The sequence below is a fragment of the Lithobates pipiens genome, unplaced genomic scaffold (genome assembly GCF_037356315.1).
Source record: "Lithobates pipiens isolate NorthernLeopardFrog02 unplaced genomic scaffold, aLitPip1_a1.2 Scaffold_18, whole genome shotgun sequence".
In the NCBI taxonomy this organism is placed as follows: Eukaryota; Metazoa; Chordata; class Amphibia; order Anura; family Ranidae; genus Lithobates; species Lithobates pipiens.
The window spans coordinates 108,670,146-108,742,234 of NW_027507758.1; the positions used below are offsets into that span (position 1 = coordinate 108,670,146).

Here is a 72,089-nt window from a genome sequence, read left to right on the forward strand (position 1 = left end):
TAGCACAGACCCCCGCCCCCACCTCTCCCCACCAGGAGAGCAGCCGATCAGCTCTCCTCTACTCACGTCTGTCAGATATTAGTGAAGAAAAGCCCCTCTTCTTGTTTACATCGCGATCAGCCGTCATTGGACACGGCTGATCACGTGGTAAAGAGCCTCCATCAGAGGCTCTTTACTGAGATCAATGTAGCGGTATGTCAGACTGACCCACCACACCACCAATTGATGCGCGCCACCTGGGGGCACACGAGAGCAGTCGTTCTGGGAGACTGTCATATGATGTCCACGCAGAATGAGAGCCGCGCTGTCCAGCCGTCATTTGTTGGTCAGCAGGCGGAAAGCATCTGTAGGGAGCATTTAATTGTAAAGGAAATTTAATTCTAACAGTCTCAGGAAAGCCATCCTCAGTCTATGTCCATGTCCTCAAGCACATCTGCAGTCTTTAACCACTTCAGCCCCGGAAGGATTTACCCCCTTCCTGACCAGAGCACTTTTTCCCCCAAAAATGAATAAAAAAATGTTTTTTCCCTTTCAGTTTAGGGCGATATGTATTCTTAACCACTTCCCGACCGGCACACACAGGCGTACTGGCACATCCAGTTTTAAATGCCACCGCCGGCGGCTCGCTCACGTGCCGGTCAGGGCCCCTACGAGTCCGGTTGCGGGTCCGTGGACTCGATCGCCGTGGACATACCTGCGATCGTCTAATGGGGAGAATGAACGAGGAGATGCCGTTGTAAATAGCATCTCCCCGTTCTGCCTAGCAACAAGTGACGCTGATCTCTGCTCCATGTGATTGGAGCAGAGATCAATGTTCACTAAAACAAAGCCCAGCCCCGCACAGTTAGTAACACATCCCTAGGAACACTTAACTCCTTCACTGCCAGTGTCATTTACACAGGAATCCCTGCATTTGTATAGCAGCGATTTCTGTATAAATGACAATGGTCCCAAAAATGTCCGATGTGTCCGCCGTAATGTCAGTGTCACAAAAAAAAAAAAAAAAAAAAAAAAAAAAAAAAAAAAAGCTGATCGCCGCCATTACTAGTAAAAAAAATAAAAAAATAATAATAAAAATAAAAATTATGCAATAAAACTATCCCCTATTTTGTAAACGCTGTAACTTTTGCGCAAAACAATCAATTGCTTATTGCGTTTTTTTTTTACCAAAAATATGTAGAATAATACGTATCAGCCTAAAATGAGGGAAAAAAAATATTTATATATTTTTGGGGGATATTTATTAGAACAAAAAGTAAAAAATGCGTTTTCAAAATTGTTGCTCTATTTTTTTTATAGCACAAAAAATAAAAACCGCAGGGGTGATCAAATACCACCAAAAGAAGTCTCCATTTGTGGGAAAAAAAAAAAAAAAAAAAAAAGGACGACGTCAATTTTGTTTGGGAGCCCCGTCGCACGACCGCGCAATTGTCAGTTAAAACAATGCAGTGCCGAATCGCAAAAAGTGGTCTGGTCTTAAGCCAGCAAAATGGTCCGGTCTGAAAGTGGTTATACATATTTAAAAAAAAAAAAAAAAAAAAACCCCACAACAAGCGTATATTGGATTGGTTTGTTATAGTGTCTACAAAATAGGGGATAGTTTTACGGTATATATATATATATATATATATATATATATATATTTTTTTTTTTTTTGTTTTGTTTTTTTTAATAATGGCAGCGATCTGCAATTTTTATTGGGACTGCGACATTATTGCAGACACATCGGACATTTTTGACACCATTTTGGGACCAGTGCTATAAAAATGCATTGATGACTGTGTAAATGACACAGGCAGTGAAGGGCTTAACCACTAGGAGGCAATGAAGGGCGTTAAGTGTGTTCTATGGAGTGATTCTAACAGTGGAGGGGGGCTACAACACACATGACAGTGATCACTGCTCTCGATGACAGATAGCAGTGATCTCTGTCCTCTCACTAGGCAGAATGGGGAAATGCTTGGTTTACAAAAGCATCTCCCTGTTCTACCTCTCCGTAACACGATCGCGGGCACCCGGCGGACAGAGTCCGTGGGACGCACAGTCACGGAGACTGAGGCGGCGTGCACGCCAATTTTTAAGGGGGACGTACATGTACACCCTGTTGCCCAGCAGTGCCATTCTACTGACGTATATCGGTGTGTGCTGGTCAGGAAGCAGTTAAAGTGGAACTTCACCTTCCCAATCACTGATAATTTTTAATTCCCATGCTGCTAGCATTAGTAAATATACAGGATGGTACAACATATTTATTGTTTTAAACTTGTTTTTACAGTTGTTACTTCCTGGTTTCTTGCCTAGGTAAAATGATGCCATACATCCCAGGAGTCTTCAGGAGGGGTTCTCTCAGATAATTACACCCTCCTGCATGCATACCTAAGCTAAGGGCAGAAGGATTCCAAAAAGTAAATGCTACAGGACTCATCTGCCCTTACTCAAGATGGTCACAGCCAAAAATGCTAGGGGGGCGTTTTGAGAATGGATTTCTCAAAAAAAAAAAAAAAATAAAAAATAAAAAAGGGCCTTAAAACATGGATGGGGGCGTTTGCTTTGAAAATATATAAAAAAAATTGTGTTTTTGGTGCTAAGATGCAGTGAAGATCCGCTTTAACAACTTCTATAACGTGTGCAGACTCTTGCCTTCTCCGGTTACATGACTGCAATCTTAGCTTGCCGTTGCATACACACTGAATATTACATGCAGCTCTGGGGGGGACGGGGGCAGCACTTTAGTATTAAACCCTCAGCAATTTTTTAGCTTGAGCACAATAAATTAAATATTCCCTAGCAAACTATTTGTAAAAATTCTTACCCAAGCATTTGCAATTCACAACTTTCAATGAGGCTGGCTTTTTTTTCTCTGTGCTGCTTCCCTGAATCTATGGTATGCACAGAAAAAAGTTAATAGTGGATAGTGCAATCTCCAACCAGTCTATCAGCATTAAGGGGAGTGCCATTAGTGCTTCTATTGGTACACCCAACTCTAGTCCCTACATACAAGGGTGGTTCCATAAGAGGCTGTAAGAGAAAGGAGCCACCCTGAAACAAGAAAATCTGGGACAGGCATTACAGAAACTGCATACTCCACTAATTGTTGAAAATTGTAAGCATCAAATTACCTGTGCTACTCTGTTATATTACTTTGTACAGCAGCAAGGGATATAAAAGAACCATTTCCCTGCATATACATGCAATACCTATGCTCTTGTCCCAAAATCAATTGTGCTTGTCACTATGAGCTGGGCCAAACAGCATCTTCCTTTCTAGCTACCTTCTGTAAAATGACCAATTGCCCTGACCCCATGTAATGGAGAAGGAGATAAGGACATTTTTTTTTTTTGTCCATATCAGGAAAGCAACAAAGGGTGACAATCATGGCTCCCTACATAGACCGTGCGGAAGTGATGAAGCACCCAGGTACAGGAGATGTGTTATTTGTAGGATTACCAGGTAAAGAAAAGCTGAAAAATAAATCTAATGCAGTCACCACACCAAGGAATCGTAAGCTGCAATAGGCTTTGCATTTAGATAGTTAAAAGTAAAATTGCATTTACAAAATTATCTACACATACACAAAGAATCCTGGTACTGCCGGTTATGTGGCCAGGTCCTGTGTTTCAATTTGCCTGATAGGAAACGAGTGCCATAGAGTGTCCTGATTGCAACGTTACTTACATATCACAGATGGAGAGAGCTGCTGACTGCAAATGGGACCCACTTAACCTCCCTGGCGGCATGATTACGTCAGATTTTTGATGCTGAAAGCAGTACTTTTTTGTATTGAAATTTGCAGTTTTATACTGTAGGCCTGTAATTCTTAGTAATAACACACTTAATCTGTCCAAGAGTCTAATAGACATTCCGGGTATGATAAAGTTTGAAACACAATCATAAATATACCATTCAATAATGTAATCAAATAACACCGAAATTTGCTCAGTTGCAGAATTGTTGTCGTTACTTTCAGTGTTTGATAACGAATATCCCCACAAAATCACCAATTGCTCAGTTCTGCAATTCAAATTTATTAGCGCTGTTTTCTAGCTGACCTAAAACCACTTTTAACATAAAAAAAAAAAAAGGGACATATTTTGGTTGCCATGGACAGTCAAATTTACTGGCAGAAAATATATATATTAAAAAAAATATATATAACACTGCATGCAGGGCACTGGACAAAAGAGGTGAAATAAATTTGATACAGTAAATGTAATCTGTAAGATTACAAGGTATTGTATGTATTATGCGTTTTTCACTTTTTGAATTTGGCACCGGGTTCCCCTTCCCATGCGTTGCAACATTCGCAGGGAATGGAACTCAGCACTGTGATAGATCAAGCGGAGGGCACAGCTCGCGCACACAGTGGGGAGACATCACAGGATCCTTGGGACAAAGTAACTTTGCCTGGATCCTGTGATGCAATCCCGAGTGCGGTTTACCGATTTTGGTAATGAAAAAAACTCACCCAGAGCCACAGTCAGGCATAGGAATAGCACCAGGGAGGTTAAAGTGTGCGATATGTGAACTAATCGTGTGGCTATTAACTGGGGATCTGCAAAAAGGATAATTTATCCCAACAGCTTTATTGTGTAAACTGAATCATGTCTAAATGGGATGGGATGAACAGTTATTCCAGAGAAGCACTCCAAACTTTAAACAGGTTTTCTTTTGCAATATATAGTGGTGTGATGAAAGGAGAGGGTGAGCAAGGACGATAGTGAGGGGGGGGGAAAAAAAATAAAAAAAGACTCTTGAGCACTGTAGTCAGAATATATATATTTGCCATTGCTGGGAAAAATATTTATAATTTGTTTTTATTGACTATGTTCAAACTCAAAATTACAGCCAATTGAAAAAAATAAAATAAATCATGCTTTGTTAAATAGTCGACAGAAAAGCCTTGTGTACAAATAACGTGCTACATAGACAAAATTTATAAAACCTTTTTTTTACATTTCAATAAATAGAAATATGGGCACTTGGAAATTGAGAAAAAAAAAAAAAAAAAACACATGTCAACTTCATTACAGTAACATTATATATTTGTTTTAAAACTGCTCAAAATTTAAACTCAAAAAATGAAAAAAAGGTGAACACCATCCCCACCCCTCTAAAAGCCCTTCCACCAGCCACTACTCTACTTGTGGGTGATGACCAGTCAGTGCCCACAGTCCATGGCTGTCCATGAATTTGAAATCCCTGTTCTCTGCCCTTTTTCTGCAGGGCTTCTGGGGAGGGATGAGTGTGGTTCTGATTGGTCAGTGCCAGCAGAGAGAAACGCTCTGATCCATCCTGGAAGCCCTGCAGAATGGGGGGAGAAGAGCAGAGATTTAAATCCTTGACTGTGAAACCAGCTGCATGGGCACTGACAGTGCATCACACACAGAGGTACTGGTAAGTACATCTGGGACCAAGGGGTGGAGGGGTAGGGCGTTAATCTTTTCAATTCTTCTGAAGAGGTGCACTAATCCTTTAAATAACAGATGCAACTGTACTTTCCCCCTGTCCATGCCACCAAACCCACTTTAGTGAAGGTGAATCAGCTGCTGACGTTTACAGAAATCAACACTTCTGGGAGTGTTGATCTATGTATCCCAAGCTGTGCTTAATGGTTTGTTCATCGATCCATACATCACTATTGTATCCTGTAGTGGTGTAGAGTTGACAGAAGTCACCATTAAAAAGGAAAAAACAGGAGGCAGACTTTCCAAGAAGTACAGACTTTTGAAGACATTTCAGCAGATGCTTCATCATCAAAGGGTTGCTCCAAGGCAGAAATTTACTTCATAGGTGCATCTGTTATTCAAAATGAATTTTCCGTGACATTCAACTTTATCTATGACATTCTAGACCTGCTAGTACCACAATATGATGTAAATATCCTGTGACGAGAGAATACTTCCTCACTTCCCAGCCTCTGCAGACTTCCAAAATATGAAAACCAGGCATTAGGGAGCCAAAAGCTGGGGAAAAGAAAGCTTGTCGACATCACATGATCAGCATACCACGAATATTGTTTTTGGCAATGCCAAGATGGATCACAGCATGCAGGACTATCCCCACACACCAGAAACATGACTTGAGTAGTGTTTTTACACATTTCAGTTGCAGTGTGTGTTAAACCAGTTGTACTGTACTCTAATTATGGGGAGTGGGAAGCATTAACAATAATCCCAAATCCTTCAAGTTTCAGAATTGGTTATAAATTAAAAAGTTTTATATAAAAAATTATTATTTATTTTTTTATAAAACCCAACAGCTTTGTAGCCAACCTAATGTTATAGAAACTGACCAGCTTAAAACATTGGTTTCAACGAGCAAATCTGGTAGTTTAAATAATCTCAGTAGTTGTAATAAAACATTACACACAAAAAAAAATAAAAAAATATATAAATATATATCTATATCGTTTGGAAGGTGTGAAATTCAGGGTTTAAAATTGGCTGACTTTTTCAGCCTTAACGCATTTAAAAAAAAAAAAAAAAAAAATGTTTTAATAAAAAATAAAAAACTGCTGTACATGTTTTATAGCTTATATTCACACGCTCACTAAAAGGGGCTGGAAATGGAGGAGGAGAAATAATTAAAAAGGTTCTTTCCAACATAACTGCAACCTGTGACTAGAAGAAAAAAAACAAACAAACAAAAAAAAAAAACCAGGAACTGAAGAGGGGATACAAAGAAAAATCATGCTGGCACTTTAATGAAAAAATGGATTATCTGCCCCTTTCAGGCAATGGAGAACAAGTGTCGGGATAATACATTGCTCTAATCTCTGCCAAACTCTGCTTCAGGGCACTCTAGTTTGTTTTCTATATGACTCCATAGTGATAGCGAAACACCAATGAAAAATTAGAGCTGCTGTGTAGAGCAACCAATCAGGCTTCACCCTTCAACTAAAAACAAAGGACTCCTACTCACTTTGTCTGTAGTTCCTAATGAACAATATGGCTTAAATTTTCATGAACCTTAAACGCTTTCAAATGGTTGCCTCCTCTAATGTAGGACACGGGTACATTTTAAAGACCAGTCTTTTTGACTGCCTATTTTTGTTACACAATCATTTCATCTGGGAGAAAAAAAAAAAAAAAAAAAAAACACAACAACACAAACCCCTTTGAGAATGCCAAACATTTAAAATGCTGTTTGATAACTAAATGCAGAAGTAGAATTAAATGTTTTTTTTTTTTATTTATAAAGAATACCCTTGTAACCACATGCTGCACTGTCAAAAAATAACATAACCTTTTTGTAAAAGGATACACATGCCCAATTCCATCTACTGTTGTACCTATACCAACATTTAGCCAGCCTTTTGATTTGGAAAAGTGTGCTAATAAAGCAGATCACTTAGTATAGCTTTGTATGAAAAATAAATAAAAGCAGTTCAGTAATAAAAGTGACCTTGGCATGCTGTTTTAGACCAGAGTACACAGGAAAGTATTCATTCACGTAAGATTTGTAAGGCTCAATTCATTGAACTGTAACACATGCTTTATTTGCCATGAATAGATTTCCAGAATTAAGGAGCTGAAAATAGCAAATCATTATGACCAATAGTTCTACATTTCACAATTGAGCTTACAGTCAGCACAATCCTATAAATGGGATATTAGTATAATGCAGCTAGTGTCTGGTTAAGTGACATCAAAACTTACAATATAGGGCCAAATTAAAACCAGCATTAGGACCTTACTGCAGCCCTAGCACTGCTTTAAAAAAAAAAAAAAAAAAAAAAAAAAAAAAAAAAAGAAGAAGTGTATATTGGTTCCTAGTACTGCACTGTGGAAAGCAGGTGCAGTATCCCAAGATCCCCCATGGTCAGGTTTTGGGCATCTACGGAAGGGGGGGGGGGGGTTTTACCCATTCAGGGGTATTTCCTCATGTTGCCTGCTTACAAACGTCTAATCTGGACAAAAAATTGAATTTCTCTTTAAAGGCCACTATACTTGGTCCATGCATCTGGAATGAATATTATTCTCCAAGTCAGGGATTTCAAAACATTAAAAAGGACAACGATGGAAAAGCTGTCTGGCCCAAAGAGAAGAGGGAATTGTCTAAATCAAATGTCTGTATGGCACAGGAGTACATGGCATTTTGTATAAAATTAGGACTACCCTTTAATACAGCTACAATGTGCTTTGATCTGTTCACTACCAGAAAAATCATACCTAAATTATGAACTTCTTGATACAGTATAGACCTACAATTAATGTATATGTGGTAGAATGCCTTCAAAACGGAACCTGCTGCTGTAATCCATTCAATTAATGCTTCCCACCATCAGTTGATCATGCAGTCTGTGTAAAAAAAAAATAAAAAAAAAAAAATGGGGGGGGGGGGGGGGGGTTCTTGCAAGAGAGTAAAAGTTGGTTATTGGCCAGCCCCATCTGATCATCAGAATTTCCCTGAGCCCCTTTTGGCAGCAATCACATGTTTAGCTAATGGTTCCAGCACAGCAATAGGTTCTTGAAACCAATACATTAAGACTTTCTGCCACATTCTTACAATATTGACGAGCTGTTTTTACAGTATAAACTCTGCTTTAATAAAATAACTTTAGGCTAAGGCAGAGATGGGTTGAGAAGACTAACCTTAAAAAAGGGAAGGCTGCCATTGCAGACTTTTATCTATTTATTTTTTTAATGATGGACCCTCCAGGGAAAAGTAAAGACTTGACACAAACCTGTATTAAAGTTCCTGAGGATACCAGACATACATATGCTTGTTCAGTCTACTTCCGAAGTACTAAAGAAAGGACCTAGAATGTGCACCTCCAAAAAACAAAGTCAGGAATGAGGACTGCCCATTTTTAGATGCCAACAGGTTTATTTACAAGTGGTAACACACAAACTAGCAGTTAGTGAATGCAAAACCATGGAAAGGAAGATATATAAAAAAAAAAAAAAAAAAAAGTGGTCTATTCAAAACTTGCTCATATACATGACTTGCCAAATTAATGTGCAGTTCGGGAGCCTTTATACCACCGCTTCTGCAGACATGAACAGTAATGGTTCCAAATGTAAGCACAGTCTATCCCAGGCTTTAGGGCACTTTCCAGCTCTGGTCACTTAAGACTGCAAACTAAATTCTGCAAAATGTAGGAGACTTGGTTAAACTACATGATGCCACGTTTCTTTAGGACTTGGATACCGCTGTATTTAAAGAAGTAAATGTGCACACAGACATCAGATAAAATCCATAAAATGGCCGAGAGACTGTTGACTATGGAGTTCCCACAAATGGTTGAGGGTCAGCAGAAGGCGGCAATTGGACTGGTTAGAAAACATTGGGGGGGGGGTTATTTACGAAATGCAAATCCACTTTGCACTACAAGTGCACTTGGAAGTGCAGTTGCTGTAAATCTGAGGGGAAGATCTGAAATGATTTTACCATCCAATCATGTGCAAGCTAAAATGCTATTTTCCTTGCGCGGCCCACTCAGATCTACAGCGACTGCACTTCCAAGTGCACTTGTAGTGCAAAGTGGATTTGCCTTTTGTAAATAACCCTCAGTGTTGTATTACTATGGATGGTCCCCTAATGTAGCCCCCTCAAATGTAGCAGTACATAAAAAGCACTGTTATCTCAGCACTGGTAGTCTGTACCTTGGTTCCTTTAGGAAGTTGTCATCATGGAGGTCAAGTCAGTGAAATATATTTAAACTGTCTGCTTTTATTAATGAAATGTCATATCATCTGAATAGAGCACAACACCTTCACTTACATAGAGATTGACAGACCATTTTATTTTTCAAAAAAGTCATATTACAAGGATGCAATATTAGCTGCTACAATGACATGTCACTTAAGAGCACCAAAAAGTTCTAATTCTGGAGTCCTGTGCGTCAGAACTCGCTGTTCATTTAACGCTGAGTAGAAAGCACTCCAAATACAGCAATTATGCAAATATAGAATGGGTTAGATAAAAAAAAAAAAAAAAAAAGGCAATGCTCTGGACAGAACAGACCTCATAAGGGCCCTTTAACACTCACATTTTTTTTTTCCTGTGTTTTTACCTTGCAAGAAAACAAGAAAAAAAGGTTTCCCTTTAAATCCTATGGGACTCTTCGTACCACTCTGCATTACAAGTATGGTGCATTTTGAAAACTCCTGTATTTTTGGTCTGGGTTTGTAAACCGCATCAAAGACAGATTCCCATTGAAATCGCAGAGGGGAAAAAAAATAAATTAAAGATTCGCACCGAGATTTGCGTTTCAGTCAAAATGTAATTTTTATTTTTTAAACGCACAGGAAACACATCAAAAACACTTACTACAGAGCAGTGTAAAAAGGGCCCTAACATTCCAAATGGAATCACTGTTTATTTAAAAGTATGCAGCTAATATTTGGAGACTTCACACTTTCTGACTTGGCTCTTCCAACAATAAATGTAATCCCATAAACGAGCATAAATAGCTTTGTGTTTAACCCTTTTTTAAAGGGTTAAAAAACATGTGATTAGGTTACACTGCTCACAACGCGCAAATAATTTTATTAGAGCTAAAATGCTGAATTTGTGATGAGGCCTGGTTCACACCTATGCAAGTTGCATATTCCAGGTGCATTTTGAGTTTTTCAAAACGCAAGTCCCTGGCCTATTCAATAAAATACAGATGTGAACATGAGCCATAGGAAACCATGTTAAAATGGAATGTAGTATGTTTCTGCAAAACTGAAAATGCACAGGTGTGAACCAGGCCTAATGGCATATTAACAAAAATTAAACAAAGTCGCTATTTTAACTCTGGGTAAACAAAAGGGGAGATCAGCAATGGATGGCTTATATCAAATACATTAACATTAACCTTCTGGGTATTGAGGCAGAACGCTCTTATTCTCTAGCTTCCTTCAAAAGCAGGTATACACATCACTAGGTTATATACTGATAGGTATACGTAAAATAAAAAAATAAATAAAAAAAGCCGCTGGTGAAGAACCGGGTCACGTGATCATTCTACAAGTGTGATTTTTACCCTTTTCCTACACTCGTTATTAGCACGCACTTTGCAAACAAAGTTCCAGTCAAACCCTGCCATTTCACAAGCCCCCAATCCCTTCAAAAAAATTAAATTAAATTAAAAACGTATAGGGTGCTGCATTACAGCTATTATACAGCATAATTCAACTCTGTACAAATATACTAGTTGTGTTTTTCAAGCAGCATGCCATTACAAAAAACAAAAAAACAAACAAAACACATACGAACAAACTCCTCTGATATAATCAAGCTTCATAAAGTGACCGCAAGAGGTCTAAAGAAGTGTTTAAATAAAAAATAAAAATAAAAAAATATATAACAAGGGGACACATTGCAGAATTTATTGGCCCAGATAAACATTTTAAAACCAAAGACTCTGCTCCCAACTCCAGCTATTTCCAGCTAACTTTTCCTTCTCACACAACAGGTTCAAGTCCTTCCAGATAACCTTCATGCTCACCTATGATAAGAGTTGAAAGAAAAATCAGTGGGAAATAGGAGTTGGGATAGCAGCACAAGGGAAACGTTGGTCAAGAAGCAACTTGCAGTTGTCGCATGATATAAATTAGCTGGTAGATCAGGATATGAACAGAAAGGCACCTAAAACTTTTACATTAATCACCCCACGCTACCACCCATTGGTGAAAAAAAAAAAAAAATAACCTGTGGTTTGAAGCCTTGGCCCATCGATAGTCATAGCTCCATAGTTATAGGGCTGCTGCCATGGCAAGAAACGTGTGCCATTAGTGTTTTCTACACAAAGTTTATTTGAACAAAAACACTAGCATACATATTTCTACGAGTCCTTCCTATCATTTCATGGCAAGATAAACATGGCCAAGGAGAATATTACATTAGTTATCACTCGTATTTGGATACCATTGCACAAAATGTCTGGATCCACTTTACCAATTGATCTCTGAGAAAACCACTGGTCGTAATGAACTCCTTTCATGTTGGAGCTTTCATCCTCCATTTTGTCTGCACAATAAAAAAAAATAAAGAAATAAAAAATAAAAATAAAAATAAATGCTCAGGGTGGTGGGACTAGTTAACAAGGAGGCTAAACCACATGCCAATTGGAGGTGTCAGAAATTTGCAAAGAGGGGATTATCCAAGAATACTTGGAGAACAAGAGCTAAAACTAGGAAAATGTAGCATATACCAAAAGGAGAACACCTTTTGTCGGCCAGAATCACATATGTGAGAATACACTGCCATTAACATTCTAGAAGATGCAGGCATAGGAAACAGACCCTGGACAGTTCCATTGGGGCAGACTTTGACCCAGTCAAAACACAACCCATTACATTACTTGGCACTTGTAAGAAGGGTTCCCATCTTTGATAAATGCACATGTTCACCAGGGCGCCATGGATCTCGAATTGTATGCCTGACGAAGGGGTCCTGAGTTGGCTCCGTTATGTTGCACTTATCCTGTTGTGATGTCATCTTTCTGCAATAAAATCTTTGGACTACAATTCGAGATCCATGGTGTGCTGGTGAACATGTGTATTTATCTGTGATATATCCAGTGTCCAGCCAAAGATCGCAGCAGCACCCACTACAGATGAGCCTTTAATCCAAGAGCATGTACAAAAAAAAACAAAAAAAAAAAAAAAAAAGAGGGGGGGGGGGGTTCCCATCTTTGCCTGACCTATTCTGAATGCCCAGGTAAGGATAAGGGAGTAGTTATTCAGAATTATGATGGCTCCATACAATTTTTACTCTCACTTTTTGATGTGCCAGTCTGCATATCTGGTATATTTAATAGAACACCCACGTAGCTTAAATATTGGTTTAAGCACAAAATGGTGAGAGCTGGAACCTTTCAGTATTTAAGCCAAGATGTTGGAGCAAGACACTTTTTTTAAGCTGTCCACACAATTCTGTTATAGGACAATTGATCATATTCTGAAACTCCAGGAGGTGGGGATTGCATACAGCTCCTAAAAAGGAACAGGTTTTAGATATATATTCTTTGTACATTAAGATAATTGTGATTGGTATCTTTGTATGGATGGAGTGGTTACTATAACTTTTTTTTCATGGACTTTGATGATGAAATGTTTGTCTGTACGCTTCTTTATCTTTAAAAAGGGTAATTTGATGTCTAGATGTTAAGATGCTTGTGTCCCCATGCCTGCCTGATCCCTGTATGTACAGGTTACTGCTTCCTTCATTTATAATTGGCTTGATAAAGATGGTCTGCTAAAAACTGCAACATTGTATGCTGAATAAAACTTTGTACTGCAACCCCTATCATTTGTACTTCTACATATATCTATGACTTGCACAATTCTCTTGCATGGAAATTAGGCAACTTGGCAAACTAGTGATCCCATTAAAATGGAAGTGCTATTCAAATAAACACAAATGTGTGCGTATGTAAAAGCTTCTGAAATCCTGTCCATACATATACATTTTTAAACTATAACTTAAGACTGAATGCATCAGAACGAAAAAAAAAAAAAAAAAAAAAACCTGAAAAACCATAAACATTAACAGACTTCAGGCTAAGCAAAGACTCTGGTTACATAAAGCAAAGTCTTTGGAAACATTCTGTGTGACAAAGACATGTACTCCTAGCACAAGCTCGCACGACATCAGCAGTGCAAAAATGAGAATTCCTTCGGCACGGCCTAAGGCCTCCACTCTGTCTAACAGTTTAAACTAGAGTCTTGTAACTGTGACCAAATCTTAATCATTTCTTGAGGCTTCCTGGGATGGACTAAAATTAAGTTAGAATAGGAGCAAATGTTATTCCTATGTTTCTCCTCTATATCAAACGTCTTGAACCCTTTGTGTTTCTCTGGAGCTAGCCCAAGTTTTTCAAGGCACATTCCAGTATATACATCATCTATAGGATAAAGGAGAACCCTAGAAGTAGCATTGTATAGTCTTAATGCCAGATTGCCGGAGTAGAGGAAGCCTCCACCACCAGCATACGGTGGGTAGGAGCCTTCATAAAGGCTCTCAGGAATGTAGTACTTCAGCTTCTTGTCCCTATGGGGACCAGCATCTTTGATCACATCTCCAATAAATAAATCTTTGGCTTTTTCTGCCGATAACATCTTCAAGTAATCCAGGATCTGATGGGTATTTACAAAAACGTCATCATCTCCTTTAAAAATGAACTGGACATCTGCACAGGAATGGCTTACCCACTTGAGGAAGAGAACTTCTTTTAGAGTCAAGTTAAAGAAAGTATCCCTATAGTTCCAAAGTAGGATATCATTGTACATATCACTTTCATATTTAATCAGACTTGAAAGATCTGGGTGATTGTCCTCGGTTGGAGTCTGTCCAAGAAGGAACACCCGTACAACAGTCATGTTGTTTAAATTTATCTCTTTTCCCCAAGATTCCCGTATGGCTTGTCTTCTATCAAACTGTGGAGTCAAGGACTTTATGGCCAGTAGCAAAAAGGGCTTATCTTTACACTTATCCGGCTGGTCCAAAGTCAGGGAATAATTCTTACATCTTAAATAAAAAAGGAAATCCTTAAATCTGTCTGGCAAGCCGCCAAAGTCTTTTATTTCAGATGTTATATTTGTGTCCATTTCACAGGAATTCAGCAGACTTGCATTGAAAGACACCATCTCTTCCACTGTAACATTGTTTAGCATGTTGAGTATTGGATTGTACAATCTGTCCAGCTTTTGCTGCTCTCTATTCCAATAAGCATTGCTTGCTGTAGATCTCTTCCAGAATTTGCCACGTGGCACGAGAACCTGACCTTTTCCACTTTTGTCTTGGCTGTCGCTTTTTGAAACTTCGACAATGACATAGATGAAGAAGTTTACCATCATTAAGATCCCCACCAATTTTAATCTTCTCCTTCCAACATTCATTTCTCATACCTGCCAAAAAAAATAAAATAAAAAAAGAAATAAAGTTAAATATATATTAAAAACAAACAAAAATAATAAAAATCCATTTATAGATAGATAAAAATATACAATAGTTGGGTTGTGCCTGCTTTCAAGGAAGTGAGAGATGGATATCTAAATATCGATTTAGAGAGGATCTCCAGTATCCCATGTGAAATTTTTTTAAAAGTCAGCAGCTACAAAGACTGTAGCTGCCTCTCCCCCCCCCCCCAAAAGCTCAATTTTAAAACATTTCAAGTTACCAGTAACAAACAGCTAGACTACAATGCTGTATCAGTGAATAAAATGAAGAACCCAATTGAGTGCTATAGGCTAAAAAGGACAAGAGAACACCACCTCTTCATATATAAATTCCACTGCGCATTACTATGCATTGCTAAAAGTACCGCTGAATAAGGGAAATTCTGTTATGCAATAACTGCATTTGTAATACAATGAGACTAGATACTGAGTCAATGCTTACTGTCAGAAACTGAATATTTTAATTTGGAACAAATAATTAGCGATTGAATGTTGTAAGCAACACAATGACAGAAAGCACAAATTGCGCAACAGGTTAAAAATAAAAAAAATAAAATAAAAAGCGATGTATGCTGTCAAAGATGCTCTCCTTCAAAAACTTAACCTTACCACTATGGGGCCCCCTGCCTCTCATCTCTACCTCAAAATGATTCATATTATGGGTTTCAGAGCAGATACAATCATTTGCCTGTCAGTAGTTACCAGAATAAATCACCAAGTAGCCAAAAATTGCTGAGCATCCCTTTATGGATTTTACAGTAAGTTGCATGGTCTGCTATGGTTATACAGTAGTTTTACCACTGGATAGTAATAAGCATATTCCAATGTTAAAAAGGACAGCTTCACTATTAGTAAAGTTATAATTGAATAAATTTTTCCACCAATCTCCCCCCACCCGCCATTGCAGCCCATCTACAATAGTATGAAGCTTCTTCCTTGATCCAGGGAACTTTCATCTAATCTGCACCTCTTATGCATTGTAGCCCCATTAATTTTTAGGGTAAGCTATGCTCATGGCTGTCCAGCGGTACCTGTACAACTTCCCTCCAGATTATGCTGCCATTAACAATAGTGTATGTGGTTTTTCTTCTTAATGACAAGGCTAAATACCTTCTCACACCGCAGTTGTGCCGTCATGCGATCCCCCCCCCCCCCCCCCCCGTCTTCCCTGATCTATGGAGAGAAGCAAGAGGGGGCAGAGATTCCCCTGTGACATCGGGCAGCACAGGGGGGATCATGGGATCACACAGCAGTGTTATAGGAAAATATATTTAGCCTTTTCTTAAAAAGACAAAAACACACACACACACACACACACACACACAATCATTAAAGTGGTTGTAAACCCTTACAACACACTTTGACCTACAGGTAAGCCTAGATTAAGGCTTACCTGTAGGTCCAAGACATATCTCCTAAACCTACACGGTTTAGGAGATATTTGCCGAAAGACAGGCACCGCTGTCTACGGTGCATGCGCCGTAGACAGCGGTGCGTAGGCGCACTGAGCGTGCCGCTGTCAACAGCGATATGCTGCGAGTGGCGGCTCACATGCGCATGCGCGGGAGTGACATCGCGGCTTCGCCAAATGACAGCGGTGGAGCAGCAAGACCCACCGAGAAGATGGATGCTCCGGACTACAGGGGACAGCGGTGACTTCGCTGGCTCCTGTATCAGGTAAGTGACACATAATGGACTACTATGCGATGCATAGTAGTCCATTATGCTTTACCTTTGCAGGGAAGAGGAAGTAAACTCATCAGGGTTTACTTCCTCTTTAATGGCAGCATACGCCGGAGGGGATAAAAGTATATTTGCTGCATATTGCAGCTGAATAGGGGCGTGGAGGAGAGCTGCTCTCATGCTGGCCGGCAGGGAGAGAGGGGAAATATCACAACAGAGCAGCGGGCTGATGGAGACATAACCTGTCCACGATAATCATAGATCAGCAGTAGACAGGACGACACAGGAACAGGCAAGATCAACCAGGTATATTACAGGATAGGAGGAGAAATCTTACACAGCACAAGCACGGTGCTGTAGATCATAACTTAAAAAGGAACATGATCTTTGTTTTATTTATTGGGTACCACTTTAAATTCCTAAACATAGAATATAGCTGCGCATAAAGTTAAGCTAAAATAATGTAATATATGACAATAAATGACACAAAAAAAAAACACCATAATAAATATAAAATCATACTCATGAATGAACATGTGATTAAATGAATGTGTAATACTTGACAACTATGTGATAATAAATCCTAAAATAAAGTAATTATATCAAAAGTCCAGTGAATGAAGTAAAAAATGGTGACTTACCGTATATACTCGAGTATAAGCCGAGATTTTCAGCCTCTTTTTTGAGGCTGAAAGTGCCCCCCTCGGCTTATACTCGAGTCATCGCTGTCTGCCCGCTCGATCAGCGTGTCGAGCAGACAGACAGCGGCCATTCTATAGTTCAAAAGCCGCGCCTCCGGCTCCGCCTTCGCCTGTGATAGGCGGAACACTGAATTTCCCAGCAGCCTGTGTTCCGCCTATCACGGACATCGTATCATCCTCGTACTACGGACGAGGATGATACGATGTACGTGATAGGCGGAACACAGGCTGCTGGGAAATTCAGTGTTCCGCCTATCACAGGCGAAGGCGGCGGCGCAGCTTTTGAATTTTACAATGGCCGCCGAGGCGCCGACGAAGAGGGCACGGGACGGAGGCAAGGCAAGGCACGGCACGGGACGGGACGGGACGGAGGCAAGGAGGCTCGGCACGGGACGGAGGCTCGGGACAAAGGCTCGGGACACAGGTAGGCTGGACACACACACACACACGGATGGATGGATGGATGGAGACACACACACACACACAGGGATGGATGGATGGATGGATGGATGGATGGAGACACACACACACACAGGGATGGATGGATGGATGGAGACACACACACACACAGGGATGGATGGATGGACACACACACACACACACAGGGATGGATGGATGGACACACACACACACACACAGGGATGGACGGATGGATGGACACACACACACACAGGGATGGACGGACACACAGGGATGGACGGACACACAGGGATGGACAGGCATGTCTTACCCTCGGCTTATACACGAGTCAATAAGTTTGCCAGTTTTTTTGGGGGTAAATTGGGGGCCTCGGCTTATATTCGGGTCGGCCTATACTCGAGTATATACGGTAGTCAAATTCTTCTGTGCAAACAAACACCAGTGCTTGCGAACCTCCACCACACAACATATGCGCTTACAAGAGGGTAAGTGATACATGGCCTGTAGTATTAAATCTGTGGCGTCAAATCAACCTCCAGACATCCATGGAAGGAATCAGCTGTGGTTAAAATGAGGAGAAGCCAAACGATCCAAACTCGGGGCAGACCAGTAAGCAGCAATCACGATCCCAATGAAAAAGGAAAAAACGCACCATAGTCCATAAAACAGTTTATTTTATAAGCAAAAATATTGCACTTGCATTTGTAGAAATATTAAAAGCCTGTAAAGAAATGGCGGCCGGCTGGCACACACCCGTCCTAGACAGCGACTACGTCAGCACGCCACCCTCCCATTCCTCCAATGTACCCCTTTCTAGCACTTTACCCCTCCATGCACAGAATAAGTCACTGCCCATTGAGGCCTTCTGCACATGGGGCGGTGAAGTCATAAGGGGTGGGGCCTCCATATGACGTTACCTGGTGACCCCGCCCCACGCCAATATAAGTGGCAGGAGAGAGAGAGTGTTGAGTCAACATCAGAAGAACAGAGCGAGAACATAGCGAAGAAGACCCAGCAGAGGCAGAAGAACCGGAGAGGGGAGAAGAAGCTGCAGAAGAGATTGGAAGAGACACTGGAGCTGCCTTAATAAATTACTTTAACCACTTCAATACCAGGCACTTTTGCCCCTTCCTGCCCAGGACAATTTTGAGTTTTCAGTGCTGTCACAGTTTGAATGACAATTGCGGACATACAACACTGTACCCAAATTAAATTTTTATAATTTTCTTCCCAAAAACAGAGCTTTTTGGTGGCATTTGATCACCTCTGGTTTTTATTTTTTGCTAAACAAAACTAAAAATACCGACATTTTCTAAAAAAACAAAAAACAACAAAAAAAAAAAAAAAAATGGATCAAGCACATTAGTGAAGTTTGAGCAATTATCAACATTTTTGCATTTTTACAGCTGAAAAACGTCTCTCAGAACCAACTAGTTTGAGTTTTTTTTTTTTTACTGCTCAAAACTGCTGCTAACAGCCTATGCGTGCATGGACACATAGGATAACATGGAGAGTTTAATGACTGTAGAAAAATAAATTAAAAAGCTGCTGTCAAAACATCCAGTGTGCATGAGGCCTTAATCTACATACACCGTCTAATGTCTGTCACTAGTAAGAGCATGTGCTCAATGCGGAAAAGGTTTTTAACCTTCTTGCCCAGATCCTAATTTGACAGGTGTGTGGGTGCAGGTGTACATCTCTGAACATTCAGGGCCACTCACTGACACCTGCACACCGGTCAAATTAGAACTTACTCAAACTTTATGGGCTGGAGAACTTGTTTGAACAAGCCTTATTTATACAATTTTTTTTTTTCCACAATGCTTTTGGGTGTGGGTCTTTGGTGAAATAATGGGTGTAAACAGAACCCTGCAGTTTCACTTCTGAGACAGAGAAAAGGACAGAAAAGTCTGCCACCTTACCTGCACTGGACAGTGAACAGAAAGCACACTGTACAGAGGTTCCCGTTTATTCATAAAGTTGAATGTACAAGTCACCAAGCTCCCCTATTAAAAAGGGGTTGAAAACAAACACACGCACAATGGCACAGCTGGGCAAAGTGGGCGTACAGGTATGTCCCTTTAAATTTGCCGCCGCGTGGTAACGTGCGCGCTGCCGGAAGCTCTGCAAGTAGGATCGCGGGTCCTGCAGACTCAATGGTTGCGGGGATACCCGTGATAATCTCACAGGTTAGTCTCACGTTCTGCCTAGTGACACTGTCACTGATCATAGCTCGCTGTGATCGGGAGATAAGATCAGTGAAGTGTCATTCGTAGCCAAGCATCTTACAGTTAGAATCAATCCCCAGGACACACAACCCCTCCCTAGTGGTTAACCCCTTCACTGCCAGTGTAATTTTTACTGTAATCAGTGCAATTTTATAGCACTGACTGCTGTAACGGTCCCAAAATTGTCCGACGTATCCGCCATAACGCCCCTATTTTAATCAACACTTGAGAAATATATATATATATATATATAAATAAATCTCAAGTGTTGATTAAAATAGGGGCGTTATGGCGGATACGTCGGACAATTTTGACACCTATATTTTTGGGACAGTTGTAAAATATATATTTTTGGGGGGGATATTATAGCAAAATGTAAAAAAAAAAAAAAAAAATATTTTGTTTTGAAAAAAAGGCAGGGGTAATCGAATACCACTAAAAGAAATCTCTATTTGTGGGGGGGGGGTCCTGTGTATGTTGGTCCAAATGCAATCCGAATTTGCATCGCACGGACATTGAATGTGATTTGCAGTGCGAATCACATGCGGTATCACACGGCGTACCAGTGTGAACTGAGCCTTAAGGACTTAATCAGCTTCAAATCAGTGAGAGGACTGGAAGCCTGGCCATGGCACAGTGTGAAACACGCAAGGAATTCATGACATCAGTACAAGAGCAGTTTGTACTAAGCCAGAACACAGCAAGAAAGAGCTAGCACAATGTCATAAAAACAATGCAAGGAGCCAACCTGACCAACACAGCACATAATCAAAAAATCTAAGGCCCCTATACATACCAATTTAGAAAAGAGCCATTTAACCTTCAGCATGTCTGAAGTGTGGGAAGAAACCCATGCAGGGAATGTCCTGGTTGGGATTCAAACAGAGGACCCTAGCTAATGCTGCAAAGGTGGTAACCAATGCTGAACAACTTTGCAGTGTTCGTAGTACAACCCTTTTGGTGCCAGGGAGCGCCCGGGAGGAAGTGGGAGCTGGAACCTTAAAAAAAAATGAAGATGAAGAAGATGAAGAGGTATCTGCCCCCCCCCCACCTATCCTTAAAGCGGAAGTTCCATTTCTGGCTGGAACTCCACTTTAAGCAGCGTTGTCACTACATAACAGCATTTTCTTAATTGTAAAAAAAAAAAAAAAACGCCTAAAAAGGGTTTGTTAAAATAAAAACCATAAGCTTCTTCAAGCTGAAATAAAAGCCTGTAAAAACAGCTTTTTTTGGCGCTCCAGCGTGCATGAACCCTAGTTATAAAATATCAATATCTAGAATTAATGTAATTATTCCCTGTAATTGAAAACATATGCATCAGAGAACTTCACCTGCAGTGATTAACTGGTGAAGCTTAGTAATGCTATGTGTATACACAGTCCTTTATTTCCAATGTCTTGGACATGGGATAGAAGTACTAGATATTCCGAAGATGTTTTGCCATTGTGTAGAGGGAAGGGAGAGGAAACAAAAACAAAAAAAGAAGGTGATGGCCTGCTTCAATGTAACCCTATAATTTGCTTAGCAAAGAAACAGCTTCACTTCATCCCTAGTAGTCAATACACTAATCTTTGAAAGGTGCTTGAATAGAACAGTCGTGGTGTGGAGGGAGTAAAGTATGGGTGCGCATCCCGGCGGCTCACTACTGAAGTTCTACAATGTCCATGAGAAGCCAGCCTAAAAACAGAGTGCCCAGTCACACAACAGCTACACCCGCTAGTGCGACATAGTTTGCTCACACCACACGCTAATGCAGCACTCAGTCCACACAGGCTCCAGGGGCAAACCTAAGCTCAAAACTATCAGGGACGCATTTGCTCGAGCCGGAAAAATGGCGATCAAGGCAGTGGCATCTACCAGCTTCATACTCCTTGGCTACATATGCCTACGGCAACACCGGAGCATAGGACATTTAAATCTGCATTGCACACCGGCCTTGTCTGCTGCACAGCAGGACATACTGCAGAAGTTTGAAGCCATACTTCCCAAAGCCCTTAAAAAGTGACCTCAACCCACATAAGCAAACTTGGTTAATACACTCAGGCTCTGGAGATAGGGTCAGCTTCTTAGCAAACACTGCGCAAGTATGAGCGGGACCTGGAGTCCCTCCATGAGGAAAACAAAGACCTGCTGGCATACTTTGAGGCTTTTACGAACCGCTCACACAGGTCCAATCTCCACATATGCAGTTTGCCACAGACCATCTTGAACCTGCAGTCTTCAATTACAGAGCCATTTCTGGAAGTTGTTCCAGCAATACCTATTGCATGGTTGGAGAATGATCGAATGCATGGGCGTTCAACCCAACAGCCCACCAAAGGGATATCATTATGAAGGTGCAAAACCATAGATCAAATAGAACAGCTTTTGCAAGCAGCCTGGTACACAGAATCACTCTGCTTCCAGGGACACAATTACCAGCTCTTTGGAGATAGCTCATCGCTTTACGATAGTAAGTGGTGCTATATAAAGATGCAGCTGCAGAACCTTACAGCTTATCAGATGCAGCACCTCTAGGCATTTCCTTTTGTTCTCCCTTTCACATTCCAAGAGAAGCGATACGCCAGCAGAACAAAAAAACTCCAGACAACACTCAATAGGTTACACTTGTCGACTTCTGTCAACCAGCCCCCATGCCAATCACCTCAAATGTCTACTCCACCATGGCCAACTGCCACATCCCATGAAGCCTCCAGCTTCTATTCACTACTCCTCTCGCAAAGAGAAAAAGAAGGTGGTCTCTTTATCCCTTATAGCAGGGGTGTCCAAACTTTTTTCAAAGAGGGCCAGATTTGATGAAGTGAATATGCCTGAGGGCCAAACATTTTGCCCGACATTCTTTGAACCATTAAAATTCGGTCTAAGTGTGCCCGTCCGAGCACTAATACACTGCCCAACACGAATTCTTGCCTTTGTTGCACTCATTCCCGGCACACAGGCGAATGCTCGGTTCTTTAGGGATACCGTTAATTCTTAATGGTACCCCACACATTGGAAAACATGGGGTGCTTTTGGTGCAGTGCAATAAAAAAAATAAAAATAAAGCTTGGGGACTTTTCCCTGCATTTTTGTGGGTAGGGAAACTCATTGAAATTAATCGGCTGCCCTACACAGCACGCAGCCGTGAACGATGTCAGGTTGGAGGGGCAGTAAAACCACATAGTTAAGCTGTTTTTACCACCCACAACTTCTCCCCCTTTAGCTGCAGAGGGAGTAGCTGGGAGTGTACACATGCTGTGGTTGCAGCTGGAGCTATACCCAGGGTAAATGGACCTGCACTGCAACTATCTCACAACTGTGTGGATTGCACAGTTGTGGTATAGTGATGCTGCATTTACAGGCTTAAAACAGGTGGTGAGGAGGCAACATAATGCCTCTTTACCGCCTTTAAAATGCCTCTGAAAAGTGATCTGTGTATGGATGGCTTTTCAGAGGAGTAGCAGTCCTGGCTGCCATCACACACAAGCCCTACAAAAGCAGTTCTGATAGTACAAGAATGGGGGGGGGGGGGGGGTCCGGATTAAAAGTAACATACAGACACACACACACACACACACACACACACACAGCCGGGTACTGCACTGTAGAGGGAAGCAGAGAGCACAGCACACTCTACACTTTACTTTAGAAGCTGACGGAGCTTCTCACACTCCATGTGTGCCGGGGATCGGGCTCATCTGACAGCCCTGATCCTGCGGCACACTGGTTGAGAGAGGCTGGTTAGATAGCCAGACGGGCCATTCAAGACGGGGGCGTGATTGGCCCGCAGGCTGGACTTTGGACATGCCTACCTTATAGAGAAACGAATCTGTCCTCTTGTGGCTACTAATTGAGAGGCACTAAGGGGTCCATTTGTCTACAAGTGGCATTTGTTCAGGCAATCCTTGCTTAGATCTATATGCTCATTTCCAGCATGCATAATGGGCAGTGAGCTCGGCCATTATATTGGAGGATTTATAAATTAGAAGATGCATAGCTCCTCAAGGAAATAGGCGTTATACGATTTAGGATACCTTTTAGACAAAATAGTAGCAGTCTCTTCCTGAAGAAGCAAATATTGCCTTATGAAATGCGTAAAAAAAATATTATAATAATAAAATACAAAACACCACATCTACCTGCTGGAGTCTCCCAGAAGCTACATTTGGGGAAAGTCTATCCCTTAAAAGGGCCCTTCTATTGTATCCTGCACCACGATTGTGTGCAATTTGTAACATGCCAAAAATTATTATTTTCTCCCTGCTCTTTATTGTGCAGTTTTTAAATTTTCATTTTATGTGACATTGTTAAATAAACTGTACAACTTGTAATACATTTTTTGGCATGGTACAGGTAAAATCCTACTTAGTTCTTTAAATTTAGGGGTTTTTCGTTGTAAATCTTACGCAAACTTTTTTGCCAAAATTTATGGTCTGCTGAGAGGGTCTCCAGGTGCTTTGGTATTTTTGGCCTAAAAATCCTCACAACTATTGCAATTACAATCTTATGCCATCCATGATAGTTCTTGCCTCCACCTTCTGCTGGTAGTACAACACATTAGGACATTAATCTTTGCTCTGCATGGAGTCCTAACCTTGGAGGAACTGTGGAGACTATAGAGGAAGATTATCAGTACGAAAAGGTCCCACATTTCTCTTTGATAAACATTAACGTAGAAGAAAATGCTACAATAACCCGCTCGAAAGTAGTTTCCCCACTGCTCTTATACATGTAAAATGCATAAAGACCTAATCTTGCGACTGCAAAGCACCGGCTTTTCTGCCTAGATGTGTGAGCTGACAAAGGCGGCGGACTTATACAGTGACCTTAAAGTCATCCACTTTTCTAGCCATTGGGGCAGAGGAGAGTTCCCTCCTGCCCATTGCATCAAGCATTGGAAGGCAAGGTTTAAAAATTGGGTTATTTTAGCCTTTTCTTCTACTTTAATGCCGGTTATTCTGCTGGTAAAACAAAAAAGATGAAGGAATATAAACGCTATGCTTGTTTGAAGTCTCCTTTAACTGTTACCAAGAGCAAGCAATTTTGTACCTCACACAGGAGTAACAGGTGCCATTTTTAATCGTTAAAGCACCTCTGTGTGAAAGTAGCCTAAAATCTAGCTTTTTTACTAGTTATTTAAATCATGACTTAAATAGACTTGATTTAAATCAATCAAATCCACCCTGGATGATACTACCCAACTAGTATCCATGCAAATACAACTCACCAGGACTTTATATTATACATATAATTGAGACTTTTGCACTGAGTGTAAGCGACATTAAATCTGGAGGAAGGCCAGGTTAAAACGCACAACACAAACTCCAAAACCAAAATACACCTTTCCATGATAAATGCAATCAAGTATAAGAAACACGCACAGGCTAGGCAGTGAGCATCACCATTTTGACAGGGCACTTCACAAAGCAGGTGGTATGCAAATCACTGAATTCTAAAATCAGTTATGGTCACTCGCTTTAACTACAAGCTAGCAGCTTGCAAAGCCTAGTTTATTTTGCCTCAGCATGCTACCAGTAAGTAATGCGAGTTTAGGTTTCCAGGGGCGGATCTAGATTTAAAAAAAAAATAAAAATAAAAATAAAAAACAGCTCAACAGCTCAATACAACATTAATATACACATAGGAGCATTCTCCCATGTCAAATTATTTTAAATTTCTGTCTACCAGCCTGAGATTTAGACATCCTTGCCCGGCAACACAGCCAGCCCAGGGACCTGACATTTTACCGTACTTCAAAAAACACAGCTAGGTCACAACCCCTTGCTGCTCAAGCTTGTGACTGGACAATGAAGGAGCAGCATCAAAACCGCTGTCTGCACCTGTTAGCATTTCCTTGTTGGCACAGTTAGGTACATACATACATACATACACACACACACACGTATAGTTTTCATACTTCTGCCTCTTTATGCCACCAGAATAAAATTAAAATGAAACAAAAATCAAAAATTTTAACTGCAAACTTTCAGCTTTAAATTCAATGGGTTCAACAAATATCAAAATACAAATTTTAGGAACCATATTTATACACAGCCCCCCCCCCCCCCCCCCCTTCAGGGGCTCAAATGTAATTGGACAAATGAATATAATCATAAATAAAAAATGTTAATTTATTATTTTGTTGAGAATCCTTTACTGGCAATGATTGTCTGAAGTCTGTAACCCATGGACATTACCAAAGACTGGGTTTCCTCCTTCCTGATGCTTTGCTAGGCTCTAACTGCAGCTGTCTTCGGTTGTTGGTTTGTGGGCCTTTCTGCCTTTAGTGTTGCCCTCAGCAAGTGAAATGCATGCTCAAAATTGGATTTAGATCAGGCGATTGACTTGGCCATTGCAGAATATTGCACTTTTCCTTCAAAAGCTCTACCATATTTACTGATGACATTTTGTGCTTTGGATCATAAACTATTCCCAAGCCACACTTTTCTTCCCGTCATTCTGATACAGCTTAATCTTAGTTTCATCCATTCAAAGAATGCTTTTCTATAACTGGTCTGGCTTTATGAGATTTTTTTTTGGCAAAGTCTAATCTGGCTTTTCCATTCTTCAGGCTTATGAATGGTTTGCACCTTGTGGTGAACCCTCTTTATTTGCTCTCGTGAAGTCTTCTCTTAACTGAAGACTTTGACAATGCTATACCCACTTCCTGAAGAGTGTGAATGGGTTTTTCTCTACCATAGAGGATCCTGCGATCATCCACCACTGTTGTCTTCCATGTTGCAGAGCTCACCCGTGCGTTCTTTCCTCAGAATGTACCAAACTGTTGACTTGGTCACACCTAATGTTGCTGCTATCTGATGGATTTGTTTCGTTTTTAAAGCCTTACAATGGCCCATTTCACTTGCATGGACAGCTCCTTTGAACGCACGATGTAGGTTCACAGCAATAGATTCCAAATACCACACTTAGAATGCTCAATTGATGAAGAAATAACAAAACCTGGCCATGAAATAGCTTTGGAGTCAATTGTTCATTTACTTTTGGTCCCTTGAAAAAGTGAGTTGACCATTCTTAAGAGCTGTAATTCCTAAACCCTTCCTCAGATTTGGATGTACATACCCTCAAATTAAACCTGAGCGTGTGCACTCTTAGATTACATTATAGAACTATAGCTTGAATATGTTTTGGTAAATACCCAAAAAAAATAAAAATAAAAAATTGTGTCTGTAATAATAAAAAATTGTGCCTGTAATATATATATTATATATATATATTTTTTTTTATTACACACACTATTCAGCCAAAGCGCTACACTTAACTCTCCAGTTTGTATTTCAAAGATTTTTCAATGAATAAACACACTACAGCATTCTTTTTTCATCTTACTCTAGAGATCAGCTATAACAGGCAAAATAAGTTTGTACGAAATTAAAATTAGGCCTAGCACACACTAGCAGTTTTTTTCCCCATTCAGCCCAGCGGAGCTAAAAATGAAAGAAAGAAAAAAAAAAAAAAAAAGGGGGGGGGGGGGGGGGAGAAGAAGAGCTCCAGAGGAGCCACTGCACTATGTGAGGTTAGTACAGCGATCTCCCTGCTGTGCTATTGTGTTGCGACAGGGGGACACCCCACCCCCCCCAGCCAGAACACTCCATGAGCCGATCAGCAGGCCATTTTCGGTCATGCCTCATTGAACAATCATTCCTGAATGCCCAAGTATTGGGTCAAGCATGGAAGCATTTGCACAAGTACAAGTACTCATGCAAATGCTTGGATTCCGCGCAACCCTATTATAATACAAGATAAATGTAATGTAAGTATTTTAAAAACCTTAAGAGAAGCACATAACTAAAAAAAGGGCACCCACAAATCTAAATCACCCCCCCCCCCCCCCCCACTATACATGCATACACTAATATTTATCTGAAATGCACGTTGCCTGGTGACTTATTAAAAGGTGTGCATCTTCATGAGGGCCAATCCAATGATTGTGAAAGTCTATTTGCATAGCAAAGCCATAGAGGCTTATAGACCCCTAGCCAGGGCTCTCTTTAATTTTGATTGAGCCCTGGGCAAACATTTTCTTGGGCCCCCCCCCCCCCCCCCCTCCATTCTGAGTCATACAAAAAATAGCAGGTAGACTCAAAATCAGTTTACTGCAGCAGATCACGCAGTGATTGCAATTGTTTGCCAGAGGTTACAGCCTATCTTTACTGCTCGCTGGCTGGTTGCTAGAGGTTACAACACATAATTTCTGCTTGCCGATTGGTTGCTAAAGGATAATGCACATCATTGCCACTTACTGATTGGCTGCTAGAGATTAAAGCAGATCACTACTGTTCACTGATTGGTTGCTACAGGCTAATACACATCATTACCTCTCACTGGGCAGTGGAGCAATCCTAAATAATTAAGCAAGTAAAGGGGCACATTAATACACACACTACAGGAGTGTCAGAGAGTGCAGACATACTACAGGAGAGGTTCAGAGACTGCGGACATACTGCAGGAGACAGACTGCGTACATGCTACAGGTGATGATCAGAGAACTTTTAGCTTGACAGTTGAATAACACAGCTCAGGGTTTTAGCAGTCAGGCATTTTATGGGTGCAAGGACATACCTGGGCAGCCAAACACACTACATACATTTAGAGGTATGTGGGTGGGGCTTCCATTCTCAGATCTCACTACAACAGCTGGGAGCTCCACTGATGCTTTGTAGGGGGGCCTTGTTACCCGTGAATTGGGGTCCCAGTGAAGGTTTTGCAGAGTGCACAGAGGACACGGGAGGCTGTATTCCCGCGCTAGCCAGCTGAGAGGGGGCGGGGCCGGGAGCTCCACTGACGCTCTGACCCCACCCCCGTGCAGCCTGTATGCTTGGAGCAGAGTGGCTGTAGTGAGAGCCAGTGATCGGAGTGGGAGCGTCAGTGGAGCTCCCGGCCCCGCCCCCTCTATACTGGCTGGGGAATACAGAGGTCCACTGACGCTCCCACTCCGATCACTGCCTCTCACTACAGCTGCTCTGTTCTGAGTATACAGGCTGCACGGGGGCGGGTCAGAGCGTCAGTGGAGCTCCCGGCCCCGCCCCCTCTCAGCTGGCTAGCACGGGAATACAGCCTCCCGTCCCGTGTCCTCTGCAAAACCTTCATTGAGGCCCCAATTCGCGGGGTAGCATGATCCCCTTCCTTTGGAGACTGGTCCGCAGGGCAGTATTCCAACATAACGACCCCAAACACACCTCCAAGACAACCACTGCCTTGCTAAAAAAGCTGAGGGTAAAGGTAATGGACTGGCCAAGCATGTGATAAAAAGCAGTCCGTTTTGTGTTGGGAAGGATGCTATAAATAGATTAGCAGAGAGCTACACTATTCACAGAACAGCTGAGACACTCTGCCCACATGGAGTGGGGGTGTGCCCCTTTCTCCAATCAGCTGTCTTGGCTGTATGCCATTAATCCCCTCCCAGAACAGAAAAAAAAATAAAAATCTAAGACAATCTGAACATTCTAAAGAATATATACTGCTGAAGACAACAGATATACATGTAAAACTTATGTAATGAGATTTGTTTCATTCCTGTGCATCATCTGAGGCTGTTCACTTCTATGGGAATGCGTTACTGACAATCAAACATGTTGTTTATGTTACTGTACTGCCACTGGCTATGTTGGCGATGCATATAGCTGCCGCTGCTGAAAATGTGACCAAATGAATTATACATTTGGACTGCATATTTTCCCTGCTTGTGTGGGCTTCCTCAGAGTACTTCAGGACTCATCCAAAGACATGCTGGTAGGTTAATGAACTACTGTCTAAACTGGTCCTAGAATATGTGTGCATGCGAGATTGAGAGAGGCATTTAGATTGTAAAGCACTTTGAAGATGGGAAATAAGGTGAATTCACTGTAGCTTTGTAAATTGTCAATACTATATGAACATCTAATAAAGAAACATTTAGAAGCCAAAGTTTAGAGTTTAGGATGGCCAATCATCTCCTTCAGCAGGAACAACATGACTACATGTGGGGGCGAGTCATGTAACCAACTGCCAAATCAAGACTTCCTCAATCAAAGCTTTATATTACTTCTGCTACCATTTATAAGTCTAAAGAAGCAGATTTGTTAGCGGACATTGTTCTAGCAATGGGTGTGATTTAAGAGGAACTTCAACCTAAATGAAAATACAACCAGCAATAAAAAAAAATAAAAAAGGAGCTGCAAAGTTTGCTAGAACGTTAATTTGAAAAACAAATTCTGTCTTTATGGTTCTTGGATATGGGAATGCTAACATTCAAATCAGCAGCCCCGTTTCTCCCCTAAACCCAATAAATAAGTACCTTACGCTAATAAGGAAGTAAACAGAACAAAAAGTTTAAGGGCTATAGCTACCTAATGACACATAGCTAATGTTTGCACGGCTATTTACACAGCTTTACTGCAGGAGCCAGTGTTGAGTTTTCACCTCTTAAAAATGTGGAGTGCACCTTTGTATAAAAATGCACATTTTTTTGCAGGAAACAAAAAAAATAAAAAATAAATAATGTTTATTATTAAGAGCCTGTAAGCCATTGAACCTGTGATCTTATCAGGCTCCTGCAGACTGACAGTGTAGCTGTCTGCCCGTAAGTCTTATGAGCAGGCAGTTACTGAATGGCCGGAAAAAAAACCCAACGAACTAGAGCTCTCATCAGCACCCTGGTAGTTCATTGAGAACTACAAGCTATAAGCTGCAACTGATGGTAGTTGTAGTTCTCTCAGTCACAGAATGAACGGCGCAGCTGGAAAGCAGAGCCCCACACATCCGCCTGGTTTATAAACTTGTGACAGCAAGTGCTGGAAGAAGATACCCTGCCAAATGTCACAATAGAGGGACTGCCGATTTAGTGACAAGCTACACCATGAATACGGGTGTAACATGTTAAGTTCACCTTTCATATCCTTAAGGCTCCATGCACACTGAAGCTCAAAAAAGCTATTTCTGGACGCCAGATTGCTGGCAGAAAACGCTGGTTGAAAAACCTGCTTTTAACAGTGTTTTATACTAGCGTTAATGAGCGTTTTACAGCGTTAGCGTTAATGGGCGTTTTTTATAAAAATACACAGAGGACACTCCAAAAATCCCACAATGCATTGAAAAATAGAATGCCGAACACTAATGAACGAGCGTTAATGAGCGTTAATGAGCGTTAATGAGCGTTTGTCGTTTTTTGCCGCTGAAAAACGGCACTTTGAACGCAAATTTCTGGCGTTCAGAAAAAAGCCCATAAACTCCACTGCTCATTAAAGCTGAAAAACGTCCATGTGTGCATGGACACATAGGCTAACATAGAGTGGAGTTTATGGGCTTTTACAAAAAACGCCCCAACGCCAATAAACTGCAGTTTATCAGCTTCAGTGTGCATGGAGCCTAAAGCTGGCTATACTACGATTTGGCTGGTTAAGCAGGGACTGGCAGAATTACAATCAGTGGATGGCGGGCTTCGCTCGAGTGAAGTCAATTATTTGATCAACTGCTGCTGAAAGGACACGCTGGAAGATCTCTCTTGATCAGCGGCTGTAGCAGTGAGTACAACAGCCAAATTGCCCCTTGAAATAAAATAAAGTCTGTCCAGCTGAACAAGAAATGCTGAAATGTCAACATGTAAAACAATATAATTATACAACATTTTGGTCTTTCTAGTTTGAAAAGGACATCTAAACTTCTAGGTAATTTTAAATTTTTTTTAAATTAGGGTGTAAAAAAATAAAGTGCTTGGCATAGCACACAGTTTTGATATATCTGCTTAATACTTTTTTCCAGTACAGGTGTGGCAAATTTTAGTTGCAAAAATCTAAGCTGACAGAGAAACTCCCAGATCAAGAAAAACAAACTGATAAATAGATTTAGGATTTCCATACACGTTAAAAAAAAAAAAAAAAAAAGGGGGAGGTGAACTTTGTCTTTCAGAACGAGGGCAGTGACAGATGTTGGAGCCTGACACACACACACACACACACACACACACACACACACACCTTCTACTGGATCATCAGTATGCTGGACACCCTTACTGGCCAATAGGAATGTGCAGGAAATTGGAAGGGGCAAGATTCAGTGAAGCATTAAGGGCTTGTTCACACCTCTAAAAATGTCTAACCCTTAACGCTCCTATAGCATCAATATGCTTTAGTATAGGCATAAGACTGGCCTATCACAAGGGTTAACCACTTGCCCTCTGGAAGATTTACCCCCTTTCATGTCCAGGGTATTTTTTTGCAATAGGGCATTATGTTATTTTCTCTATGGGGTCTTCCCCCACAAATAAAGCTCTTTTGGTGGTATTTGATCACCTCTGCATTTTTTTTTTTTTTTTTTTTTTTTGTTTTCTAGCACAAAAAATAAGTTTTACTAACTGCTATAAAAACAAGGAAATTTTAATCTCTTTTTTAAATCAGTTTAGGCCAATATGTATTCAGCTACATCATATTTGTTAAAAATAAAATCCCAATAAAGTATATAGATTGCTATGGAGGAAAAGTTAGAGTGTACAAACTATGGGACATTTTATTTTATTTTTTTTACTAGTAATGGTGGCGATCAGTGGCTTAATGCGGGACTGCAATGCGATACGAATACAGTGCTAAAAAAAAAAAAAAAAAAAAAAATATATGCACCGTCACTATAATAATGACGCTGGCTGGGGGTTAACATCAGTGGCAATCAAAGGGTTAACCATGTGCCTAGCTGGGTGTTTTCTTAATGTGTGGGATGTGTTTTTACTGGGGGGGGGAGGCATAGAACCTTGCAAGAACACAGGATCCATGTTTTTCCTACGGACAGAACTGCGATTTGCCTTGTTTACGGCAATCTGCCGTTCTCCCTCTGTACTGAAGGATCGTCCAGTGCTGGCAAACAGAGTCTGTGGTACCCGCCAATCAGCATGCATGCCCCAGACCACTTTTGCCATTGTATTTCTAAGTTACAGTTGGCAAATGGCTAGGTAGGCTTTAAAAAAACGCCCTGCAAAAAGCTCTTGACCCATTTTAAGGCTTGTTAAAACAGCTCCACAAGCATACATACATATATCCCTAACAGGAAATAAACATCTTGAGGTGTGGCTTGTCATGGTGAGGCTTTAATTCATGTGTGGCCTCCTGCAGATGATGTATTTGCAATTGGTTGAGAGGAGGAGGAGGAGGGAGGAGGGCATCCAGGCGCTATTGAGCACATCCAATGTCAGATAGTCTAGGGCATTTTCACACCTACACTCAGATGTCAGCCATCGTCAAGCAGCACAAAACAGGACGTACATAAGAGAAGGAAGTGACTGCAGGACACAATACTCTCCTTTATCATTACAGGGCATTGTGGGACATCATATTCCTCCTGAGCGGGTTATCAAATTTTAAACACGCCGCAAATGCCCGCCAGTGCATAGAATTGTTGGCTTACTGAAAAGTAGGCTCATGTACAGTATAGTATGCACTCAATACTTGGTCGGGGCTGCTTTTGCACAAATTACTGCATCACTGAGGAGTGGCATGGAGGCGATCAGCCTGTGGCACTACTGAGGTGTTATGGAAGCTCAGGTTGCTTTGATAGTGGCCTTCAGATCATCTGCATTGCTGGGTCTGGTGTCTTTCACCTTCCTCTTGACAATACCACACAGAGTCTCTATGGAGTTTAGGTCAGGCGAGGTTGCTGGACAATCAAGCACAGCAATAACACGATTAAACCATGTATTGGTACTTTTGGCAGTGTGGGTAGGTGTCAAGTCCTTCTGGAAAATAAAATCAGCATCTCCATAAAGGTAGTCAGCAGAGGGAAGCATGAAGTGCTCTAGAATTTCCTGGTAGAGGGCTGTGCTGACTTGATAAAACACAGTTGACCAACACCAGCAGATGACATGGTTCCCCAAATAATCACTGACTGGAAACTTCACACTGGATCTCATGCAACTTGGATTCTGTGCCTCTCAAATCTTTCTCCAGACTCTGGGACCTTGATTTCCAAACGAAATGCAAAAATTTTCCATAGTTTGACGATTTGGGGAACATAATAATGTGGAATGTTTTGCTAAAGAACTTTTATCAAGTTGTTATGGGTAGAGTTCTGCATTAAGTACACACCTACATTCTAGATACCAATGTCTGTTCAGCAACTCAGTCTTCCCCCACCAGCCTGAAGAGAAAATGTACAAGGACTGTAAAAGTGTTAGCAAAGCATTTGCATTAAAATGTCTGCATTCATTTCATGCAAAGGTTTTGCTAGCTCCAATCTGTACAGGGTTATTTGACTGTCCAACAATAGTGACAGTTGTTAGGACAAACTAAGGAAGACAGGATTCATTTTCCCTTCGTTCAACCAGTGAGTTGAACGAAAGAAAATTAGATCAATTTCCCCATCTACACATACAGTATAGCCACTTAAGCCCCGGACCATTTTGCTGGCTTAAGACCAGTAAAAAATTAGTGAACCCCTTGGGATTAACACAGTTCAAAATTTCTATTGAATACGCCCATTAAACATTCAGTTGTGGAGGGGAAAAAAATAAAAATAAAAATAAAATAAAAAAGTAAGTGAGCCCATAGCTAGGCCAATGGAGTCCAATTAATGAGGCTGGAGGTGCGGTTTAAAGCTACCTTGACTGAAAAAAAAAAAAAAAAAACATTTTAAGATTGTTGTTCATAAGACGCACCAGCTGCTGTGAACCATGCTTTACAGAAAAAAAAAAAAAGGAGCTTTTTGAGATTGCTTTGCATCACTTTCTAGCATTATGCAGGTCAACTACTCTTGATCAAACGTCTTCAAAGTGTTAAGGCATCCAACAAGAAATTGTGTGAGAGAGCGAGAGCATATTATATACACACACACACACACACACACACACACTACTACTACTACTGTGGCTACTCTTCCTAGAAGTGGGCTCAAACAGTGGAGCTTGTCAACTATGCGATGTTAGTACAGCAATCTCCCTGCTGAGCCATTTTATTCTAACAGGGGAGCCGCCAGAGAAAACCAGTCAGTCATTGGCTGCCAGAGCTGGACGGATGCCAATCAGCTAATGGTTTTCCAGCATGCCCAGTCAACAAAAGCCATACATTAGGCCAGGCTGCTCTACACACTGGCAGAAATTCAGCCAGATCAGCAGAAATATTTAGACAGTGTGTACCAGTCTTTAGATGAAGACATCACATTTTATGTAAAATTACTGCAGAAAGCCAGTTAATTCCAAGTGGTTTCACCTACTTTAAAAAAATAAAAAAAATAAATAAAAAAACACAACAACAACTTACCACTGTAAATGTAAAGAAGACATGTAAAAATGACAAACAAAAAAAGTAGTGTGCACTAATTACACATACAGTTAATGGAATGCTGTATATATATATTTTTTTAGTGACAGTTAAACAGATCTCAGCCCGTAACACATTGCTGGCATGATGGTTAACAAAACAAACAAAAAAAACACACAAACTTTCCTTGTGCGCCATTGAGGCTGGCTACTGGTGCAAGTACAATAGGACTGCCACACTATGCCTTTGGGCCAGCTTCTGCCAGGAACGATCGAGTCGAACAAGCAATCCTGTTTAGGCTGCAAGACATAGCTGCCATGACATTCTGGAATTTTCCCAATTGCTTATAACAGCTGTGACCATCTAATGGTCTTCTGAATTTTATCATTATTATATCTGTACAGCATATCGATTTTTATACACATACTAAAAAAAAAAAAAAAAAAGTTCCTTCTGTACTTAAGGATTACAAACCTGAAAAATAGTTTTCCCAGGAAAAGTTACTTCACTTTTCCTGAGCTCATGTGATTCCTGTTAAACATTAAGCTAATCATTGACCAACATATCAGTGGAACTTGAGGTTAAGTGGAACGTACTGAATAATATTCCAACTCCAGCCTTCTTCATACTTTCTCCTGTGATACAAGGATCTTTATGCCGTTTAAAAGGGATTGACAAGTTTAATTTTTGTTTTTTTTAATAGCCCCTGCAAAATATTTACCGTCAGCTAGTTCCAACCCTCATCTCGTAAGGATCTACATTGTCGCTCAGTAGCCAACAAAACGCCAAAGTGTTCACGGTTCCTTCCACCAACAACTAGTTCACACCACACAATAGTCACATAGGGGTCAATGGGAAGTAAGTGCACAGCAGGGGGCTTGGTATCTGCCACATCCCATATTCAGCTGCATGCATCTTAAGGCAGCCGGCCATACATGGATCGGCCAATTCAGCAGGGTCCGGCCCAATGTCGACCCATGTATGGGCAGGCTGATGGTACACGTAGCACTGTCCAACTTGTTTACAACTAGCCTGTTGGAAAATACTAAACCACTTCCGTTATTGGAGCACTCTCTCACTTCCCTTGCAGTGGACACTGGCTTTCACAAGGGAGATCACGTAACCAGACCAAAGCAGCCTGAAAATAGTGAAGTACATACATATTTTAAAAATGGTTTGGATTATCTTGAACTCCCACTTTAAAGTTGATGTAAAGGCTCAAGGTTTTTTTTTTTTGCCTTTATGCACAGAACTGCAGCTTGGCTTGGGTGCCCCCATAGCAAGCAGCGAAGAGGGACCTGAGAAAAGGAGGAGGAACTTGGCTGCGCTATGCAAATCCACTACAAGAAAGCAGGCAAGTATAAAGGCCCCTTTCACACAGGTGGATAGAATTGTGCTTTTAGTTGTGGACAGATGAAGTTATCTACCGCAGCTACACAATGCTTTCCGATGGCCCCAGTCACACACTGCATTTAGTGACGTTTCCTTGCATGCGGTTTTGTGCAGATAGAAAAAATAAAAAAAGTTGACTGCATCCAGGAACGATTTAGCGCAACTACCTGCACATAACTGCAGATGATCGCAGTGTACCATTTCTCCTGCAGATAGCGGCAACAAGGTAAGAAAAACCATGAAGCACTTCAGAAATGGCAAGCATGTTCCAAATGCAGCCTCATGTAAAACGCAGCTAATCGCAATGTACAACTGCAAGTGAACGCTGTGCCAGGATTCTCTGAATTTTAAAACAAAACATGCTTTTAAGAGGCAGAACAGCCACCCGTGTGAAAGGGGCCTAACTTTTTTTAACAAAAGATACACACACACACACCTTAAGCCTTTACAACCACTTTGAGCAAGTAAGCAAATATGACTGCCCCTATGCCAAGATGACACTTTGCAAAGCATGAAATGCACACCGATAAGATTTACATCATGTTGTCTTTTTTACATGTAGGTCTAAATATAGCATTGTATTATATATATATATCTACCACTATACAACCCTGCAAGAGCCTTTTTTTCCCCCTAAGACTTGCACAGATAAAATACAAGCATGTAAACACCGTTACGGCAGGTGTATTAGACGTGAGCTCGTTTCCAAGAAGGGGCCCCACAACCATTAGTCACCTCCCCAGGGTCAGCCAGGGCTAGTCTGGCACGTCACGTCAATGAGCCATAAACAAGGAAAAACAGGAAAGGTTTGCTGGAGGCCTTACAGGATTTTTGTGCACTAAAAGGCTCTTGAAAAACTGGATTGGGGAAGAATGGTCTGCAATTATTCCACATTACAAAATTAGTGCAGGTAAATATTGGTGTGTGAGCTCAGCAGATGATCCCTTGTTGTGTGAGCACCCTGCTATAAACATCAATTCCAAGCCTTAGATGAGAGACTCGCTCATTCCCCAGAGAAGACTCCCTAGGCGACATCATTCATTATTACCAAACACACTGCTAAATGAAACCTTCTAGTCATAGCCGCAGTTCTTTCCAAAAAAAGGAAGATTCTGGACCGGAGGAAAATAAAGCCATCAACTATAGGGCTAGCAAATATACATACCTTGAATAAATGAAGATTTGTAAAGGCCAGGGAACCTAAAAAACAAGCTTATATTAAGCTCAATTTAGTAAAACAAGTTGACCAAAAGTAATAAAGCATTATGCCATGTTTGAACCATGGGCCCACATGCAAGTGATCCATTGAACCGATCAAAATTATACACAGATTTTTGTTTACCATGTGCGGTGCAGACCTAGTTTAGCATGAGCATGGAACATCCAAACAAGGCTGTGCCTATGCCGCCTTGCACCCCGTCTTAAACAGAAAGGGACTGTATCTGAAGATGGATATGAACTAGGAAAATTTCATGCAACATTTTTTGTTTCTACTCTACACATACTGCTCGCTGCCCATTCTGGCTGATGCACAGCCAACCAGTTACTGTGAGCACAGGCATTTGTGGGCCCAACCACCGGTCCGCCGAGTCAATGCCTGAGCCTATTGTGGGACTACGAGTAGAATTTGCTCACACATTACAACTTTGAAGCCAGAGCGCTGTTGAAATGCAATTACATCCCAATGTTAGATACAAGGAAGTAAGGCCAGCAAGTGGCCATAGCTATAATCACATTTATAGTATTTCTACAGCAAATTATTGCACGTATACAGCAGGGAGAGGTAAAGGCTTGGTGGGGTTATAAATAAGATTGCGGACCTTTCCTCCCACCTGCAGCTGCTTGCCTTTACACTGGCTCTGTGAGTGAAACCTCAAAAACTTAGGAAAACAAGGGATGAGTCACTGCTTTGACATACTCTTCTGTGCGTAAATTTCAACATAATATACTCATTTATCCCAGCTTAACAAACCGCAGGTGCCAGGTCATCATGGCGACAAGTTTGGTCTTGGTGCCTAGGCTGCTGCCTGAATGATCGCCACCCCCCACGTATTCCGCTTGCCCATCTGCAGGCCCGGAATGAGCATAGCGGGTGCCACCAGGTAGAGAGGAAGGAAGGAAGGAGAGGACACAAGTCAACTTTCTTACCCTCCTAGTAGTTGACATGTGACATCACTTCCGGGTCACCGTTGACAGTTTCCTCAATGTGCACTGCATTACATTAAATGGGAGCACAATGGAGAAATACATCCAGGGTCTAAAAGACCCTGCATGTATCATAAAAGAGAACCAGTCAAAAAAGAAATAAAAAAAAAAAAAAAGAAGAGGGGGAGTGGCCAGGCAATGGAAGAGGAAGACATTCGCCTCTTCTGCTCCTCTCTCACCTCAGCTTTCCTCATGTCCCAGCGCCGGCAGGCATTCGCCCAACCGATGACAGATCGGGCGTGGCACAGCGCCTTAACTTTTTCCCGGAGACCTGATCTGCATATTTAGGGAAATACTGGGACTCCCAAACACTGCTTATATTGAAATTGACAAGGCACACAGAGCTCTTAGACCTTCCCATGATCCAGATAACCCCAGAGACATTATCTGCAAGCTCCATAAATGCACGCTGAAAGATCGCACTATGCAAAAAAAAAAAAAAAAAAAAAAATGAAAAAATGCGTAACAAACCATATTTTGATGGTGATGGGGCACGGTTGTTTTTCTACCACAATCTTTCCAGGCATACCCCTCATGCAGCATACAGCTCTGTGCACCTTGCTGGCTGCCATTCGAGAGGCAGGCCTCACTTACCACAGAGGCTTTCCTTTTAGCTTACAAGTGACAAAAAGAGGACCGACAAGTCACACTGCACAACAAAGATGATCTGCCACATTTTCTATCTATTTTGGATCTGGGAAATGTCGGCTTTCCAGATTGGTGAGGCTCTTGATCTTCCCGCTTTCCCTCCCCCCCCACCCCCACCCAACCATGGCTGCCTGCGAGAGGCAAAGACCGCAGGTGCCCTACTTCTGTCCCATGTCCTGGCCCATCTACCCCCCAGAGATAGATAGGACACTATTCCTCTGTCTAGCATACGCCATCTACCTGGGTGAGCACACTGGCCCCTACTATCATTAGACCCGATGGGGTTGCTTTGGAAGCAATTCGAAGTTTAGTTACAGTACTTTTGTTTTTGTTGCCTACCATACAGGTTTATTTCCTCAGCTCCCAGTGAGTCTATGAAAAATTGGCAACCCCTACTCCTTTCTCTGAACATTTCAGATGAAATGGGCAGAACATGGACTCTTTGTCTCCTTCATGATAGTCCTTATTCCCCCAGTAGGCCCATCCAATAATGGTGTAGACCCTACATGGAATAGCGGGCTGAGGCCCAGGGACTTCCTTTGCTTGAGGTTGTGCCCTGTGCTGAGCTTGCTGTTATTTCAGGTAGTGGGCTGGTTAGCACCAAACTGCTACGATCCGTTACACTTCTGTTTATTCTGTTCTAAAATGTCCACATAAGCAATTGTCTTTTTGTCAGAAATAAAGATTACATAACACCCCCCCCCACAAACAAACACACACACACACACACACACACACACCCCACAAATAAAAAAAAAAATTAAAAAATTTTTTAGATCAAATTACATACGGGACCCTTTTCTCCTGTGATAGGAAAAAAAAAAAGCCACATTGTGTTTGGCAAATGTACAAATTCCTGTAACTTAGTCATAAGTTTGAGCTAAAGAACTCCAAGCAGGCTTTTTGCAGCAGCGCAGCCAATAGGAGATTTTTTTATTTTATTTGATAGGTATTTAAAAAGGTAAACAAAAAAAATAACACTTTTTTTTTTAAATGAAAAATCACCAATATTAAAGTTTGTCTACATTTTATACCAGAAAGAAAAAAAAGGAAAGACTACTCTTCATACAGAAAGTCTCCATTTAAGACGCAAGACATTTAAGAGATTATTTCTTCATCTTGATGTTAATATAGAAAATTTTTACAATTCACTTGGCACTCCCCTATGACACAATATACCACAACAAGTGAAGGTGGTTACCACATTAATAGAAAAATAAACTAGGGCAGAGAGCCTTCCGTGAATTGATGGGTGTTCTCGCATCCAGTTAATTTATTCTTCTTACAGCTAGTCCCAGTTAGACGTGACAGGCCACCAGTCTGCCTAAAAAGCGGCACAGAGAATTAGCAAATGTCCATCAACACATGGGTCTGTGGTTCGCAAAATTATATTTTTCTTGAAAGATTGCCAGGAAAGTCACGCAGGCAGGCTGCACTCATTAATGGAGAAGTGAGAAGCCAACACCACAACCTGCTAGACCAGTTTCCCTCTGCCAAGGAGCCCCGTCTACAGTTTCACCCAGATTTCTTAGACATGCCAGCTGTTCACACCTCACAGAACGGTGGGCTTAAAATGCATGGAAGTACAAGATCAATAGGAAACCACGGTGACAAAATGCCTAATGAGACACAAAAATTGAAACAATGCCAGACACCACCGTGGAACATGATGGAACTGCATTAAGGGAATGATGTCTCATTGTTGCAAAGTTGGCTATCAGAAAATTAAAGAGAAGTTTCCCAAAAAAAAAAAAAAAAAAAAAAAAAAAAGTAAAAAGTGAGCACCTACAAATACTGCAGCTGCTGACTTAATAACCAGACACTTACGTGTCCCAGGGTCCAGCGATGCCAGGGGGAATGAAGCTCTGCTCACCCCCCACTTCTCGGCAGCGCTGGCATTGCAACTGTGGGCACCCACTTCGTATACGCGAGTGCCGCCGTGATAGGTCCCAGATGACTGCGCGGCCAATCATATGTCCCAGATGACTGACAAGAGGGAGGGTGCAGAGCAGAGCCCTTCCTGCGCTGAGGGGAAGTGATCTCAGGAGCCTAGGCACTGAAGGAGGCAGACTACAAGGGACCCCCTAGCAACAGGCATTTAGAGGCAAGTAAAAAAAATTAAAAATAAAATAAAAAAATTTCCCCAAATATTTTTGGGGTTTTTTTTTTTTTTTTAGGAATTTTAATCTTTTTTTGTGTGTGAGGAACACCACTTTGAGAAGGGGGAGAAGGGGAAAACTATATACTCGTTTAAAAAATAAAAAATTCAAACCTATAATTTTTAATTGCTTTTAAGGCTCCGTTCTCAATAACGCGACTTGCTACACAGTCCCATGATAAGTCAAAACCCAGCTACCGGCGCAAAAGGTTTAACAGATTATATCTTAGTCTGCTGCAATCTGGTATAAATGTCACTATATAAGTAGACAAACTTAAGATTTAAAATTGAGGTAAGGCACTTTATGTGGTTTTGTACAAAACACTGTGAAAGTGATATTTGACACTAAATGATTGTGGTGGTAGTTAGCGCAATCCATATTACTGCACTACTTTGGTGACTTTCTAGAGACTTACCATAGTGCAAGAAGTCATGACTTAAGTTAGGCTGGGTTCACACCAGTGCCACTCCAATACATGTAATTTCTATAGATTTTATTTTTGTAAGAAAAAATAATATATACAAAAAGAAAAAAAAAAAAAAACCCACACAGAACTTTGTTTATTGCAGGGAACACCCATCCCACAAAGCATTATGGTTTTCTAAAGAAACTTGGGTTTCCAATCGAAAATATATACAGCCTCCTCTAAATACAGCGAGCAGGCCTGGCGAGAAGTCATGCCTAGAACTTAGTTATTTGTAACCCTGAGATACAGAAATCTGTAAGCAGGCCTTTTGCCGCAGAGCAGCTAAGAATAGAGTATTTCTGCATATTTGTTTTAGTTTAACATACGGAAACTAAATACAGTGCGATTCATAAAAGTATACAGTTTCCAGATGCTGTAAACCAGTAACTGTTGAAGACACAGACCACAACTGCAAACCATTAGGTAGATGTACTCCTAAAATTCGTGTCCCGCTACTGAGGGAAGTGACATAGGCGATAGCGTGTAGGTGCGTGTATCACTAGTCAGTCAAAATGGCAGCGTCTGTAGCGGAGGAGGGGTTCTGTCCTTGAAATTGAGCAAAATGGAATCTAACTATTTGTGCAATGGCATTTTCGATCACAATTCGAAAGAGAAACTCCAACCAGAAAAATCAATTGGATGGTGCACGACCACACTACTGGTCAGGAGACGCGCGAGATTACCTCAATGTTCCTCACTAATGGATTGGACGAGCTGCAGGCTACAACATGCCACTGACCCAACGGACACCCAGAAGACCTTGTTACTTTTTCCTGTGGGGGGGGGGGACAAGACATTTACCCCTCCCTTTTCTGTTGATCTATCGGAGCTGAAACAGCTTATCACAGCAACCATCACTGCACTTGATTCAGATATCTTAACTCACGTTTGGGTGGAAATGGATCACCGGCTCAATGTGCGTCATGTGAGTGCACATAGAACATCCGTGACCATCTTCATACATTCCCCTACAACCCTGTTAACATAAAATAGCTTACATCGTTCTTGTTTTATAGTGTGTTGAAACTGTATACTTCTTTATGAATCACACAGAAATACTCTAGATTCCTTTAAAGTGCTGAGACAAAATATGCTCTAAAAAGTTAGTTCATGTACCCATCCTCAAGTGCCACTATTGGTAAATTTTTTGTGGGAAGTCAGATAATAAAAAGAAACAAAAAACAAACAAAAACAAAACCACACACACACACACACACACACACCACGCTGACCGTTACACGCAGATATGCAGCGGCACGACGGCAGCAGTGGGCAAATGGACGTACCTGTACAACCCCTTTAAATTGGCGGGGCTAGCAGGCACGCACCCATCACTTACAGCGTGACAGTGCCTCCTGGCGATCATGTCAGTCATCGGAAGCAGTGATTGCTGTCATGCGAGTTAAAGCCCACCCCCCCCTCACAGTTAGAATCACTCCCTAGAACAACTTAACCCATTCACCGCCCCCTAGTAGTTAACCCCTTCCCTGCCACTTTCATAGTAATCAGTGCATTTTCTATAGCGCTGACGGCTGTATAACAATGGTCCCAAAGTGTCCTCCATAACGTTGCAGTCCCAATAAAAATCCCAGATCGCCACCATTACTAGTAATAAATAAAAAAAATATATATAATAATTTTATAGACGCTATAACTTTTGCGCAAACCAATCAATATATGCTTAGAGATTTATTTTTTTTATTTTTATTTTTTTTACCAAATATATGTAGAACACATATCCGCCTAAACTGAGGGGGAAAAAAAAAAGAAAAAAAAAAATTATGGATATTTTTTGAGGCAAGTTTATTTATAGCAAGTTTAAAAAAAAAATTGCTTTTGTTTTTCAAAATTCTTGCTTTTTTTGTTTATAGCGCAAAAATAAAAAAAAAAACAGAGGTGATCAATGAACACCAAAAAAAAGCTCTATTTGTGGAAAAAAAAAGGCTAATTTGTTTGGGCGCAACATCACACAACCGTGCAATCAGTTAAAGCGATGCAGTGCCAAATTACAAAAAGTGCTCTGGTCAGGAAGGGGGTAAAATCTTCTGGTGCTGAAGCGGTTAATACTACATTTTATACTGGCGTCTGGCACTGGTCACCACACATTAGTAGCACTCTTCCTAAACTCAAAATTCAGGACTTAGATTTTCCTTTCAAGTGTCATAATCTTATCTCCTTTCCAAAGCTGGCCATACATAATACAATTGCTCAATTTCCTTTAGCTTTAACTATGTACAAGGGCCTGCCTGATTGCATACAAAATTAAAAGTATATAGGTGTTACCTTATTATAAGGTTTTGGTGAATCTAAAAAGGAAAGTTGTAGAAGAAAAAAAATAAAATTATTGTATAATGTATGGCCACAGCCTTTAGGTCTTGAAATGTACTTCTTGACCTAGATTGGAGGGAAGAATGTAACAACTTCCCTTACGCCTCTTTTTCTCCCCTTCTCAAATTGTGTTTAGGAAGGATACCCAACTGCAGCCATAATTCCACCAAAGTATTAGAAGTTTTATGTGGACTGTTGCCGTTATGCTGGGAACCTAAATAAATTCTCAATGGATAATGTTGATTGAATTCATGCTGGAAATATCTTGCTGATCCTTTACATTTATTATTGTGTCAGTAAAATCCATGTGCTTTGGATACCAACTGTATACCTTTCGCGGTGATAAAAAAGAAAAACAAAATAATTCACTACATATATTACAACCAATAAAAATAACACATATACAACCAGTAATTTATATGGCACCTATAAAAATAGAAAGCAAATATTAAGTGTTAGTAAATGCCAAGACTACTATATCACGGTCGTGTGTTATTTTAAGTGGTTTAATAAAAGTAGAGATTTGACAATGATGATGTGACTTCTTACTTTGCAATGTCAACAGCCAACTGATTAAGATGTAATTCAGAGTAGCACGCCTCTCTCTCCACGATTTCATAGTCTATTGCACCAGTCTTCTCTTAACCACCTCCCACTTATAGTACCATATATGCGTACCTGCGTTTGTACCTGTCACTGAGAGCCCTGGGTCCTCTACTAATGATCGAAAAATGGGAGGTCCGATTTCCGATCACTTGATTGGCTATCACAGTGATCAAGAGTATAAAAAAAACAAAACAAATAGTCATTGAAGAAAGCAAAAGATGTTTTTCCTCCTTACTAAAAAAGGAGAAAAAAAAATTTAAAAGTAATCTCAGAAAAAATAAAATAAAACCTGCTAAATCAGGGTATGATCTAGGTCAAGGTTAGGGTTTGAGTCAAAGGTCATCAAAAAAATAAAGTTAATAGCAGTGCAAGTCAGGATGGAAACTGCAAAATGCACACTTTTGCTTCTGGGCCCCTTACCATGGGTACAAACAATATACACATATGTGGTATAGCTGGGATGAGGAATTCTTTTCTGGTGGTAGGTTATGGTAACGGCAGGAAATAGAAGGAAAAAAAAAAAAAAAAAAAAAAAAAAACACCCAACCCAGATCAGACATAACCCTTCATCACAAAGGGGTTAAATACACCACCTTGGACAACATATTGGGAAGCCCATTGATGACGCAACACACTCCCTTTCCATCTACTTTTTATAGTATATCATTAAGTCTTCAGCATATCCTCAGAAGGGGTTACTGGCCTCTTATCACCAAGTCCTACACACTCCAGACCATCAACTGGGATGATCTAAAGCCATCTCTTTGCAAATTAATATTCTGCCTATTAGTTTGTTCAAGACGGCCTTATACTACGCCAAAATAATCAAACTTACCTTTGTAATACACTATACCGGCAAGAGCCCCCACTACTTTTTTTTGGAAACATAATAGAACGTTAATATTTGGCGTTTTATTTAGGGTTCTTGCCTGTAGGCCCATCAGTTACCCACAGCCTGACCGAACAGCTACTTAGACCCCTTTCACACTGGGGGAATTTTTCAAGCGCTTTAGTGCTAAAAATACAGCCTGTAAAATGCCTCATCTGCAATCCTAGTGTGAAAGCCGAGTGCTGTGCTGGCAGGATGTTTAAAAAAAAAAAAAAAAAAAAAAAAAAAAAACACACCCCACCTTTATTCGGACGCTAGCGGGGGTGAAAAGCGTCCTCCTAGCAGCCAAAAAGTGTCTATAAAATGATGGTTAAGTGCTGCTAGATTCAGCATCGCTTTACCACCAACACCCATGCGCTGTCAGTGTGAAAGGGCTCTAATGGGAAAATCCACACTGCCCTGCCTGCGATCTGGGATACCCCAGCATCACAGGAATGAGTATTTCCCCCCCCCCCCTTTTTTTCCAAGACCTGCGCAGGTGTAACATTATGTGGAAGCTGCGCTGCTGGGACAAAGGAAGTAGCACCTACTATGCATGGGTAAGACTTGAGAAAAATATTTAAAAAAAAATAAATAAAAAAAAGGGGGGGGGGGCACGATTACCCTGGTAACACAACTTTCTGTATATAGTGATGTAATGCTCAAAATACTTTCCTCATGGAATCAAACATAGAACTGCCACACTGTAGTGTGCATTGTGCCCTTGATTCCTCCTAAGAGAAGCCCTTCTCTCCCTGAACACACTTGCAGGCTAGTATACTGTTATCAAGTAAACACACAGCCATGAAAACAGATCAGCGCATTCCTCCATTTACACAATACACAGCCTGTCAGGAGATCGTGTGAGATTATAAACAAAGTCAGCAGTCTCTTGGATAGGAAAGGGGAAGGAGTGAAGTTTGCAGGTCAGACAGAGCAATAGGAGCGTTCATTCTGCATAGTACCCCAACACACACACACACACACACACACACACACACACACACACACACACACACACACACACACACACACGTTGCAGTTTAGCACCAGGTTACGCATCAATACATGTTGTGGTGCTGAAAATTATGCTTGTGCGATTTTTGGTCTCCGTGGTGCACTGGGCGGCCCATTTGGATGAATGGCCTGCTCCAAAGATATTCAACTCCCAAGTGGATGTAAACCCTTACATATACTCAGTCAAGTGGGCAGCCTCAGATGAAAAAAATACTCCTACATACGTTTTACTTGTTTCAATGTGAATAAGGCTCGGTTGACACAGGGCCGACTTGTCCAGGCGACTTTGCCGCCTGACAAGTCGCGCTCCGTTCTGTACTACGGAACCGTTCTAATAGGAGCGACTCAAGTCGCTCCGACTTAGAAAAAAGGTTCCTGTACTACTTTTGCGGCGACTTCGGGCGACTTGCATTGACTTCTATACAGAAGACGTTTTGCAAGTCGCCGCTGATCGTGTGCAGGTCGCGGCGCTGCAAGTCGTGCCGCCCGCTGTGTGAACCGAGCCTAAGGGGTTAGGGCTCTGGAGAGACTAAATATTATCATCATAATAATAAAATATTTATATTTTCAGACACCCTTAAGTTTTTTTTACTCTTACTTATATCTGCATTACATTCACACCAAAATTGTACAACACTTTTTTTGGTCTGCACTGGAATCGGGTCACATGAGCGCTCACATCCATGCGATCCGATTCCTGTACCATTTCACAGTTTGCACCGCTTTCTGTGAACCGATGTGGGGGTGTCAATGAAAAGTTGATGAGCGTTTCACAGAGGGAAGCGTAAACTGCCTGCAAGTAACATTCGAAGTGGGAACCTGCACTGGAAGTACTGGTTCCCTAAAGTCTGGTACACACAATGAGATTAATCGGATGAACAATCGTCCATTTTTTTTTTCTTTTTTGTATGCTAGTCTCCATATCGAAAATTAAACGAAGTTACTAAAGTTCAAAAATCCTTAAAAATTTGGAAGTGATGGAATACGTTGTAGTGTATCTGTATTGTATTTTCAGACTAAATGAAAAATTGTACGACCCGGTATCGTACGAGAAAAATTTGAGTTTGTCCCTTCGGATAAAAGCTGTGTACGAACTACCAGATTATCGTACAATCGCAAAAGCTATATTTTTTCTTACCATTTTTTGGATTGTGTGTACAGGCCTTAGGGTTTGCAACCATTTTAACTCGAGATCCAATACATGCCAACACACTGCAGCAGCCCAAGCTGGTGTTAATGGGCACCAAGACGCAAGTTACTCAATGCTAAATTACTGCTCAGTAACGGCACAGTTTGGACTATTTACAGTTAACAAAAGTGAAAAATCCCAAATTTGGGGTTGTCTCCAGAACAGAAATTGAGGGCATCTTCCACCTTAAACACTAGTTCTGCTGACAACTAGGGATTGCCTCACTTTGGTAAGAATTTCCTCTCACTTCCTGTTTTAGCCATCAGACAGGACTTGGCAAGTTCAGTAGCATCAACTATGTTCATAGGAGCAAATGGTCTTGTCTATGGGTTGGGCAAGGATACCCAGCACAGCCCACCTCTAATAGTGTTGTATGGGCCCTAAGGGCTCTTTCACACTTGCTGTGGCGTGTGGTGCCCTCTGAAGAGCAATCTGCTTCAGAGAGCATTTGACGGGGGGGGTTAGGGGGGAATATCTCATCACCTGATTTAACCCTATAATGCAGCACCACCATGCTGCGCGCGTGCGTGCATATTTCTAGGGCAGCCCCAATGAACGCAGCGGTGAGTTTTACAAACCGAGTTAAAAAATGCAGTGGCCACGATGTTTTGCTTGTGAAGAGTCACGTTTTTATTTTAGCCTGGGTTCACACCTACAGCAGAAATAAAAAATTGTGCGAGTTTAGCTGAACTCGCATTACTGTATGTCAGTCCCGACTTCAGGGGATATTTCAGAGACATCTGTGCGGGTTTCTACACAGATGTCAATGGAAATCGGACCCTAAAATCTCCAAAAGTAGTACATAAACTACTTTTGGGAACCTGTATGGCACCGCACCGATGCGGAAAGTGCCATTGCCGCCGATTTGGAATGTCAAATCGCTCCTATGTGAACCAGGGCTTACAGTTTGGGTGGCTGGCCGGGTGGTATTAAAACCATCCGTTTCCCATTTTTACTGCTCCACCATCCACCTGAAAGACCTAAAAAGATTCTGAGGTGACTTTTCCCATTCAATTATACCTTGCGAGACTGAGGATACAAGGCCGAAAAAGAAGCCTGCAGGTCTACCCAAGTTCCCATGACAGAAACAATACTTGAAGCCTGAGCATCAAGAACAAACCCATACATTCATAGTACCGTATATACTCGAGTATAAGCCGAGATTTTCAGCCTCTTTTTTGAGGCTGAAAGTGCCCCCCTCGGCTTATACTCGAGTCATCGCTGTCTGCCCGCTCGATCAGCGTGTCGAGCAGACAGACAGCGGCCATTCTATTCAAAAGCCGCGCCTCCGGCTCCGCCTTCGCCTGTGATAGGCGGAACACTGAATTTCCCAGCAGCCTGTGTTCCGCCTATCACGGACATCGTATCATCCTCGTACTACGGACGAGGATGATACGACGTCTGTGATAGGCGGAACACAGGCTGCTGGGAAATTCAGTGTTCCGCCTATCACAGGCGAAGGCGGCGGCGCAGCTTTTGAACTTTACAATGGCCGCCGACGAAGAGGGCACGGGACGGAGGCAAGGGAAGGCACGGCACGGGATGGGACGGGACGGCGGCGGCAAGGCACGGCACGACACGGGACGGATGCAAGGAGGCAAGTCACGGCACGGGACGGAGGCAAGGAGGCAAGGCACGGGACAGAGGCTCGGGACAAAGGTAGGCTGGACACACACACACACACACACACACACACACACACACACACGGATGGAGACACACACAGGGATGGATGGATGGATGGAGACACACACAGGGATGGATGGATGGATGGAGACACACACGGATGGATGGATGGATGGATGGATGGAGACACACACACACACACACACACACAGGGATGGATGGATGGATGGATGGAGACACACACACACACACAGGGATGGATGGATGGATGGACACACACACACACAGGGATGGATGGATGGATGGACACACACACACACAGGGATAGATGGACGGACACACAGGGATGGACGGACACACACACAGGGATGGACGGACACACACACAGGGATGGACGGACACACACACAGGGATGGACGGACACACACACAGGGATGGACAGGCATGTCTCACCCTCGGCTTATACACGAGTCAATAAGTTTGCCAGTTTTTTTGGGGGTAAATTGGGGGCCTCGGCTTATATTCGGGTCGGCCTATACTCGAGTATATACGGTACATTGTCAAGTTGGTCTCACAGGTGCCTCTAAACCTCCATCCATTTTGGCGCCTTCATTCCTACAGAGGGTTCAAACTTTGCAGCACCCAAATAGGCAGCAAGCATAACATGCAAGTGCTGCTCCTCGCTGGTCTCCACCCTTCTCAATACAGTAACACCATTGTGGTAATGGTGTACTTTTCAGAACAATCTTTAGCTTATGACATTAGCTTAATTTTAGCACATGCCAGATATTACTGGAAATGGATGCATATCACTTTTAAAAGCCATATTTCCTTTTGTTAACCCCTCAAAGTACATGTTATCGGCTCTTTAATGTTTCCTCAGAACATGCCCTTGGGAGTGTCTGCAAGACGCACAAATATCTCAGGATACAAGTGTACGTGCTTCCATAAATACGGTGGAAAAATAAATCTTTGCTAGTAAAGACAAGGAGAAGATTTAGATATCTTTTGTACATCTAATAATCATTGAACCATTACATATAAAAATGGGAGGTGAAATGGTGTCAGGCAGTAGGGAACCTCGCCTTCGACATACATCGTAAGATCTAAAATCAGCAGATAAACTCTATACAGAAAGCCTGCTAGACAATTTTTGACGGTTACCTCACAACACATGTGTATATTGTATACGTGTTTTTCACCATCGAGTAAACTCCACTTAAACAAGGCTACTTACTTACACAACCTATTGAAGCCTATCGGGAATATGGCTACAAGTTAAAAGCAGACCTTCTTCTTGACAGACTTCCTGTCACCTGACCCCCTACCTCCTGATAGAGACAGACAATCACATCCCTTCCGATTCTCCCCTTCTTCCAGTCCCCAATCCATCTGCCGATAGTACAGAGTCTGGGGTACTCTGCACCTGCTCAGTTGTGTGTATTGCTGCCATTTTCTTTTGTTGGGGGGGGGGGGGGGGGGGGTGCATAGGATTGGTACAGAGCCAATGAACTGTCCAGAGCATCAGGGGTTACGCAGTGTCATATGATAGTCAGAGGAGAATGAAAACGCCTACAAAGTTTTAAGCCTGGTACACACACACACACACACACACACACAATGAGATTATCGGATGGATGATTGTCTTTATTTGCACGTTAGTCTCCATTTTCGATAGAGAAGTTGCCAAAGTTACAAAAATTCCTCTGACAACAGAATAAAAAAAAAAAAAAAAAAAAAAAATACAGAAGTGACGATGTAGTGTGTTGAATTGTATTTTTGGAAGAAAATTGGACCGATTGTGCAATTTTCGTCTAATCAGGTATCAAACAAGAAAATCGTCTGCGTTTGTCACTTTGGATGAACTGTCGAACAATCAGATCATCATATGATCGCATTGAAAACTTTATTTTTCATATGATTTTCTGATAGTGTGTACAAGCCTTTAACCAGTTATTGGCTGGACACTGATAGAAGTCATAAGACTGCTATATACTGCTGATTTGGGGGGGGGGGGGGGGAAGAGGTATTTAGCAGTTTATAGTTACTAGAACAACTGCATTTCCATGTTGTGTGTACTGTGGGAGACCAGATATAGCGAATGCAGGGTCCTGGGTTTAGTGACACTTTAAAGAGGGGAGTAAATGCCCATCTCTAACTTTTACCTATAGACAAGCCTATAATAAGGCTTACCTAGAGGTACTGTAAATATCTCCTAAACATGCTTAGAAGCCATTTACTGTACGTGCAGGCGGTGACATCACCAGTGCACGCGCTCTGGAGGAACGGCCACCCAATCACAAGGAACTTTATATGTGGTTATGGAGGTAAGAGATCTGTGAGCACTGAAGTGTTGGTGAAAACAGAGAACCTGTTGATTTTAAAGAAGAATTCAGCACCTAATATTTACCAGTTTAATGGACAGTATACGTTTGTGATAAGAATAACTCTTGTTCTCTGGACTGGACTGTTTGAACATTTGTATTTTTTTTTTTTATCATTGAATGCTTTATATATTTTTTATTTTTTTTAACACTGCATTTTATTCACCACTTACTATCCCAACTTATTGCATGTGTAGCTGTGAACACATTATGGATTGCAGCAATTCCTTTGAAGTTATTCTTTTCTATTTCTTTTTATTTTTCACTAATATAGTGGTTTAACGGTTTTCAGTTTCACTCATTACATAGTAGCGCAGGGGACCACTAACACTTAACATGTACTTCCTTCAGAGACACACACACACACACACACACACAGATTTACTACCGCTTAAAAAGGGATAAGTTCATCTTTGAAAACATGTAAAATGTCCCCAATGCTGCAGCCACTGACCAATTTCCCTCCCCCATGACAGCAGTACGGGGAGAAGTTCCCCGTAGTAGCTGTCAGTTTTTAAAATCAGCACTCTGTATGAATGAAAGTGTTTGTTACCCCAAAACGTCATATTCCTGATATGTGCCTGCTGTGTACCATACACTTGTATGAGAAAGTATCCCGTCCACTTTGTATTGTTTCCTTGGTGTGAAATCCCTGGTGTTCCTGCCCGTCCCCCTGCTTTCCTATTAACAACTGACCACACTAAGCAGGACAGCACACTCAGTTCTCTAGCTATGCTAGGAACTCTGTCTAATCTTCTCCAGTGATTAGACTTGTCCTGCCATGCACAGCCATTCACTGGGAAGCTCAGTGTACTGCAGTTTCTCCTCCTCCCCCCCTAGCTCTTATGCAGCTGAGAACAAAAAAGGTAATATGATCAATTTTTTTTTTAATAAAAGCATTTACATTTTTTTTTCTTCCTATACACAAATGTTTTGCCTTTAAATTATATTTTAAACTGCATGGGTTGTTTTACAAGGTGATCGTTTACAATCACTTTAACAAGTCCCGGCATCCTTTGCAGTTCTCAATGAACTACCGTGGCACTGTGGAGCACCGTGGTAGTTCAAGGATTCTTCCAGTCAGTGTATCTGCTTGTTCATATGGGGTGTACTGGCACACCAACAGGTCTACAGGAGATATGCTGATCGCTGGTGCAATGCTCCCCGGGTTCCAAAAGAAATAACAAAATTCACTTTTTTTGCAGGTAAAAGTGCATTTGTTTTACAGCGGTGTCCCGCCAAAACAAAAACAATATGCTGGCTTTTAAAGGGGACACTTACCTGTCCTGGAGTTCAGTAACGTAGGCACTGCAGCTGAGCTGTCAGGTGCTGCCACCGCGGGTAAGGGTACCCGGCAGTGTAGCCTTGCGGCTTCGCGCCGGGAACTCTACTGCACATGCACGAGGCCCCACTACTCTCTCCTACTGGCACGGCAACAGGGAGAGGAGGAGGGAGGAGTGAGCACAGCGGTGATGGCACGGGCCGTGGCCTGGACTCCCAGAAGTGGGAGCAGGGTGCCTGTCAAAGACAAGTATCCTGCCGCCGCCCCCCCTCCCCCCCAAAAAGGTGAAAATTGTAGCACCAGAGGGGGAGAGGAGACAAATGAGTGGAAGTTCCACTTTTGGGTGGAATTCCGCTTTAAAATGAACTTCTCCTTTTAAAGGGCTTGCTCTGTATCAGTGTTTTACAATGCAAGACACTGATTTCCCCCAGATTGTATTTGACCTCCAATGCCATTCAGTGCACAGCAGAAAAATTATATAATTTCTTGCACATCACACCAGCATTGTCATGAGAACAGGGCACATGGTCACAATTTGTTTTCTTAGTGGTGATAAGAATTTATCCAATGCAGAAAGACGCTGCATGTGTGAATGAGCCCCAAAAGCGCACCCCATTAGAAAAACAGAAAAAGCTTTTGTAGAAACTGCTTGTGCAGAAGAAAACAGTTGGGAGTAAAAACACTGCACAATCACAATTTTGCACCTAGAAAAAATAAAATAAAAAAAAGCCTACAAAGAGTCAAACACTTCACTGAGCTGCTGCCACAGCACCTCCTAATTTGCCTCCATGGTAAACACAACCTGTATTGTAAGATAAGCTTATGACATGCTGCAGGCAGGTAGACGGCCTCATGCAAAACCTGTTGAAAGATATCTCTTTGCAAATCACACGGCTCATGGAAAACCAGACGCGTTTAATATAATCTACAGACAAGACATGCCACTGAGATCGAAAAAAAAAAAAAAAGTTTCTCAAATTAAGTGATCCAGTGAATACAGCAAAAGGGTCTGATTAAAAAAAAAAAAAAAAAAGTTGTTCTTCCAGCCTCTAATTATCATGCCCTTGCAAATCCTCCGCCATCCACAACCTGCCAAATCCTGACGGCTGCCAAGATGGTCAGACTAAGGGGGCCCGTCTAACAACTCTCACATATTATCCAATGAATGATGCCTGGGGAAGGATTTACACATGATCCTTAACAAAACATCCGGCTTTCTCCAGCTTTTCAGAATCCTAGTAAGGAGAGCCGATGGTTGAGCTGAAAAATCCAGTTTTTCTGTCGTTGAACAATGATTAGCGCTAAACTAGTTTTATGCCAATGACGTGAAAGAAGATCTGAAGCTCAGACTGGGGGGGCAGCTGAACGCAGACCACCTGTACTCAAGAAGTACGCCACGGGTGAAATGTGAAACATCCACCAATCATTAACTCTGCCACTGACCGGAGTCCAAATCACACGTAGAATATGTGTCAGGCACAGCTGATTTCTAACAGGAACACATTGATTAAGGTCTCATTCACACTAGCAGAGACATGTGTGTACATAGGACATTCATAACGCACAGAAATTCATCTAATGATTTTAAATGGTATAATTACTATTTGCGTTCAGATTATCTGTATTCAGAGAAGAAAAAAAAATATTAAAAATTCTGTGCATTCAGGGGCAGATTAGGGAACACTACATAGTGCATGAGTGGGTATAAAACGTAAATACCCTTGGGGCTCATTCACATGCCCATACAGTGCCCAGATCGGCGTACGTCGTAGGCAGGTATGGACAGGTGTTTATATTCAGTCTGTGCAAGTCAATGACAGGAGTTGCAGCTGTCTGCATGTAATCGCACTTTGGAGTCAGGGGCATATCTACTGCGAGGCAAACAACGCGTTTGCCTTGTGTCGCTTTTTTTTTCAGGGGGGCGGTGCCACCCCCAGGCAGAAGGGCAGAGTCGGCTCTATAATTAGTCAGGAGAAGGACCAGGCAGATCACTATGTTCCGGGGCTCCCTGGAACAGTGATTTGTCTGGTGGACAGCCCATACACCCCCCCCCCCCCAATCCATGCCCCCGGCCCCCCAACGCATGGATTCCAATGTTTTATTCATTTTTTTTTCTGTAAGCACATGATTAGAGCCTAAGGCTCTAATTGGCTTCATAAAAAGGGTGATGGGTGATACAGTCGATGCAACAGTAGTGAAATTATATGCACTATTATCTCCCTGATTTTCCTCCCAGCCAATCATGATGTCTGCGACCTAGATGGGTGAATTTTTTGCAATAAATATGTCTGCCCCCAAAGAAAATGGAACATCAGCCACCACTGCTGGTGGGACTTCCCCTGACTGAGCAGCGTATTCGCTGGACTCTGCAGCTCCATGTTGTGATCCTCCCGACCCCAGGTGGAGGTGACAAGCGCAATCCTTTTCTTTACATGCAAGTTGCAATTTGTCTAATAAACTGGTCGTTTCATTTTATTGCTGCACTTAAGAGTGCCGCTCCGCATTTTGTTTTTGATCCATGCAAATATTCCTTCTCATCTCCTACTGACCCCATCCCGTGCCCTGCTGACCCCCTATGTGGCATTTGGATAAATCAGGTCTCAGGGTCTGATGGGGCGCAGCTGTTCACTGTAAACGGCTGCAGCTTCCTCATCAGACCCTGAGACAAGAATGATATACCGCGGCTGGGGTGGGACATATTTAGGGAGGTGGTTTGCCCAATTTTAGTCCTGCCTAGGGCAGCACAAAACCAAAATATACCACTGCATGGAGTAAGTACATGCTGCTAGCAACAAATGAGCAGCCCATGGTGGAAACATTCTGCATACAGAGCTGTCATTTGTCCTGAGCCGCATGTAATCATGAGATCACCCATGGGTTGTCAGCCTGTCATTGGATTTGTATAGACTGGAAATACACCTATCGGCATACAGCAGTAACAGCCATGTAAACGAGTCCTTAAAAACAAGAAACTCGATCTAGTTACATAAAGAACATGGTCTTAGGCCCCTTGTATAGCAAATGTCTATGCTAGGACTCCAATATTTCTGCGGTGGGGAAGCGCAGGTACAGATTCCAGCTCCGCTGCTGCCTATCAGACTATGGCAGGCTGAAATATACTGGACAGTGCTATGTGTTCAGGAATGAATGCCTAGATTCCAGAATACCTGCATTCTGGGCATTCTTCCCAGAACACATAGGCCCCTAAACCAGAGTACCACTCAGTACAGCGTTCTGCCACAGCATATTTCAACCTGCGACTTTGATAGGCCACAGAGCTAAAACTCAGTATTTGTGCTCACCAGGGGGACTAAAACGCCAGGATGGGCACAACAGCTGGATGCCCCCATGTGCAACCAACCTAAAGCTGGTCATACATGGTTAGGTAAAAAAATAATTATATATACATACATACATACAAATAAATGGTGGGATTTCTAAAGATCTGCCAACGTGCATGTGATAACGTCATCATTGTATCAATAAAAGGTCACCTAATTAATTTAACACTTGCTCACAACATAAACGGTACATTTTTTCCGCAGTTACATTCTAACCTCTACTGTAGACTTTTTCGAACCGTTTTCGATCGATTCCACTACTAATGCTCAGAAAAATTGATCATTTAGGCCAGTGATGGCGAACCTTGGCACTCCAGATGTTTTGGAACTACATTTCCCATGATGCTCAACTGCACTGCAGAGTGCATGAGCATCATGGGAAATGTAGTTCCAAAACATCAGGGGTGCCAAGGTTCGCCATCACTGATTTAGGCTCAAAAAAAAAAAAATTAAAAAAAAAAAATGTTAAAAAATTGCTGTGACAGCTTGTTTTTTTGCTGGAAAACTTTATTTTGACAAGTTGAAAGATCGAGAGTATTAAACAATTTTTTGAAAGATTTTCTAACCGTGTATGGCCAGTATTTGAGTCACAGTCCACTTTACATTTACCAAAACCACACAATATAAGCACCCAAATTTAAAGCTGGCCATAGATGGATTTTTTTTTTTGATCAGCCTGCCCACTGATAAAAAAAATAAAAACACACAAACAAAAACAACCCACATACATTTATACTTTTCACTGAGCGATTTTATTTTGACAGGACGACTCCTCTGCTGTCAGAATACACTGATCAGTGCTGCAGCTGATTGGCTGCATGCATTGAACAAATTTTCTAGCAGTCCCATTTGAGAAGTCGATCATCACAGCAACTCTTCTGAAACAGAAACTGCCTCAGAGGCATTGGAATTTGGTCAATCGCTGTTGAACCAGCCAATTTTTTGTATCCATCTATTTCAAGCGGTTCAAATCACCTTGTATCCAATCATACAGGCCCTACTTCGCATAGTTTTTAGTAAAGCTAAAATGAGATCAAACAATCAGGTTGTAATGCGTGTTTGCTTTAACATCTAAAGATCAAAAAATAAATAAAAAAACACTGTCCAATCACTGGTGGTATTCAGTCCTGGGTTATGAAAACCTGCCCCTGACAACATCCCTTTCCAATATTTATCTCAGCACACCACATTTAAATAGACAACGTATAAATATAATATTGATGTCACTTGTCACTATTTGGTAAACAGTCTGCCAAGATCTTCTATAACAATACAGGGCATGATCACGATGATGTTCTCAGCTAAGTTGCAGTGAATATTGAGATCAATACGGTATTTAACAAAAAGTATAATATAATCATTTTTTTAACCTAATAAAATAATTCTTTAGTAGTCCACTACAATACTGGGCATGGTGATGAACTCAGCCAAGTAACTCTAGAAAAGTCCCTACTGTCATATATAAAAATCAGACCCGTATTTAAAGAGAAAAACAGTATTCTATAAATCAGAATGTATAATAGAGAATTTACAATATTTTTATTATAATATTTTTCTTACCACAATCGTCTATAGCAATACTGAGCAGGATGACCTTAGGTAGGTAGCAGGGTGTCCCTGCTTTGTAATACTTAGTATTTAAAAGAGAAACAGTATTATTGTATAACCCATGTCCTCAAATAAATAATGTGACAATAATATATTTTGTTACTCTTTTTAAATACATATCTGAGATAAAATATTGCAGACAGGGGACACTGCTGAGGTTATCATGCTCAATATTGTTATAGAAGGCCATAAACTATAATATTACCCTGCAGTCTTCTATAGCGTAATAAAAAAAAAAAAAAAAAAAAAAAAAAAGATATATATATATTTTTTTTTTTTTTTATGTATATTCAGTGGCATCCCCCCCTTCTCTGTAAATATAACAAAAAAGTAGAACACTGCTGTCACGTTATTATTCTGTATACAATGTATACCTTCCAATCCAATCCTGATCAGGGTGACCTCATTAAGTATCTGGGTGTCCCTGAATATGTCCTTACTGCCAGTAATAAAACAATTAAAAATACATAAATATCTGTCCGGTGATTGGTGGGTGTAGTAGCCGACTATAAGTCTATAATTACAACGCAGAGGACATCTCCGGGAAGTTGTAGTGATGACACTAGAAGTGTAGGAGGGGGGCGGTGTACCCCACTAGTAGAGATTGGGGGGGGGTGACACCTGGCTGGAAGCGGAGGACGGTGATGACGGGGCAGGCAGTAAGTGGGGGTGGGGGGCACCCTGTTGCAGTGATCGGACAGTTTGGGGCGGAGTAGAGAAGTGACGATCGGACGATATGGACGGTGTAGTGATCAGGCGGTGTCGTGGATTACCTTGTCTGCAGTCTCGGTGGTCGGGACGGCTCTGTAGCGGCGATGAGTCTTCCCAGGGTCCGATCATCCTCTCCTCTCCTTCATCGCCCCGCAGCTGTACTGCATTACCTGGGGGAGCCCCTCTTCTCCAGACACACCGTCCGCCCCGGGAGGGGGAAACAATCCAGTCGGAGTATCGCTGAGTAAATCCGACAGGAGAGAAGTCCGGGGACTCACAACCCGAACCCTCCGACAAGATCACCGACACCAGACTACTGATCCACCTTCCCACACCGCCGGGGGACACAGCACAGGGCGGGGCGGGGCTGCACTTTTCTATTCCCGCCCCCACCGGAGAGTCCGGGGGGAAGTGGGCGGGGCGTGTGTGATGGAGCACTCAGCACAGCGAGTGCAGCCTTTTCCTGTATACAGAGTCAGAGGAGACTGTCAGTGTGATCTGTGCTGTACGGTGTACACCATCCACTGTACTGATCTATGATTGATAGACTTCTATATACCGAGAAGTGTGATCCCTGTACTCTGATCTCTATACACTGATCTCTATACACTGTACACTGATCTATATACACTGATCTCTATACACTGATCTCTATACACTGATCTCTATACACTGATCTCTATACACTGTACACTGATCTATATACACTGATCTCTATACACTGATATATATAGACTGGGCACTGATCTCTGTACACTGATCTCTATACACTGTATACTGATCTATATACACTGATCTTTATACACTGTATACTGATCTCTATACACTAATCTCTATACACTGTACACTGATCTATATACACTGATATATATATATATATATATATATATATATATATATATATATAGACTGGGCACTGATCTCTGTACACTGATCTCTATACACTGTATACTGATCTATATACACTGATCTCTATACTGATCTCTATACACTGATCTCTATACACTGTATACTGATCTATATATACTGATCTTTATACACTGTATACTGATCTCTATACACTGTATACTGATCTATATACACTGATCTCTATACACTGTATACTGATCTATATACACTGATCTCTATACTTATCTCTATACACTGATCTCTATACACTGTATACTGATCTATATACACTGATCTCTATATACTGTATACTGATCTCTATACACTGTATACTGATCTATATACACTGATCTATACACTGATCTCTATACACTGTATACTGATCTATATACACTGATCTTTATACACTGTATACTGATCTCTATACACTGTATACTGATCTATATACACTGATCTCTATACACTGTATACTGATCTATATACACTGATCTCTATACACTGATCCCTGTACACTGATCTCTATACACTGATCCCTGTACACTGGTCTCTATAAACTGTATACTGATATATAAATTGATCTCTGTACACTGTATACTGATCTATATAGACTGGACACTAATCCCTATACACTGATCTCTATACACTGATCCCTGTACACTGATCTCTATAAACTGTATACTGATCTATATAGACTGGACACTGATCTCTGTACACTGATCCCTGTACACTGATCTCTGTACACGGATTTCTGTACACTGTATATTGATCCATATAGACTGGACACTGATCTCTATACACTGATCTCTGTACACTGATATCTGTACACATCTATACTGATCTATATACACTGTATACTGATCTCTATACACTGTATACTCATCACTGTATACTGATCTATATACACTGATCTGTATACAGATCTCTATATACTGTACACTGATCTCTATACTGATCCATATACACTCTATACTGATCTATATACACTGATCTGTATACTGATCTCTAAACACTGTACACTGATCTATATACACTGATCTCTACACTGTACACTGATCTCTATACAATGTATACTGATCTCTATACACTGTACTACTTACTGATCTATGATAGACTTCTATATACTGGGGAATGTGATCACTGTACACACAGCACTGATCTACAGGTGCCTTGAAAAAGTATTCACACCCCTTGAACTCTTCCACATTTTGTCATGTTACAACCAAAAACATAAATGTATTTTATTGGGATTTTATGTGATAGACCAACACAAAATGGCACATAATTGTGAAGTGGAAGGAAAATGATAAATTGTTTTCCAAATGTTTACAAATAAATATGTGGAAAGTGTGGTGTGCATTTGTATTCAGCCCCCTTTACTCTGATACTCCTAACTAAAATCTAGTGGAACCAATTGTCTTCAGAAGTCAACTAATTAGTAAATAAATAGAGTCCACTTGTGTGTAATTTAATCTCAGTATAAATACAGCTGTTCTGTGAAGACCTCAGAGGTTTGTTAGAGATCCTTAGTGAACAAACAACATCATGAAAGCCAAGGAACACACCAGACAGGTCAGGGATAAAGTTGTGGAGAAGTTTAAAGCAGGATTAGGTTATAAAAAAATATCTCAAGCTTTGAACATCTCACAGAGGACTGTTCAGGCCATCATTTGAAATGGAAAGAGTATGGCACAGCTACAAACCTACCAAGACATGGCCGTCCACCTAAACTGACAGGCAAGGAGCGCAGTAATCAGAGAAGCAGCCAAGAGGCCCATGGTATACCGATGCTGCTTTTTATCAGTTCATTATAATCAGTTATTATCAAACATTGTGCAGTATAGTCCAGGCCCAATCGCATATTACTTACCTTTTATGTAAACTTTTAAAAATGTCTCCCGGGATAAGGCGACGCCATCTTAATAATGTTTTTCCGAGTCCGCAATGAAGAGCATTCTCACCCTTTCATGTTTCCCTTGCTGTATTCTCACACATGCGCAATCGTGTTTTAACCAAGCCTCGTTCTGGATCCGACATTCCTATGGCAACCATTTACTTTTCCTTTCTTAAGTAATGTGTGATTTCAGTCCACTATATGCTGCGGCTGATCACCGCTATAGGATGCAGTACGGTGCCAAGGTTTACTCCCCATGTGCTTTCACATGGGCTGTACCAGAATGTGGAAATTAGACATGGCATCCTGTCAATGGACAGACGGCACACAGAGCGTGCCATGAATCGGGAGAGGTGCGCATGCGCTGGTGATGTCATTACACAGAACAGGACGGATTACGGTGCTTTTTATGCTGATTAAAATCTGATAAAGTTGTGGAGGAGAGTTTACTATCACATTAAGTGTGTGCCTAGTCAGTGTTTTTGTGTACTTTGGGCCCTCTTGTACCTTTTGTATTTAACTGTACTGTAATTGTGTTGTCCCCCCCTATACATTGTAAAGCGCTGTGTAAACTGTTATTATTATGAATAATAATACTTTGTGTGCTGCTTTTACTAAGGTAAGTGATAGATTTTTCTTTCCCTACTTTGCTGGGAAAGAAAATCCCTCTCCGCCCACCCCCATGTCAGGACAGAGTTCTGCCTTGTTTTTTCATAGGCAGAGCCCTGTCCAGCCTCTCTCCTCTCCAATTAGCAGACATCCATTGGCCGGCACCTGCTGATTGGCTTGTGCTATGACTAAAAACAGCACAGCGGTGCATGCACCCCCTACCAAGAAGTGCCGGATCACATACTAGGTATGTGGACCAGCGCAGGAGAGCCACCTTGCCACCATACAACTAAGTGATGCGGTCGGCAAGCGGATTAAGATTCATTTTGTGTTGTTGTTGTCGGTGTAGCCATGAGCTGCCTAAATTGCATGCAGTGTCAGGGGACACTTTGCAACATCTTCCACAGGGAGACTGTTTCCCCTAGCGCAGCACAGACTCTGTTTTGTCACATCCTGAATGCAGAGTGAGTGAGGACTCACAGAAGAGCAGAGGATCTTCGGACATGTAGTCCAGGGACGAGCTGAGACTCCCACTGAAGACTGATTGTTGTGGACTACAAGTTCCAGCTTGCTGGACGGAGAAGACAGAATGCTGGGAGAGGTGATATATAGCCTGTGTTGGGAAGCAGTCAGTCTCTTGGGACCACGGCCTTCTTCACCTGGAAGCAGTGATCTGGATGGTCAGGGAGAGCGAGCCGGTGTTGCGGCCTAGGCAGCAAGGGAGAGCCTCTGGTGAGCGAGTGTGGATGTATCCATCATCGGCAGTGTCCGGTCGGTCTGGTGATAATCAGGAGGTCATCTTCATCACTTGCATCACAAATCCAGTTGAGCTGTGGTGCAGAGGAATATGCGGCCAAGCAGCGTTTCTTGAGAACAGTATCTGCAAGAGCCTGCTGCAGGGTCTTTCTGTCATCCCTTGAGCCTGGTATCCTCCAGACTAGTGAGCGGGCAAAAGCCCACCCTCTTTCCATCTAGAGACACTGCATGCAGACACCTTTACTTTGCCCTTCTCATTGAAGCCCTATAAGGAGGCATCTAAAACCACAATTGCACTGTTTGGATGTCATTCTCCAAAGGTTACATTGGGCCCCTTTATTCGAGCTAGCTGAAGATACAAGACACCTGCATCAAGAGGACTCCCTTTAATCTTGCTCCCCCCCCCCCCTTACAAAGAAAGGAAAGTGGGGGCATTTGACCAAGGAACTCTTTCTTAGAGACCAGGGCATATACTCTGTGCACAGCTTATCGAATAATGTTGAGTGTCTGTGTTTATTGGGTTGTGGTGTTTGGACGCAAAAGGGAGTAAAACTGGTCATTCTTCTTCCCTTTTCTGACCTGCAGCCATAGGCTTTGATCAGGTTACTGCTTGCTGCCCTTTATTCTACTAAAGACTATATCTACAATATTCTTATACATTTGTGTCAAGAGTTTAACGATAGTCTCATATTTGCTTAAACCGCTTTTTGTTAACTATCAAACCGTAAAGTGATTGTAAGGTTTTTTTTTCTATTTTTTTTATAACAAACATATCATACTTACCTCCATTGTGCAGCTTGTTTTACAAAGAATAGCCCCGATCCTGGTTTTCTGGGGTCCCTCGTGGCTCTCATGGCCCCTCCCCACATCAGATAACCCCCTAGGAGAAGCGCTCTCCCAGGGGGTAATCTGGCGGGAGCGCTCCCAAATCCATCATTTGGCGTCCATAGCCGCTGAATGTATGACTCGGCCCCACCCCCGGCGCCTGTGTCATTGGATTTGATTGACAGCAGCAGGAGCCAATGGCTGCGCTGCTATCAATCTATCCAATCAGGACACTAGCCGGAGCTGGTCTGCTCGTCTATTTCGGGGATCAGGTAAGTATAAGGGGTGCTCGGGGGCGCTGCTGCATTTAAAAAAAAAATTTCACCTTAATGCATAGAATGCATTAAGGTGAAAAATGGCGAGGGTTTACCACCCCTTTAAGTAAAAACTCATCTGTTTTACTGTGTCCTTGTTTTGGTGTCTGTGCATTATATAAGGTTGCCACCTGTCCAGGATTCACCCGGACAGTTCGGGTTTGGAATCATGTGTTCGGGTTTCAGACCGCCTGAAACCCGGACACATTATATAGACTGGACTATGGCTTCCCAGCAGGGTTGCTGGCTGCAGCTGTCTAAGCTGAGAGTGTCTGTTACACTCTTTCACACTGCCCAAAGCCAACACTAACAACCCCCCCCCAAACACACACACAGATAGGAGAGGAGAGAGGACTCGACCTGCACCTCTTCCCCCCACCCCTCTGTGTCTGCCCACACTCCAATCCCTGGCGCTGTGCCTCAGAAAAGGAAAGTTGGGTCCGGAAATTTGAATCCAGCAGCCTCAGATACATCTGGATTAGAGATGCTGACTGCCAAGGGGTGAGTGAGCTCACCATCCATCCCTGTCTGTGACTGAAGTCTCTCCTCTTCTCTCTCCTGCCTCTGAGTAAGTACACTAAGTCAAATCAGGGTTTTCAGAGCACTCCTTACATCAGAGTTCCCCTTTACACCAGAAGCCAGTGTTTCCCCTAAAATCAGGGTTCCCAGAGGATGTGGGAATTATGTTAGAGTCCCCAGAGTTCTCCCTTACATCAGAGTCTGCAGGGTCCCCCTTTACAGTGAAAGTGAGCTCTACAGGTTCAGATGTAAAAGGGAAACTCTGTGGACTATGATGTAAAGGGGGAATCTTGTTATTAACTTATATAATTACATATAATTAGAATTGTTATTTAATAGAAAAATATATGTATAGTTTACACTATATAAAAAAAAAAAAATCATGCGCTGCTAAAGTGTTCGGGTTTGACTTGAAGAAAAGGTGGCAACCCTAGCATTATATTTACTATTGATGAAATCTCTGAAACCAGGGTGTCAGAGGTGTCGGGAGATGTGCAAGGTCAGAGCAACCATTGGGGTCAAGTATCTTTAAGCGGCCCTCACGGGTATAACACTACATTTTTATTTTCTTTCTTTCTTTGGCACCTTCACCGATCAACCATAGCATTATGATCATGGACAGGTAAAGTACACAACACTTGCACTATTATCTCCTTACAGTACAATGGTATCTGAAAGTGGGTTGAATATATTAAGTAGCAAATGAACATGTTGTCCATAAAGTTGTTGGTGTTGAAAGTCGAAAAAAATGGGCAAGGGTGAGGATATGAATGACTTTGTGAAGGGCCAAATTGTAATGGCTAGATGATTGAGTCAGAGCAACTCCAAAACTGCAGCTACATATCAGGAAATACAGTGCAGCACACATACAGCTCTGTACATCATCCATACAGTAAGTGCCTGAGAACTTGTGACTGTGTGAGGAGCAATGCCTCATGGGACATGTAGTCCTGGGCAGGAAGTGAGTGGTTCTAAAGGTAGAAGTTTTCTTTAGCTTGCTATTGGGGCACTCTATACTGTAATTAACGCACAGCAAAAAGAAGTGTAGAAACAGATCAATAGCAAACTGCATAGGTCTGTACCGAGCCTTATGCTGGCCACATGGATCAATTTTCAGACAAGAATATTCATATGAAAAATCTTTGTACATTCGCTGAATGAAATGATGTTGTTTGAAATTTTCAATTGCTTTCAACATTCTGTTTTAAAATGACTGAATGAAAACCACATACACAGTCTGAAAATTCCTTTAACCAAGCAGTTTTCAATTTTTTTCTAAATTTTTCCATCACTGTGGTTGAAAACGAATGTCGATTTGACCCCACTAATGATGCAAAAAATAAAACGTTACAATTTTTTTTGAAGGAAGGAAGACATTGTTTTTGTATGGCCAGCATATAATATATTACAGTTCTGTTTGAACATCTGCAAAACCGTCTAACTTTTATTTTCCCCTAAAAAAAGATCTGAGTCTGATGATATTTACCAGATTCAACCTCTAATAGTATATCTCTTCTAATAGTATATACAGTATATCTCTTCTGTCTGTTATTCTCTTAGTGGATTAAAGATTTTTCTCTCTAACCGTTGGTTATTAATATTTACCAATGCATAGATATATTTAAAAATAAATTGCCTTTTTTTAAACTTTACATATTAACTAAATTATATGCTGCACTTTAAGGTTATTAACTGATCAATCGATTAATCGAAACAATAATCGTCCAGCTAATCGATTATGAAAATAATCGTTAGTTGCAGCCCTACGTCACATTGCTGAAAAAGTTAATGCTGGTTCAGGTAGAAAGATGTCAGAACACACAGTGCATCGTTGTTTGTTGCGTATTGGACTGCTTAGCCGCAGAGCAGCCATGATGACCTGTGTCCACAGCCAAAAGTGCTTACAATGAGCACATGAGCATCAGAACAGGACCACAGAGCAATATAAGAAAGTGGACTGGTCTAATGAATATTGTTTTCTTTTACATCATGTGGTTTGGCGGGGTGTGTGTTCATTGGGAAGAGATGGCACCAGAATGCGCTATGGGAAGTAAGCAAGCTGATGGAGACAGTGTGATACTTTGGGCAATGTTCTGCTGGGAAACCTTGCCTCCTGCCATTTATGCAGTGCTGTATTCTGGCCTAGGCCGACCAGGCCCCAGCCTAGGGTGGCACCTTGTGGGGGACAGCAAAAAAGCCCCCCCTGCTAGGGTGATCATATGTCCCACAAGTAAACTGACAAAGAGCAGTCCGGAATGCAGACAACAGGGGCAGACTGAGCCGCTGTAGTGCTGTGTCCGCCCGCACCTGAGACTCTCCTGGTCACTAGTTGCTAGAGCTGCCTGGTGTCTAGCAACCAGTGACGTCACAGCCATGACTCCCTGGCTCTTCCCAGCATTCAAGGCCGAGGAAGATTCAAATTCCTCCTCCTCCACGCCTGGTGCTCGTGGGGCTGAAAGCAGCTGCAAAGTTGAGCTCTTGTCATGGAGTCCAACGGTGGGGTGCAGGGTACTGAGCTAAATCCAGTGCTGACAGCAGCCGCTGTGTCTTCACACAGCAAGCGGGTGGCCCCAGAGTCTGCGGGGAAGGTGAGCAGCACCAGCATGAGGCTGGCTAGAACCAGGAGCCCGGGAGGGAGAAGACATCCACTGCCACCCTGACTGAGCAGCAGCGGGTGCAGCATTCCAGAGCCTGCACTCCTTCTCCAACTTCCTTTCTGCTCGCCGCTGTGACATCAGTAGGAAGACAGGCTGACCAAAGGCCCAGAGGACGAGGATGGGCAGGAGGCAGGTGCATCACACACACTTACCCACAGACAAGGGACACAGGAGGGACTGCAGGCAGGGCTCAAGGGTCTCTTCCATCCCCCCTCTCTCATTTTTATTTAATTTATTTTTTTAACTTTTTTTTTTTTTACTAGTAATGGTGACGATTAGCGACTTATAGCGGCGGATATTGCAGCAGACAAATCGGGCACTACGTGACACTTTTTGGGAACCAGTGATATTACAGAGATCAGTACCAAAAAATATGCACTGTCACTGCACTAATGACATGGGCATGGAAGGGGTTAACATCAGGGGTGATCAAAGGGTTAATTGTGTGCCTAGGGAGTGTTTACTAACTATGGGAGATGTGCTTTCACTGCATGAAGACATGGATCGGTGTTCCTGCTTCACAGAAACACAGGAGCCATGTCTTCAGTACTCGCAGAATGACAATCTGCCTTGTTTGCATAGGCAGACTGACATTCTGCCAGAATACTGAACGATTGGTGGGTCTCGCCGGACATCGGGTCTGAGGGACCCGCTGATCGAGTCCTGCTGTGTAAAATCACTGGCGGCGCACACTTGTGCCCGAAACCTGGAAATGCAGAATCGCGTATGTAAACCTTATTCTGCACACAGTGACAACCCTGCATAGGGCGATCATAAGTGGTTAAACAGGAAGGGGTGGGGCAAATTTACATGGGGGGGCACCCAATTTTAGTCTTGCTTAGAGAACCCCAAAACCAAAATACACCTCTGCATTTATGTACATGTTACTTTGACACATACCACCTACCTAAACATCATTGCTAACCAAGTACACACCTTCATGAAAACAGTATTCCCAGATGGCAGTGGCCTATATCAGCACTCTGCAAAAAATGGTTCAAGAATGGTTTGAGAAACACAAAAGTTTGAGGCATTGACTTGGCCCCAAAACTCTCCAGATCTCAGACCAATTGAGCATATCTGGGCAGTACAGTGGCGAAGTGGTTAGAACTTCCAGCTAGCAGCACTAGGGTCATCTATACCTCCCAACTTTTTGAGTTGGCAATGAGGGATACCTATCAGCAAAAGTATGCAAGCATAGGACACACACCCTGCCACGCTCCCTTAAAGAAGAATTGTACAAAAAAAAAAAAAAAAAAAAAAAGATTGGTTAAACCTACAAGTGCTTTTTTTTAACCATTACTATTCCTTTATATTGGCTTTTGGAATTTACAAATGCAGCAATTTAGAAATTGGATGAGAGATTTAACTCTGGAAAACACTTTTTGATAGATAAAAAGTGCATTTTATATACATCTATATAGATCAGACCAAAATGAGGGACAAATGAGGAGGAATGAGGGATAGAAGGACATTGCTCTAAATCAGGGACAGTCCCTCCAAATCAGGGACAGTTGGGAGCTATGGGGTTATCTGTTCAAATCCCAACCACGACACCACTTGCCTGGAGTTTGCATGTTCTTGCTGTACCTGTGTGGGTTTCCTTCGGGTACACCGGTTTCCTCCCACACTCCAAAGACATGCTGGTAGGGTAATTGGCTCCAGTCTAAAATTGCCCTAATATTTGTATGTATGCATGTACTTTAGATTTTATGCTCCTTGAGGGCAGGGACTGATGTGAATGTACAAAATATGAATTTAATGTAAAGCACTGTGCAAATTGACGGTACTATATAAGTACCTGTAATAAATAAAATAAAGATATGTTGGAAAAAAACAAGCCTGATCCATGTGGGCCACACCTCGCAACTTACAGGATTTAAAGGGTCTGCTATCGATGGCTTGATGCCAGAAACCACATCATACCTTCAGAGGTCCAGTCCATGTCTGGACGAGTTATGGTGGGTTGTCATAATCCTATGGCTAATCAGTGTAAAGGCACAGCCATACCCTCCTAATGGTAATCCAAGCCCTAGGCATCCAATCTCACTCTCACCATACTCTCCCACGTTTCCCATTATCTGCAAGGGGAACATGCCATCTAACCAATAAAAATATAGTTAAATCTGAACTACACTGCATTTGAGCACCACAAACCAAAAACACTTTTGGTTTAACGGGATTATGGCTGAAGATAACCTTGGTATAATTTTTTGCACCTGATGGCCAGCTTTCTCATGAAATTGGTCCGAGCGGCTCATGAGCCACTGGAACGGTTTCCGAAGCAGTGGGAGGAGGCGTCCTCCCCCTCCTGCTGCTCGCCGGTGTTTCTCAGGCTTACCAGTTCCACCGGTTCACCCAAGAAACGATCCAACGGTATGGCCAGCTGCTCCCATAGGTAATCAAAGAGTCAATACTCTTTGATCTACTCTATGGCCTTGGAGGACCAGGGCGATGTCATAACGTCACGTCCAGTCCAGGCTGGAAGCAAATACATTTTTTTTTGATCTTTTGCTTTAAGGTAAAGAAAAAATGGGGGGGTCTTTTTTTTTACCCCAGATCTCTCCATAAAGAGAAAATTCCTTGTAATAGGAATAAAAATGATAAAAAAAATAAAAATTAAAAATGGACAATGTAAAAATGAAAAGTCAAATAAATAATAGAAGGGAAATTTAAAGTGAAAATCCTCCATGCTCGCGCGCCTAAACGAATGCATATGTAAGTCGCACATGCATATGTAAATGGTATTCGCACCACACATGTGAAGTAGCGCTGCGAACATTAGAGCGAGAGCAATAAATCTAGTGCTAGACCTCCTCTAAGCCCTTGTACACACGGTCGGACATTCCGACAACCAAATCCTTCGGATTTTGTCCGAAACTGTTGCATACACACAGTCGGACAAAGTTGTCAGAAAATCCGATCGTACGTAACGTGATGACGTTATTTCGTTAGGACGGGACTACGTTCAGGCTAGTAGCCAATAGCTGCGGTCTAGGAATTTGATCTGAGCATGCGTGCCACTTTGTACGATCGGAATTCTCTACATACAATTGGACAAAGTCCGATCAGATCATGTTGTCGGAAAATTTTACAGACGTGAGTGAGGAAAAGACAATCAACGGCTCTTCCTATTTACACTGTGATCAGCCATGACTGGACATGGCTGATCACGTGGTAAAGAGTCTCCGTCAGAGACTCTTTACTGAGATCGTAGTTGCGGTGTGTCAAAGTGACACACAGCAACAACGATCCCCGCGAAGTGCGCCCACGGGGAAGAGCAGCGGCTTAATATCCTGAGGACGTTATATGATGCCCAGTCAGGGTATTGAAACCACTTTGCCACCGTCATTCTGCTATATGACGGGCGGCAAGTGGTTAAAGTGTATTTTTCCCAACAAAATGCTTTGCAAAACAGCTGCGCAAATACCAAGTGACATAAAAAGTTGGAACGATCGCTATTTTATTCCCTAGGGTCTCTGATAAAAAAAAAAACGTATAATGTTTGGGGGTTATAAGTAATTTTCTAGCAAAAAATATTGATTTTAACTTGTAAACAAAAATTGCCAGAATAAGCCTGGTCGGCAAATGGTTAATATTCAAAGAAGACACTTTGTGGATCGGAAAATTTTAGATCCAGCTCTCAAACTTTTTCCGTTGGAAATTCCGACAGAAAAAGTCAGATAGAGCCCACACACGATCGTATTTTCCGACAACATAATCCGATCTGACTTTTTCCGGAGGAATTTCCGACCATGTGTAATGGACATTAATCACAATTTTGTTTTTCTTTTTGAACTTGATTGGTTTATGTCCCAGCGTATGTGATAATTGTGCATTAATATCCCTTTTACCATATCATTTTGGAGGCATACTTATGCAGGCCTAAAAGGTTCCCAAAGCATGCTGCCTTATGGTCATAGCCCTTGGTGGACAAAGTCAACAAAGGGTCCCCGTGCAAGAGCAATTTTTTGACTCTCAATTACCACCCAACTACAAACATTTATCCATTGTGTATTGGATAGATGGAGATAAAAAGTTACATTTGCAAAACCGTGATAGATAAAACTTTTCCAAATGGTGTCATGTAGACATAGATTTGTCTTGGACAATGGCAGGGGGTCCCAGCACCCAGCCAACCCATGTGCAGTTTAACTTCTTTAATACCAGGCACTTACACCCCCTTCCTGCCCAAGCCAATTTTCAGCTTTCAGCGCTGTTGCTGTTTAAATGACAATTGTGCGGTCATGCTACCCTGTATCCAAACAGAATTGTTATCATTTTGTTCCCACAAATAGAGATTTCTTTTGGGGGTATTTGATCACCTCTGCATTTTTTAGTATTTGCTAAACAAATAAAAAAAAGACCTGAAATTAAAAAAAATAAGTTTTTCTTATGTTCTTGTTATAAAATGTTGTAAATTAGTAAGTTTTCTCCTTCACTGATGGGCACTGATTAGGCAGCACTGATGAGGTGGCACCAATGAAGTGGCACTGATGGGTACTGATGGGCACTGACGATGGGCACTGATAGGTGGCACTCATGGGTGGCACTGATAGGCCACTGGTGGGCACTGATAGGCGACACTGATGGGTACTTATGGGTGGCACTGATAGGTGGTACTGCTGGGCACTGAGAAGTGGCACTGCTGGGCACTGA

The 72,089-nt window shown here is 41.8% G+C and overlaps 1 protein-coding gene across 1 annotated transcript; it reads right to left on the minus strand.

The window, feature by feature from the left end:
• Positions 1–9,727: 9,727 nt before the first annotated feature.
• Positions 9,728–59,324, minus strand: B3GNT2 (UDP-GlcNAc:betaGal beta-1,3-N-acetylglucosaminyltransferase 2). The gene is made up of 2 exons (XM_077485989.1): positions 59,034–59,324; positions 9,728–14,843 (listed from the first exon to the last, which is right to left on the minus strand). The coding sequence occupies exon 2, from the start codon at positions 14,832–14,834 to the stop codon at positions 13,641–13,643; it is 1,194 nt and encodes a 397-aa protein (XP_077342115.1). The 5' UTR covers positions 14,835–14,843; positions 59,034–59,324; the 3' UTR covers positions 9,728–13,640.
• Positions 59,325–72,089: the final 12,765 nt, after the last annotated feature.

Coding starts and splice junctions, on each gene's coding strand:
- B3GNT2 (XM_077485989.1), bottom strand. CDS start 14,834: ATGAATGTTGGAAGGAGAAGATTAAAATTGGTGGGGATCTTAATGATG.